Here is a 72,089-nt window from a genome sequence, read left to right on the forward strand (position 1 = left end):
TTGCAAGACTTCATTGCACCAAAACCAAAATGGAGGCCTGTCTTTGAAAACAGAAGACTCCTTGAAGGAAGTAAATTACAGTTCAGAGATAACAAAGACAGAAGGGTATTAGAATTGCATATCTCCCATGGGCCAAATTTCAAGAGCTATTTACACAGCGCTATGAATTACCTAAGTCTCATGGAGCAGAATGAGGAGACTCTCTATAATGTATTCCCTAGCCTTAAAGACAGTCAGACCCAGAGCATAAAACAGTATATTTTTGCGAGCTCCAGAAAGGACAGTTCTATCATGTGGAGAAAAGACAGCTTTGCTTAAAGGTGAGATTAGTAACTCCAGTTCAGTGTTAGATCCATCTATATATAAAGCAATTGAGAAAAGTACATTCCCCGTATTTTTGTACAGGCATGTTTGAACATGGGACAGCTTTTTCAGGGAGAAGATTATATAAAATACGTTCTCTCTGAAGTGAACAGAAAAATATTTTGGGGAGAGGATTTCTTTTGGAAAATGTTAATGAAAACAAAAAATGTTCATCTGATTTTTCAAGGAAATCTGGTAGTCAGAAAAAAAATGAAATTTTAGACAAAAAATGCCTCTGAAATGCTTTTTGGGGCTCAAAAACCTGCAGTTCTGACGTCACCTGTCTTCCACCCCCTCAGGCTCCAAAGCCAGGCTACATTTTTTGGTATAGCCCCTTATTTCCTCTTCTCAAAGAGCTGCTGTGTTGCAGTATGGGAGTCTGTGGTCATTGTGTTTTTAAATGATAATGTCTTCATGAGTAATCTACCTCCTAGATAAGAATAAAGACTTGAGACTCCTAGCCTCCCAGAAATACCTCAGTAACATTTAACAATATTTTTCTGTGTTTCCTGAGCTACTCTTTAAACAAAAAGCCGTCATTTTATAGGGAAAGCCAACAGTTTCTCTTACAGGACTACATTTAGAGCTAAAGGTTTGAAAGTATTAGTCTAGGAGATTTTTGATGAATCATGCAAGCTGGTGAAGTTCATCAGAACTAACCAAGGCTTTCCCTACTTAACTTTGGACCTTATTCTCTGAGCCAATTAGTCATCCAGCAGCTAGTCAGCTGGAGAAAAGTCACACACACACTCTTTCCTTTACTAGTATCACTACCGGTATACAGGCTGGATAGATTAAAATCCTCATCCATGAACTTCATCTGCATTCTTGATAAAACAGGGCCAGGTACAAGAGCAAGTGCTGTCCTGTGATTGTCCCTGCCTTTGAATTGCTAGGGCAATCCAAGGCACAGCTTTGGATGTGATGACTCGCAGTGCATGAACACAGGTTGGAAACAGCACAAACCACGCAAAGCTCCCAACCAGCAGCCTGGACAGAGCCACCCTCTTTGAGGGAACAAACCAGGTTGGACACATGGACAGGAATCATGCTCTGCCACTTAGCTTCAGGGCCAGACAAGCAGCCCTGGCTTATTTTATCTAAGAATACGGATGTAGTCATAGTGGTTAAATGATTGACCCCACAGCAGTATCCTCCCACTTCATGTGCTCTTCTGTTTGGATGCTGAGAACACTCTTCAGCAAACACACAGTTAGAAAGTGTACTGAATTGACAGCCAAATGACCAACTGTATTTTACGGTTTCCCCCAAGTTTTCACGTCACAGCTCACAATAATTACCCTGTGAGTCTGATGATAGATTTTTAGGTGGCAGTTTTTCATTCTCCAAGGTAGACTACATGTCTCCATGGTACATATTTTATTGGTGGATGTGAGTCTGTTATTAACTCATGCTAGAAAGTCTAGATTCTTTACTTCATGTTTTTACCTCTGGAGGTCCTCAGTTTAATCCACAGTGAGTCAGGCAGCATCACAGCTGTCACATTAGTATATTAATCTTCAACTGCTGATCTTATACCACTATTAATCAGTGAGATGGAGTGTCCTGGCTCTCTAATCTTACAAGGATCTGAATTCTCAATAAGCAGGTTATGAGATAGTCATATGCATATGCATGTTCTAAATAAAATTATCACAAAATATTATTTAATAACACTGTTACTTCCCTGAAGTTATTCCACTATTTAAAATTAGTCACTTGTAAATTACTTCACTGCATATGAAAGTATCCTTTCTTCACCAAAATGCCCTGAAATGCAGTAAAGGCTTATGTGCAGAGTAAAGTTAGATGAGGTTCATCATGCATGCATTGAACTTCATAATATACATATAAGGCTTACTGTCTTCCACAGTATTTCAATGAGACTTGGACCATTGCTTCAAGTCAAACTTGTTCTGAAGTGTTTTGCTGAGCAGAAAGGGACTTATGTACATCCCTCACTGGTCTGCTGAACCAGCAATTCTAACTCTAATTACTATCAGCATTAAAACCCCCACCAAGACATGACACTGAAATTCAGCAAAGGCTGGATAAAATTGCAGCTTGCATTCTTTAAATATTTATATAGTACATCAAAACAAATGAAACTGGAGATTCCATTTCCAGCATGAGCTGCAACATTGCTAGAATGGGGTCTACTGTGTCATGCCACTTATTTTCATTTCTTTGATTTTTTTTTTATGACACTTCTGCTGAATTAGTAATCAGGGACAAGGGACAGAGTCATACTGTTTTAAATCTTCAGTATTCCTAAGAATAAACAGACATCCAGTGAAGCAAGTTAGAGAGACCTTCAACTCTATGAATTATTTTGAGAGCATGAAAGTCACTTTCCCAGATCAAGTTTATCACAGCACTGAAAAGATGTAAGTATTTGTATTAAAATTTTTATACTTCAAAGAAAAACACCTAAGAAAATTCTGTCCTTTTAATATAAATTCCTCTTTTAGTTAACCAGGTCTGAGTGTCTCCGGTCTGAGATACACAGATTCTCGTGGAGGTCAATATTATCTCTACAGAAAAAAAATGGCTGTAGAGTTTGATAGTAAGAACTATTTGTCTATGACTTTTTTCCTCTGTTTTGGCGCAATATGAATGCAGTAGTAGATCAGCTGTAATATCAGTGACTTCCAAGTGACCAAGACATTTACCAAATATTTGATGAAGTATTTAAATAAAATGTAGACTAATAAAGACTACTCCTGCCACTCTGTTCTTTCACAAGCTCCTGAACATTGTGGTTACACAGAGCCCTGGAATCCAATCCAAAGCTGTGGTCTGCATGGACGAAGTGCTGCACACGCACAAGTCTCTGCTGTTGTTATTACTTTTAATATAGATTTTTTTCATCACTTACATGACATACATTTTCTTTTACTAAAGATGGAATGGAGTAACCAGAGGAAGGTCTGATCCCAAATGTGAACTGGGACTTAGTCTACAAAATAAAAGTCTGGAAGAAGGACATAATAACATACAAAAGACTTCAGCCAAGAAAATGGGAATAATACACTTCCTGTTGAGGCTGAACAGATGAAAAAAATAGTATGATGAAACTGAAACATGGAAGAGTCACGCTGAGCCTTAGGGAATCACATTCTAACAGAAGTACAGTATCTGGGGAAGTTGTAAACTATCCATCATTGAAGGTCTCTAAAACAGATTGGAACTACTTCTGTCAGAAATGACAGAAATGCAGCACTTTAAGGCAGGAGAAATGTAGGTGATTTGTTGAGATCCCTCCCAGCTCTCTGATTCTGTAAGCAGTTAATGTGTTGGTGCTCGGAGGAGGAAATGGGATGCTCTGAGTTTCCCTCTTACAATGGTGTCTGTAAAGTTTGTCTAGTTGCATATTGGAGAAAATGTCATTATTATTTTTCATTAAAGAAAGCAGCAATGTTTTGGCCAAGATTTTTTTTTTCTCAGTTCCCTGAAAGTGTAGGAGCAGAGCACTGCCATGCAGCATTTTGAATAACGATGCTTTCTACATGAGAACAACCACAGTACCAAGTCAACCAAATATCCAGCTAGTCCAGTATATGGACTCCAGTAGTGCCCAGCAGGGAGATGCCCATAGAAGAACAGGGAGAGCACAGCGAACAGTCATTCCTTATTCACTTTTTCCTTGCTTCACAAGATTTTACAGACCTTTTCCAGTCCATCTAGTTTCTTTCACTGTAATGCACCATACTGCCCCACATTGAAATCCATTTTGGGGAAGATGGACAGGGGAGAAATGATGGCCCAACTCTCTCAACCTTTTTGGTAGGAATTGAGCACTTTCAATGACAGTAAGACGGTTAACTGTAGTGAGCTAACATCCTTTATTAAATGTTTGAAACTTTTTGCATTGAGACCCTGCAGCCCTGGCTCTCATTATTTCCTTGCATGGGGAGGGGAGCCTTAGATTCTGTCTTAATTCAACAATTCATCTTTGTGTTGGGTTTGTGTGGTGGGGGTTTGTGTAGCGGGGGAGGGACCACAGGGGTGGCTCCTGTCAGAAGCTGCTAGAAGCTTCCCCGGCTCCAAGTTGGACCCAGCTCTGGCCAAGGCTGAGCCCATCAGCAACAGTGGTAGCGCCTCTGGGACAGCATATTTAAGAAAGGGAAAGACTGCTGAAAAGAAGAAGAGAAGCTGCAGTGAAGAGAGGAATGGGATGTGAAAGAGACAACCATGCACACACCGAGGTCAGTGAAGAAGGAGAGGGAGGAGGTGCGCCGGAGCAGAGATTCCCCTGCAGCCCGTGGTGAGACGGCAGGCTGTCCCCCTGCAGCCCATGGAGGTTAACGGTGGAGCAGAGATTCCCCTGCAGCCCGTGGAGGACCCCACGCCGGAGTAGGTGGCTGGGCCCGGAGAAGGCCGTGACTCCGTGGGAAAGCCCACGCTGGAGCAGTTCATGGAGGACTGCAGCCTGTGGAAAGGACTCGCGTTGGAGAAGCTTGTGCAGGACTGACCCCCGTGGGAGGGACCCCACGCTGGAGCAGGGGAAGAGTGTGAGGAGTCCTCCCCCTGAGGAGGAAGGAGCGGCAAAAACAATGTGTGATGAACTGACCACAGTCCCCATTCCCCATCCCTCTGTGCTGCTGGGGGGGAGGAGGTAGAGGAATCGGGAGCAAAGCTGAGCCCAGGAAGAAGGGCAGGGTGGGGGAAAGGTGTGTTTTTAAGATATGGCTCTATTTCTCATCATCCTACTCTGATTTGATTGGTAACAAATTAAATTGATCTATTTTTGCCCAAGTCCAGTCTGTTTTGCCTGTGACCATAATTGGTGAGTGATCCCTCCCTGTCCTTGTCTCGAGCCACGAGCCTTTCCTTATATTTTCTCCTCCCCATCCCACCAAGGGGGAAAGAGTGAGCGAGCAGCTGCGTGGTGCTTTGTTGCCAGCTGGGCCTAAACCACGACGATCTTCTAAAAGTCTAGAAATCAGGAGGACTGTTACCTACCTTACAATTCCCATAAATGAGATGCCATATTTTAGGTCTATATTAAAAAAAGATTAAATTTCTAGTAGCTTATAGCAGTGAAAGCAAATAGTTTCTTGTAATTTTGTTGATACAGTTACAGTCCGCACACAAATTATCCAGACTTATGCTGAGCTGGAAATAAAATTTCAAAATCACCTCCCACATCAACTGTATTTTCCCAACAAGAGTGTCTCATGTAGATCTGATCTCAGTGCACTGAAACTAAAAGCTCTGAACTCCCTAGGCTGAACTCAACTCCAGTGTAAATCCAGTCAAAATGCATTTGTGCCATTCTGACAACTTATGAACTTGCACAGAGTTTCTGCAAGCCCTTGTTAGTTCAGCCATTTATAGGCCTGAGTTTCAAAGAGTTTCAACTTCCAGAAACCTCCCCCTGCAAACTCAGAGCTAAACCAAATCCACCAGCTGAATCTCATTTGTTTATGTATTTATTTATGTATGTGTTTCATTGATTTATTTATTGGTCCTAGAATAGAAGGGATATGAAATCCCCTGCCTGCTACTGGGTTTTGTTAAACACCATCTGCTTGAGCCAGGCTTACTGAAAGAATTGCTAGGGTTCATGCTGTATCTGATGAACCTTCCTCAGTTCATTACAGTGATGGCCAAAGGCTATTTCTTTTCTCCGTTTTCTTTCCCCAGCTTTGTAACAGTACGTGACAGTGAACTTGCAGTGTCTCCCTCTGCCCGTGATCTGTGCACTCTCATGAAGTTTTTCAGCTCTCAAGTTCCTAAAGAAAATTCTGATTTGGCACAGCCTCAAGTTCTTCTTTTAAACACAAACACTATATTCCTTGCTTTGGCACTCTCCTTGTTTTTTCTGTCAGCCTTTTCCCCTCCCTTCTTCCTTGCTATATCTACTTTCCCTCTATCTCTCACTCAGTTCCTCAGTGAAGAAAGCTAACACTCTTAGAAAAATCCATGTTTATATGGTGATTGTCTTAGCTTAGAGCAATGCTACTGGGCAACATCATAAATAAAACACTTTTCTGGGGCATTGTTAGATAATCTCTGTCTCGCACTTTCCAAAACTTTCATGTGGTTCACTCATTTGGAAAATTGTTTTACTTCGTGTCAAAATTCCCATCTGTTTAATTCTGTAAGTTTGTAATAATGATGCTGCTTAAGACTTTGCCTCACTTTTGCATTGACTTTAGGGAAACTTTAGAACTTGAGCCTGAGAGCTGCAATCTCCAGCAAGGAGAAAGTACTTTGGAATGACTTAAATCTTTCTATGGTAACTAGGTGCTCAGAAGAAACATATCTATCAACATCAGGAACATCAATGCAGACAGACCAGGAGCTGCTGAATGATACTTCAGGCAGCCCCACTCCTAACTGGGAGCATTCTGCAGTATGTGCCAGATCTCCTGGAGGAACTCTGAATATAGCTCTCGCATCTTCAAGCCTCTGGATATAATGGAGATGAACAAATGATGTAAATCAACTTTGCCAACCTGTTACACAAAGGTCATGACAGAAGGAGGTTGTTTTGCACTTTCCCAGTCTTTCTTATGTGTACACGGCCATGCATAATGACCTCTCACTTAGTGAAAAAGAAATATTGCAGACCTTACACAAAGCAATCTTTGCCTGGTAAAAATAAGGCTGGGAGAAATTGCTGCTCTGCTGAATTCCATTGTAATTTTGCAATTGATCTCAACTACATGGGGATTTTCCTCATTGGTTATGATAAATGAGGCCTGCAGAAAGTTCTCTGAAGGTGACAGACATTTTATGGACAAAATAGAACTTGCAGACCATATTTGGTCTTTTCAGTTATTTTTCTGACATACATATTCATTTACTAGATTAAACCACATTAAAAATAAATCTGCCCATATGCATATTAATGTTACTTTTTAAATAGCGTATTCCCATATATTAAATTACAAATATATCCTTCTTGGGCTTTTTTTCCTTAGGGGCGACATCAACTACTTACGATGGTTTCTTTAGAGTTTTCAGCCTTTCATCTGCATTTGTATTTAGTGACTTTCATATGAGCAACTGATTGCTGCTTTCATAGTGATTTATGCGAAAAGGGAAGCATATTCATATTAAGCATATAATGAGAGCCCTGGAACATTAGTTTACATTTTGCTGGCAATCACAGCGGCTTTGGCAATGGATTTTAGATGACCTTAACATTCACGTCTAAAACATATGCAATAACTAGCCTCAGCCTTCACCCTACCGTTGATCTTTTAAAACAGTGAACATAAGATAAAGATCTGTTATGGTTCTCTTCTCAGCTCTCCATAACTTTTCATAAATAGGTCAGTTTTAGCATGTTTATATAAATTGATTCCCCTTCTGGGAATGCTGGGCTGTGATAAACAGTTCTTTCCAATTAGCTTGGGTTTTTTTGAATAGTTAGGGATTACTATTACAGCTAAAAATATTTTAAATATAAGTATCTTCTAAGTCAAGAAAATGTTTTCTGTCTGTTACTGACAGATGAACTGCAAATGTCCGCTCCTGTTCCCTTTAAAATCAATATTGCAGTCTCTACGCATGTGGACTTCTTTTTGACAATACACAGCAAAATGAAGATCTAGTCCTGCAACACAGTGCCCACTATCATGAGTCATTTTAACCATAAGGAAGGAATGATTGAGGCCAATGAGACTTTGGTTTGTAATCCCTGCGCTTAACAGACATCTACTGGATCAAATCTGTTTTGTCATATTTCCTTTAGAAGTCATTCCGTTGGTTTACAGATTAGTACATTCCTTTAGACGCCAGCTGTCCTTTTAATTCTCACTAATAATCCATTTTATTTGATTCTGTTGTCAGCTCCATTTCTAGAAACAATTTGCATGGTAAGTCAGGTCAGCTTGTGAATCAGTTGCCCAGTAACCTCCCTCAGCAATGAGTAGCACTAGATGCATCAGAAGAAGATGTAAGAAATGGTAAGAAATCATTACGTGAGACAGAGTGGACTTCTAGTTTTTGGCCAGTATAACTCATCTTGATGATCATACCTTTCTTCAGAATACTTAGCAGAATGATGGTGACAAATCTTGTGCCTTGACTCCCACTTTTTCATATCATTGCAGCTTTAGGGGAGAGACAGACTCTGAGTGAGCCTAGCTCTGCTGCTCACTTTGTGGTAGATTAGATCTGACAGCAGATGGAAATCCTGAGGCATGTCAATTTAATTTTAGGTTGTGCGTGTAATGCACATGTTGCCAATTACAGTGGTGTATGATGCCTTTCTAGGAAAGAGGTCTTTCTCTCTCCCACTGGATGAACATGCTAAGGATAATTTTTGCAAAAGTTACTAAATCTGGGCTCAGTCACGTCTTAACAGCCTGCATGAGAAGGGGAACATCTTTCAAAGATTATTTCTGACTCTCTAGAAAGGAGAGATTCCTCTCCTACTACTCTCTTAGCTACTCTTTTATCAGTAGTGCATTCAAACACCCAGGGAACAGAGCAAAAGCTCCACATTTCAGATGGACTTCAGTGTTGATATGGTTATACAGTTTCAGTTGAGCAAGGGACTTCAAACTTTGTTTGTTAAAGCCCTATGACCACAGTTCTGAGGAAACTGGAAAACCCCAAAACAGGCTCTCAAACAAGTGTTCAGATGGATATATTAATGGCATCAGCTACCTAGCTCCTCAGTAGAGAAAAATACAGAAGAGCCAGGTAGCTAAGACTAATGTCCAAGTCAATCTAAAACCACTGTTAGATGCAGGACAGCTTCAGAGAGCAAATTTGCCTGGGAAGGAGGAGGAGGTGATGTTTATCTGATCCAATTCTTCTAGCCATTGGGAGTGGTGGAAGGAAGCTCTGCCTGGCAGAGCGAGGCAAAGCCTTTTCCAGATAATCTGTGGTGATTATCTAACTGCTGGGTGATTTGTTCTTTGAGCGGATGTCATACCTATTGCTTGTTTTATGTTCTGTATTCTAAAAAGACTTTCCCTGTTTGCCTCTATCCCATCACTTCCGGAAGCCTCCACTGCAGCATACTGCATTGGCCTAGCGCCACAACCACACCAGACCATCACAGGTGAGACTTCGAACTGAAACTTCCACCAGGCTGCCTTTTAGCATGAGGCTGTAAAAGTCAGGATGTTTATCTTTCTGAGGAATATATTCATGATCAAACACCCATACTTCCCAATTTTAAACAAAATGTCCTACAGATATCACAAAAGGTTGAAATAATTGCATTCCTAACACTGCCGGTTTTTTAACAGCATGTAAGATAAGACATTTTTATTGTATAAACATAAACTTTAATTGTTCATTTTAACTGTATATTTGTAAGTTCCAGTTGGTCTCACAGTCAGAGAGCAGTCCCTGACCCACTTCACACACTGGCACAGATGAAGCTTCAGAAGCATGTTATCTAAAGAGCTAGTACTCTATCAGTGATGGGCAGTTCAGATGTCACCCTTAAGCCATATATGGTGCCTGTGGTCCTGGCCAATCCCAGACATTGAAGCTAGACTCTCTAGAGCTCAAACTTATAGTTTGACCTTTGCAACAGGGAAAAACAATAAATTCATATGTGCAACATGTAACTCATACTCCAGCCAGCCTACACAGACATTGTGGCTACAGAATACCAATAAAAAATAAAGCAGAACAATTCGTATTTGCATATAATATAGATGAACATTTGAAAATATCTATACATAAAAATGTAAAAACTTATACTGAAAATTACATCAATATTAAAGTATTTTATCCCTTATTTTCAAACTGTTTTTTGCAATAAAAGCCTGGGTGTGGACATTGACTCAAAAACAAATTCTGAAACATTCAGACCTGACTGTAAACCCTTCAGCAGGATCATGATTTTTGCTTCTGAATACATGGATATTTGTTTGACCCTTGCAAGACACTCACTGCTCTGTGTCTGGAAATAAAGAAAAAAAGTAAGAAAGACATCTATCTTCTGATTTGCTGACATGAGAGGAGCAACCAAGCACCATCTAACCACCATATGAATACAATAAGCTAAGCTTCACCACTGCTGTAAAGTCTAACTCTAAACACTACACTTCCTCCTGCCGAAAGACCCCTTTCCACAAGTTCCCAAGTTTCACAAGAAAAAGGGCAAGATGCAAATTATGTTCAAGTCCAACTTGAATCTGACCCAGTTGGAATAAGAGAAGAGAATAAACTGCCACCCACACACAGTTTGCAAACAGGAAATAAAATTCAATTGTTTTATTTATGTATATTTATTTGTTTATAAGTATCTGCATTGTCTGTCACCAGAGAACGGGTGTCTGTGTGTTAATCTGGGGAAAATAGTGCAATTTATTTCAAATAGAAATATCCTTTTGCTTTTTTCATTAATTAATATCTTCGAGCCACAGTTTCCATGAATCTTGCTGGGACAAAGGATTCAGACACCAAATTTGAAGGACGGATATGCAAGTATTTGTGGAACCCAGAATTGCAAAAATATTCATTGGAAGTATTACTCACACATCTAATCAGGAAAAAGGAATACTGCCAGGCAGCCAGTCCAACCAGTAATAGTTTGAAAAGCAAATATTGGCTGTCCACAAACAATTTAAATAGCAAAGATCATCTGGACAACATAAACACCATAATACTCTCATATAGCAAATATTTGTTCATTAATTTGACTAATTTTGTATTATGCTTTAAACAAATTCTGGATATATTTTTATTTTCTCAACTTTTGCCAAACTTTGGTTACAGATTGGTGTATGTAAGTTACAGACATAAACACTAAGCCAAATAGTGTGTGGCTTGATATGCTGTGGGTATAGAAACATACAGTAAGTAAATACAGTGGCCAGTTTGAATAAAGAGTTTTGATTCATTTTCTAATTCATCCTAGATCACAAGTGCTGTTGATTTTGGTGTCTCTGCAAGACACTGTATCTAGAACACTGCCTTCAAGTGGGCAGATATGTGACTGTTAAGTTGTCACTGTGAACAGTTTCCATGACAAAGAGATTAAAAATAAAACAAGAAAAGGTTCTCAATTCGAAATATTATGAGGTGGCCTATACTATAAAGTGGTGTGTAGGGTTTGTGTGGTGGGGGTTTGGTAGCAGGAGAGGGACCACAGGGGTGGCTCCTGTCAGAAGCTGCTAGAAGCTTCCCCAGCTCCAGGACGGACCCATCTCTAGCCAAGGCCAAGCCCATCAGCAACAGTGGTAGCGCCTCTGGGATAGCATATTTAAGAAAGGGAAAGACTGCTGAAAAGAAGAAGAGAAGCTGCAGTGAAGAGAGGAGTGAGATGTGAAAGAAACAGCCATGCACACACCGAGGTCAGTGAAGAAGGAGAGGGAGGAGGTGCGCCAGAGCAGAGATTCCCCTGCAGCCCATGGTGAGACGGCAGGCTGTCCCCCTGCAGCCCATGGAGGTTAATGGTGGAGCAGAGATTCCCCTGCAGCCCGTGGAGGACCCCACGCCGGAGTAGGTGGCTGGGCCCGGAGAAGGCCGTGGCTCCATGGGAAAGCCCACGCTGGAGCAGTTCATGGAGGACTGCAGCCTGTGGAAAGGACTCGCGTTGGAGAAGCTTGTGCAGGACTGACCCCCGTGGGAGGGACCCCACGCTGGAGCAGGGGAAGAGTGTGAGGAGTCCTCCCCCTGAGGAGGAAGGAGCGGCAAAAACAATGTGTGATGAACTGACCACAGTCCCCATTCCCATCCCTCTGTGCTGCTGGGGGGGAGGAGGTAGAGGAATCGGGAGCAAAGCTGAGCCCAGGAAGAAGGGAGGGGTGGGGGGAAGGTGTGTTTTTAAGATATTATTCTTAGTATCTATTCTTATATTATATCTATTCTAATATTATTCTTAATATCTAATATCAAGATACCTATTTCTCATTATCCTACTCTGATTTGATTGGTAACAAATTAAATTGATCTATTTTTGCCCAAGTCCAGTCTGTTTTGCCTGTGACCATAATTGGTGAGTGATCCCTCCCTGTCCTTGTCTCGAGCCACGAGCCTTTCCTTATATTTTCTCCTCCCCATCCCACCAAGGGGGAAAGAGTGAGCGAGCGGCCGCGTGGTGCTTTGTTGCCAGCTGGGCCTAAACCATGACAAGTGTTCAGACAAGTCTTCCATACAACCAACTCCCTCTTTTAAAGGCAACTCCCATTTTGCGGCAAATTCCCCTTCAGCAAATCAATCCTCACTTCACATCAGCAGAAAAGGTGGAAGAGTTAAATCTCAAATTACTTCCGTCAACTAGTTTGTCAGGATTTTGAGGGATTAATCCTTCCCAAGATGTGAAAAATCATGAAACTATCCCTTAGTTGGGAAAAACTGTAAGCTCTACCTTCTAGATCAGGAATTCCTCACAGGTCACAAAACGGTACGTGAATGCAGCCAAGGAGCCATGCATATACCTCTTCATACGTGCATATTCAGGCAGGAATTACTGCCCTCAGCAATGCCAATTTCAAGGATGGCACATATTCTCAACAGGACTTGGTAGCTCTTGTTCCTGACAGCAGCAACATAAAAAAACCCAAAGATGGGTGCATACTATTTTGGAAAGCAAGAGCCAGACTTAGCATGTCTTAATCACCTTTCAGTGTCCAATAATTTTTTACTTTTTTTTTTTAATCAAACGTACAATGAGGTTATAAATTCAAGATGAGTTGATTTTAAAGTCCCTTGTATGTCTATAGGAAGAAATACTACAGTATTCTAAATACTGCTCAAATCTCCTTATGAAGTGAATAATTTAACCATAAATATATTTAAGCTGTATTTCTGCATATGCTTTTTTCATTTATGCGTTGTATTTTTGTTTATATAAATAAGCAAATTTTTCATGCAAAGACATTTCAGTATTTGAACGTTTTCTAAAGTGTTCCCTTTCAATCTGTTACATAGAATTTCTTACCTGTGTTCCAAGACATTATTTTGCAATGAGTTTTTGGCTCCAAATCAGGAAAGCAGTCTTTGTTAGGACCAAACCTAAGGTATTTATGGCTATATTAAATCAACTGGGTTTAATTGCATATTTTTATGTTTTCATATCTAGATACCAAAAAAACAAAAATGGGAAATGGGGAGGGAATCTCCCATGAATATCTCCACCCTCCACATGCGAAATAAAACACTATATTAAGCGCTACTATCAGTATGTGGTCCACTGAGATTTTCAGTAACCAGTTTAAACTGACAGTGAATAAGCTTTCCTTCCTCAAAGCAAGAGACAGGACATGGAGAAAACAGCATCTGTGATCTTTCTTTGAATTCTGCAACTAGTTTCATTATTGATGATGTTATTGAAGAGTACAAGTGAATACATCACTATTGTAATGACAATGAGATACAAAACTTGCCACATCTCAGTCTGACCTCCCAGTCTTTTATCAGCGTAAAATCCAAATGTAGGAACTTAAAATGCAGTTTACATGACTTCTCTTACCCCCACTTGAAACTCGGGCTAATTGACATTTTGTGATACTGCAGCTTTCTTTCTTTCTCTATAGTTAGATTTTCATTACAGCAGTTGTGTTACATTGACTCATAGGGCTGAATATCTGAATTAGGATTAGAGCCAAATATAGAGTTGCTGTGCCACAGCTCCCTCAGCAGAGCAGCGAATGATGCTGAATGCCCGGACACTTTAATATTAGTGAATCTATGGCATTCATTTATTCATAACAAGACTGTGCTGCTGACCTAGTTTGCTCATTAAATTAATGGAAGTTGGAGAAACTAAAAAGAAAATCCTAGAGGGGTTTCATTTCTGTGCCTACTTGGTTGGATCAGTAATTCCTTTTATTTTCATTTCTTTTCTCCTGGCTGTATAACTGGATGAATTTGTTTTAGATTATTTTCCTATTAACTAAAATTTCCCAGAAGTTCCTGGTATTTGCATTCAGCTATTTCAGTAGCAGATATAACATTGCACTTGAATACACCATCTACTGAAACAATGAAGTCGTAAGGAAATCAGACACATGTTCCCTACAGATGTTTGACCTAAGGCATATTGGAGTTGCCAAATCCACCTTTGGGTCACACTCTTCTCCATCTGGAGATCTACAAACATTGGGCCAAATGCAAGGAGTGATTTATAAACTGGGTAGCCATACTAAAGTCAACTAGCAATCTTGAATTTAAGTGCCAAAATCAATGCTGTAAGTGCTAAGAACTTGTAGCCAACAAAGACTTCAGTTGGGACTTTCTGGCACTCTCTATCTCTGAAAACTGGGACACCATGAGTTTGGTGTTTACATGTTAAGTTTAGAAGTCTGGCTTTAGAGTTCTGACTTTCAAATCCATATTCACACCTCCAGGTTTAGCCAAACCTCTCTTGATCTTTTGTCTTCCATATTCTCCACAGTGGCAGCAATGGGTCAGAGAAATACGCCAGTGCTGGACAGACTTGTGTCCAGCATGTCTGCTTCATTGCTTGGCCATGGGATTGCATGCAAACTGGCAGGTCTAGCAGATGGGCTTGTTCTCTTGTTCGGTGTTCAGTCCCTTCTGATGCATTTCATTGCTCTCACAGGACTGCCAGCAGTAATGAGAGCTTGGCCCTTATGATCAACTTTATCCATGTTCATTCTACTTTAGCAAGATCACCATCGAAGGGAACCTACCCACTGTATCCCAGGAGAACAGGATAGTATGTGTCGTCCACCTAGGACTGAAAAGTCTGTCTCATTAAAATCACAGGTAACTATATAATAGATGTTTCCCCCCAACTCAGAAGATACAAAATCCCCACCTGGTAAGTAATACAAAATCTCAGTAAAAAAGACAAAAAGTCTTAAACTATTATGTGCCAGAGAAAAAGAGAAGGAGACTTCATAGATCACAGGAATTCTGAGTAAATGGCATGAAGCACCGAGTCCTCCTTGCTGACTATTTTATACTGAGTGAAATCTTTGCAGAAAGTTAGTGTTGTTTCCATAACGTGATAATCAGGCTGATACCAGTTCAGCGGAAAGGTTGTGTTCAGGGATATTAACAACTCCATCTACTCTCCCCTTCCATTTTCCCCAACTGATGCAATTGCTTTTATTATGTTTTATATAGTTTTTATATTTGATTAGGTACATGGGAAAGTTAAGGAAACTCTGAGCCATTCATTTAAACATTTCCTTTGCGGTGCAGGAAAAAGGGAGTTTGATGAAAACACTGTGTCACTATGAAGGTTCTTCCTTCCCCATTTTGAAAATCTAGTTTTCCTTTTTGCAGCACTTTGAAATAGGCTTATTAATCCACTGAGGGAAATAAACAGCTGGAAGTAAACATTTCCCAACTGCTGGAGAAACGCTAACTGTTTCCTAAGCCATATCCAAGTGGTCACCAATAAATGCATAAGGAAAAACCAGTTCTTGGCCTGGATCTATGCCTGTGCTAATGAAGAAATCAACAGTAGAGGGCTAGCTGAGTCATTCTTCTTTAAGGATCATCAAATATCCAGCTTCTTAATTATTTATTGGTTGCTAAGACCAGCAGCCAACACTGTGCTCAGAGCTGTACAGGGCAGCCTTCACCACACAGTCTAAATTTGGCATACCAACAGTATCCAGCAACTCACTGGATGTTCAGCAGACATCCAGCAATGCACTTGGTGGGTGGTGAAAGCCAGAGCTGTTTGTAAAGTGCTAGAGAAGTCATTTTCAAAGAGAAGTGCATTTTAAGGAAGAACATGAAAAGGAGTACACAATAGGCACCAAAAGAATTGACTGACAGTTCGAAGGAAAGTGGTGGAAAGTGGCACATTCTTGAAGGTCTGTGATTTCTCCTTCTGCCACAGATGATGTTATTTTTCATGTCCTTTTCAAGAATGCTTACATAAACCAAGTTTCATGTGTGTAGAGAAATAGTTAGGGAGAAGAACCTGTAAGCGCATGGCCAATATATTTTTACTCATAATACAAAATTTCCCATCTGAAGTGGGAAAAAATCATCTTGGGTGCAATAAGGGATTTTGGTGAAGTTCAGATCAAACAATTCCAGAACAAAAATAAGAGTGTGTAATTAGCTGTCCTGTCACCATGTGCAGTTAAAATGAAACTCACCCCACGTGAAAAAATCCATCCTTAAGGCCTCATGACAGTATGGCCAGCCACATTAACCCATGAGCACATCCCAGTGAGACCAGCTGAGTGTCAGACAGGAAGAGTCACCAGCGTGGGGCTGCAGGTGGTCTCTGTGCACAGAAGAGAGGAAAACCTGCAGGACAGAGGTGGCTGTGCCTGGAGCACTGAAGTGGCCTCAGCAGCCTGTGTAAGTCTGGGAAGAAACACAAGGGGTTATTATTTGTGAGGTTTGAGAGTTCAACTAATAAAGGATGGAAGAGCCTGAAAGAGACTTTTCCTGAGCAAAGAAAGAGTCCCACGGCCCTATACAGTTGTGTATCGCTGACGTCCTGCTTCGTTCTCTGAAGTGCAGTACGATCCTTCCTCTGGACATGTGTCTGACCAACCTCACTGGCTACAGCAGGTGAGAAATGACAGCAGGATCGTGAACACACTGATCAGTATGTAGTTACTCCCTATGGGTAGCATTTAGCACACAGACCCCTCCTACCAAATATAACTTTAGATGAGATCTGCTTTTACCTACTTTAATATTTCCTTGTTGGGAAGTTTTCTCCTCTGTTCTCTGAAAATGTACCTGAGACCTTTCTGTAGCCTGGTGCTGAACTCCTGGAGAATAAATAGATAAAGAAACAGCCTCAAAAGAATTTACAAGACATATATAAACTGAAATATCTTCACATACATTTGGAAGAAAGCCATGCTGTGTCTGGACAGCTCTAGAATGGAAAAAAAGGTTGTTAAATAGATTAATCATTCACCCATAACATGTGATTTGAGCAGCCCCAGTTAGAAGCCAAAAGGCCAGAAAGAGACAAGGTGTCGTGATGAGAGAAGGGCGGTAATTTTGTTGTTGTTTGAAACATGTGAAGGAAGCAAGAGGATGAAGAGATGAATGAATTCAGAGGCTTGGAGAAAGACAGATTTGTGGTGAGTTTCATTCTGGAAGACACTAACTTGAACTTGATGCAGAATGCCAAAGAGTAGCCAAAAAAAGGCCAGATTGAAATAGAGCCAACAGGTCCAGTGACATGACAAATAAAATTACAATTGCAGCAACATGTAGGCAAACTAAAATGGAGCTGAATAGGAGGCAGAAATACAAATTGACAAATGAGATGGGCAGAGCAAGAACTCTAGCAACACTGAGGAAGCAGAAAGAAGACAGGAAGAAGTATTAACACATGCGGGGGGGGGGGAAGAATCTTGCCTGAGAAATAAGGAGTGAAGAAGAAAAAAAAGAGGAAAACTGGGTATCAGGTCTCCGGTACAAGCTGATATACCTGTTGAAAAGCCAGTAATAATTTCTTTTTTTTTTTTTCCCCCTCCTTAGTTTACCCTATTATGAAATACAGACAAATAGGGACAGAAGACAAAGTGGTAAAATAAAACTTAGGAAAATTAAATATAGACAAAAAGTGATAGTGGGTCTCAGCAACGTGGATTTTGTGGCTGCAGCAAAACCACCAGTAGGCCTAATTCTCTTCTCACAACTTCTGCTGTAAAACTAGAATAGCTCCACTTGATTCAGCCAAGTCAAATTGCTGTAAAAGAGATGAACAAGCCCATAAACTCAGATTTCATTATTCCACACGTATAATGTAAAAATACTGAAAATCAAATGCAAGTCCATCACCGAAGATCTAGTAAAGACAGAAGGCAAGTTAGAAATCAGGAAAAGAGGTATGACATTCATCCCGTGGAAAATAGTTGAGGTGCCTCATATGACCAGAGCACACATTCTGCTACTCAGACTTAGCAATACAGTTCTCTAACCGTTCAAGTTGACTCGATCCTTAGAAGATACAATAAGAATGCAGAATCAATAGACCTTGCGAATAATCTAACTGATTAGTGGTGACAAGCTCTGTAAACAAACTTTTAATGATCACTGCTGCTGCCCAAATTGTTGTTTTATTTTTCAATAGCTACTGTGTCAGGAACCATACTACTAGTATAAACATTGTTATATGTTTGGTGCAATATCAGACTCCAGTAAAGCACAAGCATAAGGTGTAGGGTGAGTCAGCACCAGCAGCTAAGGCACAGGTGGAGGAAGGAACACCCCTTTTTAGTGATTTACCATGTTCTCGTCAGGTATAACTGGCAGTGGAATTACAGCCGCAGAGAGCCGTCTAAAGGGAGATATGAGCTGAAAGCGGCAGAGACGTATGAGCATGACAGGGATTCTGGAACAGCTAGGCCTAATAAAGGGCAGAGCCAAACAGCTCCAGCACAGCGCCGTGCTGAAGCCACTGTTCTGCTTGCAGGCCTCATGCCAATATTCCTGCGGGGTGCTGCCCTGTGTCATGTAAACATGTCTGCTGGGTATCCGTGGCATGGTGCTGCACCGAGCGGCATGAACAAATACAAAGTTTCGTCGAAAGCTATGAACATTTGCGGGCAGCTGGGTGGATGGGTTTTTTTAAGTTCTGCTGGATGCTGAGCACACTTCAACTGCTCCTTGAGTTTAAATAAGGTAAACGTGATTGCATAAAACAGGTCAATGGCTTAGCTTGTGTCTCCCAGACTCAGAAGTGATTCTTTCTAAGACAAGGAAAGCTTCCTTCACTGCTGCAGCTCTCTGAGCAGTTAAATATGCATGTGGCCAAACTCAGTCCTCATAAAACCCAATTGATTTCATTCAAAAAACTCCTATAAAGATGACTGATGTCATTGGAGTCCCACCAGGGATGAATTTGGCCCATGCCATTCCTCCTGTTTAGTCATTGGATAGGAATGTAGAGAAGAAATGCATGCTGGGCTCTAGGACTCCATCTCTCAACAAAACTGCCAGGACTGAAAAAGAATTACACGTGAATATAAATTTGTCTTGCACACTCCATTAGATCTCCCAGATCAGCCACTGCTTTCAGCTGCCCAGGTACGAATTGGAATATCTCCTTTCACTACTGAGGGCTGAGCAGGAGTTTCTACACGAGTGTGCCAGGCCTCTTGGGAGCAAAAGCAGCAGCATTATCCCCAATTTACAGATGAAGAAACCAAAACAAGGAGCTGAAGTGATTTGCTTCAGCTCACATGTGGTGACAGAGGTAGAAGAGGTATTGAAACTTAAGTACTTATGGCTCCTCGCCACTTACGCCATGTATTCCTGTGATATATCTTTTTAATTTCCCTCTCCTTTCCCCATCTCCCTTCTCCCCTGCCCCCAACCCCATGAACATTGTCTGTAGCCACACAACTGGGAAGCTGGGATTAATCCATCCCTGGGGAAACTGGGATTAATATACAACTCATGCGGAACCTTTAAAAACCCAATGATTTGTGGTCTCCTTTTCAGAGGCACATGTAATCCACAGCTGAAAAGTAACTGTTTGCTGTTCCAGTGCACATTCTGAGAGAGACTTTTGCTCTGTTTCATGAATGTACACTGAAGACCCCATCTGACAGGATTTCTTCCTGCATCCAACAAAAAACCAGGCTGAGTAGGCTGTGCAGAATCAGGCTCTTACGGAGTAGTAACAGTTTATGGGCAGAAAAAGAATGACTGGAATGTAAAGGGGGGGAAAGAGAGAGAGAGAGATGTGCCAAGACATCTTTACATTTTCTCCTGTAACTGGAAATCGTTAAAAAAAAAAAAAAAAAAAAAAATCTGCATTTCCCTTGTAAATCTTGCAGGAAGAGACAACTAGAGTCAGGTGCCCTGGTTTTTACTCTTGCAAACTCCCATTCAGTGATGTTTTTACGATGAAAATGCAAAATTTAAAGCAACTGTGAAAACAGAATCAGCTCTTGGTTGGCAGACAGAGGCCTAAGTAAGTTTTATTCACTACATAAATGTCAGATTAAAACACATGCAAAGAGAGAAAAGAAAAAGAAAGAAAGGGGAGGGAATTAATCATTTAAATTATTTGTGATCCTGATTCAAAAGGCACATTTCCCATCTAATTCCTTTCATTTATTTTGGGGGTTAGTATGACTTATCTTTTCTGACTGTCATGATTTCATCTCTTCTTTGCTTTCCTTGGAATCACTGAAGTGATACTGCCTAGCAAAATTCAAAACACTGGAGGGAACAAGCGAACTGTTCACCACGCAGCTGAGAGCATGACCAGAGAGATAGCCTTTGTTTGCACAAGGTCAAAAGCGGCCTTCTGGGAAGAGGAAATACACACACGTATACGTGTCGTACAAATGACATTAAGAGGCAGTGTGTGCATCCTGTGCTCGGTATGCCCACGTAGTTTTAATACATCTGTAATTCTGATTATGTCAATTCTGGGGATTTTTTTTTTTTAATTGCACATAAAAATACATGTCCCAGGAAATTCTTGGCAGGCAGATCACCAGGCTTCAGCCTTACAAATGAAACGCTTCTCATACCCAGCTGGAAGGAGCGGTTTCTCCACCTTCGCGACCCCACAGCTATAATGGTTCCCAGGAACCAGTAACTGACACGGTTTCTTACCTCGCCATGGGTGTTTCAGTATCCCGGTGTTATGGAGATGGTGGAGCGACCGTGGGAAAGGCTTAGTGGAGTGACCCTCCCTGCATCCCTTCCTCCCTCCCTTTGGACCCAACTCGGATTTCTGCTTCGTAGTCACGACCCCTGAAAAAAAGACTGGCTCCAAGCAACAGAGCCCTTCACTTTCTGCCGCCACGACAGGACCCCGGGAGCATCCCTGTTCCTCTGCTCTGTGCCACGAACGACACAAGAGGGACGGGGAAGTTCATCGAGGGCTTTCTGAATCTCCCTCTGGAAGAAATGCGCGGGGGGGGGGAATGAACCACCCAGCCCTTAGGCTGCCGGTTAACGCCGTGTCAGTGCTCGGGGCTGCAGGTCCGTCCTTGGAGAGGGGCGGGATGCCGTGCCCCTGTCCCGGCAGCGGGGCACGCCGGCGGCAGCCGGGGACTGCCCGGCGCGCTGGCGGGGGCGGATGGCGTTTTCCAAGGAGAGCTCCGCAGGCAGCGACCCGCGCGGGGTGAGGCGGCCGCTCCCGCTAGGCTTGCGCAAGGCGATGCAGCTAAACCCCAACGGAGGAGCTGGGGGGGGACACCTTCAGAGGCAGCGCTAATTGCCCCCGAGAGACGCTGCCGAGAAAACGCAGCCCGATCCGGCTCGGCAACGCGAGGCCAGTGCAGCAAAGGGATTCTCCTTGCTCCTGCCGACCTCCGCGCAAAACGCGCCCGGCGGAGCGCCGCGCAGAGCTCCGCGCTCACCCCACGGTGGCGGCTATACGCTGTCAAAGCGCGGAGGGCCAGCCCAGGCTTCCTGCAGGCTTGGGTGATTTCACCCCCGCACTCCTTGCTTGTACCGAGCGGTTGGTTTTCAGATGCCGTTCAAGGCAAAACCAAAAGCCTTTACGGAGGGTGGAAAGCGAGTGGCGGGTGGGAAGCAAAGCAAGAGCAAGCCGGCTTCAAACTCTGCCCATTCTCACAGCCTCCGGAGCTGGATGCAGGCAGAGGCGTCATCTCGGCACCCTGCGCTTCCCAAGGGCCTTCCTACGCTGAAGGTGGACTCTGCAGCCCGTCCAGCAAGTGCGTTTAAATTAGTTACGATGCGCTCGAATCTGTGTCCAATAAAAAAGAGGGGGAGAGAGGTTTCTCCCCCTACCCCTTACATTAAATGAGTTACAACTGCAACTTTTTCCCTGTCGTTGGTAGGATTCCTTGACCAAATAAAGAAATATTTTCTAAAAGCGGAGCAGGGAAGCGGGGAAAGGAACCGCTTTGGACCGAGCGGCTTGCGGCGTCGAAGCATCCGCGCAAGAACCGCCGGGGTAGGTCCGATGCTACTTCGGACGTGTCGCCGCGCTAATTTGCAGGAGGCTTTTCTTATCGCGGGGGGGGGGGGGGGGGGGGCACCGGTTTGTGACGGGGGGAAGAGGGTTTAGGGTTTGCCAAGGGGACGAGAAAGGACGGCAAGAGGCGCTTCAAAGGCTCAGGCGGATCCCCCAGCTCTGAGCTCTCTCTCCCCCGTCTCGATCCAAAGCGGTTTCGCGGTGGAATAAACATCTCTGATCTAAGACAGCTGCCGGGAATCAAAGGCCGCCCCAATCAGCGCTGAACTGGCCGAAGATGCGACTGAAAAATGCCCGCTCCTGACAAGCGAAGGGAACGGTGTGCGAAGGCGGCTCCCCCCGCAGCGCCTTCAGGCTGTGAGAGCAGCAACGGTTTGCCCATTATTCATCTGATTTGTTTTATAACACTTCTGACACCTAATCTTATCAGCTAATACCCAAGATTTAGTTACCCAAGACGATTTTTTTTTCCACACTAACAGCAAAATTATTTGACTCCCTGCAGATCTGTTTACTTTTGTCAGCCTTAAAAAAAAAAAAAAAAGAAAAAGAAAATAAAGGGGGGGGGGGAGAAAAAGAAAATGAGGAGGGGGGAAGCTTATGCGTAAAGGAAAGATCCAGACTTTCCAAGGCTGGTAGAAACAAGCACTGAGGAAATATCAAGTTAACTCAACAAAAAAAAAAAAAAAGAAAGGTTCTGAATATTGACGGAGAGAGTTTGCTAGGGAAGAGACCAGAAACCAAATGAACACATATGTAGTCCATGCAGACTTGCCTGTAAAATAACGATTTATTTTAATACTTAAAAAACACACACAATCCAGTGATAAATGTCAATTACCAATAATCAGCATAAAGTGCCAAACAGCCATACAACTTTTTTTTTTTTTTAATAAACAAAACTTATTGGAATGTCTCTTAATTTGAATACACTGTTCAGAAAGCCAGCATTTAAAAAAATACGCTCTCAGGTTGAGATTTGTTCTCTCTCATCAGGACGCATGAAGACTTTAAAGTACCACTAAAACCACGTTGTGCATACCGTCAGTTTGACATATTGCCATCTTTCTTTCCTCCGTTTTTTTTTTTTAAATAAGTCCACAAGTTACAAACCTCCTCACAGCACGCTAGACCACAAGGCAAAAAAAAATGTCTCCATGTCCCATGAACACTGATTTGTCCCGAACACTGGGGACCTGCAGGTCTAAGATCTGGATGTGTTTCCTAGCGCATGATAGGACTCCCCACTTGAGAGATTTAGGTCATTTCCAAACATTAATTTTCTTCTCCTTTTAAGAACACAAACTAGCAAATGAGATTTGCAAGTTGCCCTTCTTGTTGTCCTAATGGTGCTGTGATGAGAAACCACCGTTTCAGTTCTTAATCGTCTTCCGGAATTCTCTGTGTTTCCTGAAGTGTAAAAATAAGAAGCTTTATACAGTCAAAAAAAAAGTATAAAATAAGAGGTTGGGTTTTTTTTTTTTTTTTTAGTAATACTTTTGGAAGCTACGACTTGGGGTTTTTTTGTTGGGATTTGGGGGGAGGGTGCTTGTGGGTTTTTGTTTGGTTTTAAAGAGACTCCTGTCCAACACGTGAGCACCACCTTTTGGCATAAAGTTTATCAAAGCCACACAAGTCAGCTAGCACTCTCTGCATCATTCATGCATATTCTAAATGCAAAATAATCTTTTCACCCACGACTTAGGAAGTTAGTTGCTTGGGCAGCAGGGGGGCGGGGTGTGGATTTTGCTCTTTTTAAAGTACAAACAAAAACAAAACACAAAGTTCAGTGCTCCCATCCTGAAAGTTTTGTTTCTGCTCTGGTTTTGGTGTAAAGTCTGAAGGGGAGGAAAAGTTCATAGAAGTTGGAGATTCAGCACTTAAGTTTGGCAGGTTTCAGTTCCTTTACTTGCGTGTGCAGTGTCTTGTGGACAGCTAGCGTTCTGGACTGGCAAAATCCTTTCCCGCATTCTTGACACTTAAAAGGCTTTTCTTTAGAATGGATATATCTAGGGAGAGAAAAACAATTGAGATGTCAGAAATAACTGGCCTAAACTCAGCAGTGAGCTGCCTGGTGGGGAACACACTGGAGCTTTTTACGCCTACTGCTGAGACCAAAAGTGCTGGAGTGCAGCACTCGGGCGATCATCTGTATGTGTGTGTGCAAGAAGAGACGGGGGTGTCAGAGGCTTACAACGGTGTTTTTCTTAGGGATAAAGAGCTTCTCTCTAACTTTGAGGTCATCAGGCTGTGTGTCTTCATGACACTTCTGAATGATCACAAAAGCAGAGGACACAAGTCGATGCAAACGGTGGGTGAAAATGTCTGTGGAAGCTAAGGAGGCTGTGCAAGTCATTTTTGTGGGGTGAGTGAGTACAACAACAGGCCTGTCATCCAAAGTGAGTTACCTGGGCTCCTCCACCAGCAGTAAGCAGAGGAAAACCTAGAGGGAACACTGCTGGCTGGCCAGGGACATGACTTTTCTTATGAGGACCTTCATGAGTGTAGGTGGGTAACCGGGAGAGTACAGATAAACAAGGAAAAAACGACAGGAGAAGAAGAATCATTACCTGTGATCCCTCAGGTGATCCTGTCTTCTGAAGGCCTTGTGGCAAATGTCACATGTGTAGGGCCGTTCATCGGTGTGGGTTCTTTCATGGATCAAAAGGTTGTAGGACTTGGTGAAGTGCCTGCCACAGAATTTACACACGAACTCCTTCTTGGTTTTGGACGGTAACCTTCCCCGTGTGGGTTTCTTCTCTGGAGAGAGTTTAGTCACCTCAAGCAAAGACCCCAGCCCTGTGGGTGAGCCCTGACTGTCTGCCTGTCCCAGTTTAGAGTGGTCCTCTTGTGTGGCGGCCACTGCTAAGTTGGCAAAGTCGAAGCGGGGTTTGGCTTTGAGGGTCACATTGGTGGCCTCTTGCTTGGGCTGGATGACATGTGGGAAGAGCGGGAAGGTCGGCAGCTGGAACCGTGCATCCACCAGGCTTGACACGCTGGGCACTTTGGAGAAGGAGGAGCGGGGCAGATGCATGGCCGGGTACCCCAAAGTCCACTGGTGCAGGTGTACAGCGTGCAGGGCGCTGAAGCCATAGAGGTTGGAGAGGTGGTCAGAGGGCACGGCGGGCAGCCCGTTGAACGCTTGCAGGAAGGAGTAATTGGTGAGCTGGAGGGAAGGATGGATAGGCACTGGGGCCGGCAGGGTTTTACTTCCCATGGTGGCCGCTCAGGAGGAGGATCTTGGGAACAGGGGAGGAAAAGATCTGGAAAATAAAGATGGAGGGGGGGAGAGGGAGCGGTGGATTTATACGAAGATAAAAGCAGAGAGAATTTCTCACCTCACCCCTCATTAACGTCCTTCTCCAAAGCCACAGGAGGAGGCTGCCTTGGACTCGGAGAGGCCTGACCAGCTCTTGGCTGTGAGTGTATCTCCACAGGTCTCCAGACTCTCCCTCTCCCCATCCCTCGCACACAAAAGTTATACCCCATCCACAACCATTCACCCCCCAGCAGCATCCCTGTGCTAGGTAGGCCTCCGATGATCCTCTGCATAGGGACAGCAAAGAGGTGCTGTTTTAGCCCACAAAGCTCAGGCTTCTCCCATGTAGTTTAAAATCCCTTCCTGGGCACCCTCAGCCTTTAGAAAATAGTGGGATGCTGCCCACTACGTCTGTCCACAAAAACTGCCTTCAGCCCTGACCCTTGAGGTGACACGGGGAGGGAGTGCAGAGAGCTCGCCGCCCCTGCGTTGCTCTGCTCCCTGCGGTCTGGCCTCAGCCAAGCCTCTGCCTCTGGGGTGGTGGAGGCAGTTGGGCACTCAGAACTGCACGTCCTCCCTCATTCAAAGAAAGAAAATCCTCGAAAATTTTTTTGGGGAAAATACCAGCCAACAGCCCTCCCTCTTATGTACTGGAAAAAGAAATGGGAAAATGCTGAGTTCGGGTGACAAATCTGAAGTGCCATTTGTTCTCCCCAGGGGGAAGTGCCTGGCTTCAAGCCCACGTCCTAATCTAGGCAATTGCTTAATTAGAACCTTTCAAAAGGCAAACAGGCGAAGGCTGGAGGGACCCTTCCCATGGGGACACCCAGCCCACCAGCTGCAGGGCCACAGGGCCGCAGCCCTTCCCTGGGCTGGGTGCCACCACTTTGCTCTGTGTTTCAGGGTCCCACCAAGCCCCCAGCCTCTCCTCTGGGCCAGATCCCTACCCGTTCCACCCCACAAGGCAGAGGGGAAAATGCTACCAGGCAGCAGCATCGAGGCACATCTGGCCCTGCCTGCAGATTCAGCCCTGGCTGCTGTCACCATTTGGCATGAGATGCCTCCCGAGGGTTGGTGGTGGGGACGCAGCTTCCCTTCTTTGTGGATGTGAGAGAGCACCCACAACTTTTGGAGGCGTCACATCCCTGCAGCCCAGGGAGCCTCCTCCTTACTCCACAGCCCACAGCTTATGCTCGCTTTCCCCCCAGTGAACTCCGGGATTTGCCCTCAGTGAGGCTGTTTTCCAGCAGGATCCCCATAGGGTCCCCGTAGAGTCCTCACAGGGTGCTCATAAGTTCCCCACAGGTTTGCTGCAGGGTTCCCACAGGATCCCCACAGGGTCCCCATAAGATCCCCTATAGGGTTCCTGCTGAGTCACTGTAGGATCCCCACAAGATCCTCACAGGCTCCCGGCAGGATCCTCACAGCACTCAGCCTGGAGGGTCAGTTCGTCCCCACAGGAAGAGTGAAGCCCCTTTGGAGAAAAGGAGGCAGCAACGTGCTGGGGAGCAGTAATTGTCCCTCTGGGCTGGAGGGCTGGGGGGGGGTGGGAAACTGGTGGCAGAAGAGGTCTAAAGACCAGGGAAAAAAATCTGATTTATATGTGGGCTGTTGCCTGGACTGAGGAGCTGCGGCTGGGAGGGTGTGAGAGGGAGAAGCTTACTCTGCGCAGCTCTGTATGCCGGGTCCACCTTTCACACTGCTTTACATAAATCAGCAGCAGGAGGAGAGACCCAAACTTTAGAGGAATTCCATCGCAATGACCCAGAATAAGAGATTGTGACATTTTGCCTTTTTTAATTGGATATATTTTGGATAGTGGCTGATTGAAAAATGCACACATTACATTCTCCTCCCTCTCCTCTTTTTTTCCCTTTTCTTTCCTTTTTTTTTTTTTTTTAACTATTTAGGGCCGATGAACCAGACTATTTTGTTGTTCAACTGGGGAAATGCTTTTTATTTTGTTAGTGCTGCCCATAGGCTAGGCGTGTCCACTTCGCAGCACAAATGCCTGAATCGATGACCCCGAGAACAAAGTGCGCGGAAAACACTCTTGTCCGGGTACCTGAAATGTCTTTTTCTGTCTGTCACAACGGCTCCGTGTCGATTTTCCTGTCTAGGTAGCCCTAGATCTCTCAAGCATGAAACATGCTATTGCAAACTGAGTTAATATCTGGGCTTATCCCTCTTTCTTTCTTCGTATCCTTAGAAAACCTTTAATATAGAATATATAAGCAAAAATCTACTATGTCAATTTGGGTAAATTCTTGCTCGATAACATTTAAAAAATTCTCTTTCGATTTTGCAAACGAAGAAGAGGGCAGAAACCAAGGAGAAATACAGTCAGGTCATAATAGCATCCATTGCGCCCGCGGTTTTTTGCTAGGGCAGTTCTATTATTTTTCAAAAAAAAGAAAAAGAAAAGAAAAAGAAAGAAAACAAGGGGAAAAGAAAAAAAAGAGAAAAAAAAGAAGAAGAAAAGGGGAGGTGGGAGCAGAGTGTTCACGTTACTACAAGTTTCTTGGCACTTTTCCAGAAATGTAAGCTACACTTTCGCTCTGTGCAACCGGGATAGTCAAAAATATAGATGAAGAGCAGAGTATTTCATAAAGAAGCCCCCTCTCTCCGGGACATCAAAGCGAACGTGTTTCACAGTGCAGTAACTCTCCGCTCTCCCGCTTGCCCGCAGAGAGATCAATGTTTCTTTGATTTCGGTGTCACCTCCACCTTTAATTCTGTTTCATGTAAACAGATCGTTATCGGGGCTTCTTTTTTATTTTTATTTTTTTAAAGAAGACGACCCTGCGAGTTCTCTGCTTGAATTCCCCCATCACAATAAAACTGTGCGGGGTTTTCTTTTTTAACACAAACTACCTCGGTGAGTAATTAAGAACAAACCACTTGTGTTCTGACTGAAACAAAAACCACTCATGCCAAGATAAATTTACCCTGCAAAATAGGATCATAAACTTGAAAGACTACATCTGTCTCCAGCTTTCTTACCCTTTGTCCTGTTCGAAGATACGGTAATGCTATTGTCCAGTTGCCATTGTTTTAAGATCATTGTAATCTTAACCTTCCAGATTAAATTCTACCTCCCCTATACGCCAAAAAAAGAAAAAGAAAAATCCACCCGGCTTTTTGCTGGTAGCATAGCAAGGGGCGAAATTAAATGGATTTTTAAGTAATCTTGTGGCTAGTCGGTGTTTTTCCTTTCTACCTTGAATTATCAATTTCCGATGTGTCCTTTGAAAGGGATATTTGTTACATTAAATACCTGACTCATAAATAATGAGGTTTGCTAATTAGTTCCACATGGAAGAATGGAGGAGGTAAATTACCCTGAGAACGTTGATTATTTTTACAAACATGATAAAGTAGCGGGCATAAAATGCTGCATTCTTGCGACAGCCTCAAACTACAGCAACCAGGTTCATCTGTCAAAAAAAGTTCCCCTGTTTTGCCTGAATCCTTTAAAGTCTGGCAGCCCTGTCCTTTCGGCTGCATCGCATCGGTGTGCAGCATTTGCCACCAGGTCGGCTACTTATTTTGTCCCCTTTGAGGGGACGAGATTTTCCCTTCCTATCAGTTTAAGCGAGGAAATAGAGCTTACAATTTATCTGTGTTTGGGAAACTAACTGGAAAGGGAATAAAATTGCCCTTTCGCTCCGCATTATTCGAGCGTGGTGCTCTTGAGGAATAAAGTGCATTGTTCGGCACAGATTTATTCAAAGTAGTAATGAAGTGTGCAGAATCTATTAAAGCAGGTTTATTCGGGGCTAATTGAGCGTGAAAGAGTTAATTGCTAACATTAATGAGGACTGGAAGGACTCAGTCAGCATGTGCCTTGGATATCTCCGCTCAATCCTTATAAAATCATCATTCACATTTTATCACGAAATCAGTGTTGACAAGTTTGTCCAGACCACCATTGCGAATGCGGATGAATACGGCGGACTTCAGTCTCGCAGTAATAATAATAATAACCGGGGTCCGACTGCACCAGCGATCGCTACACTGCCCGCGGCAGCCTTTATCCAAAACAACAACAACAACAACAAAAAAATCCCCGGGTCCGCATCCTGGTGGGACAGTGGCTACGAGGGCCACGGGCGGGAGCGCAGCCCCACGGCGGGCTCGCCGGGCGGGAGGCGGGCGCGGGTGGGTGCCGGCGGGGCGGCCGCAGGGGCCAGGCTCCTCAATCCTCTCTCTGCAGAAGTTTTTAGGTTGGTCTGGGAGTTTTGTGTGCGTGGTTTTTTTAATCCCCTCGGGTGCAGAAAGGCCCCCAGCACAAGATTCATTCTCCCTTTCTCCCTAGAGAAACGCCCGGTGCCTCCCCTGCGCACGAACAGATCGTCCTTTCTCTCTCCCGGCGGCAGGGAGGATTTCTTCCCTCTGTACTCCTCGCTTCCCACGGCCACAGCACGCACAACGACGGGTGGGAGGCAAAACCTTTGCGGTGACACCCCCGCGGGGCACGCAGGGCACCGAGCCGCATCCCCAGGCCTGGCCGACCGAGGCGGCACCGTCGCCGGCCACCCCGCAGCCGGGCCCCCGCCGCGGAGCCGCGCAGCGCGGTACTGCCGCCGTAGAGTCCCGAGCTCGGCGCTATTTTAGGGGCTGGCCCTTTTTCTCAGTTGGCTTCGGACTTACTAAACTGGACCTACTGTGCACCTGTCCGGGACACGGCTCTCGTCCTCCTGCCCTGCTCGCGTTTTATCGGACAATTCCCGCAGGGCTGCGGTGATCTCCAAAATTCTCGATTTTTATAGTTTCCCTCCCAAAAGCCAACTGTAACAACTATACCCTAATCCTCGGCTTTGCACTGGCACTTTATAGGCTCGGCCTCGAGAGAAGCTCAGTCTCTCCCTACGCTGAGTTTGTTTCGATCCATTCAGACAAATATAAACATCAGATTCATTTCTGTTATGGCCGTGGGAGGAAACAGGGAAGGCTTCTCGGATCCTAAAACACTAAAAACAGAGTACGAAAGAAAGAAAGACCAGAAAGACGAGAAAAGGAAAGAAAAAGAAAGAATAGACAGGAGAGAAGCTGAACGTCCAAGTCCATAAACGACATTCAGGCTTCTGTTTTGCAACTCGTATGTGTCATTTTTAGCTCGGGTTAAAAACACAGCTCCTCCGCAAGGGGGGATAAACAGCTTTGAAAGGGGAAGACAAATCTTTAAATAGCATCAAAATATCCGAGCCCCATGTGAAGGCTTCCCCCAGCCCTCCGCCCGCCCCAAGGAGAGCAGTCCTCCTCATGTGAACCGCAATTTCCCCACTACTTCTGCACCGTCCAGGGGATGGTGGGAGGGGATGGGGGGAAAGAAAGAAAGGCGGGAGAGAAAAGGAGGTGTTTGTATCCATATCCCCAACCCCCGAGGCTTGGCAAAACAAAAACCAAACAAAATGAGTTGTTCTTTTTATTTACCTAATCCCGATCTGTGCTCCACCGCTGGCAGCAGTTAAAAGATCCCGGGCTAAATTGGAGCTGGTAAAATAAAATAATAGAAAAAATAATAGGGGGAAGGAAAAAAAAAAAAAAGAGGTTGGGCTAGGTCAGTGTCTCTGCTGGCCCTGGGGGGCACAGCTCTCTCCCCAGTCCACCCCACTGCTCCTCCAGCGGGTACAAGCAGATCCGAGCGAGCAGCAGGGCCAGGTGTCCAGGTGCTCTGGCTGATGGAGCCGGAGGTGCTCTCCCTCCTCCTGCTCCCGGCGCCGTCTGCGTGTGCCGGACTGCAAACGCGCCCGGGAGCAGCCGAGCTCAGACTGAACCGATCCCTTCCCTCCAGCCTCCTCCTTATTTCAACCCCCCCTCCCAGCTCCCCCCTCAACCTCCCACCAGACTCCGGGCATGCGCACGCAGGGAGAAAGTTTCTGGCTGGGAAGAACCAACTTTTCAACCCGCTTCTCCTGGAGGCGCAGCAGCCCGGGGCTCGCAGCCCGCAAACGTGTGATGTCGCCTCCCCCGCCCCGCTCCCGCAGCCTCCCCCGGGGCATCTCCCCGGGGCCCGCTACGCGCGGCCCCCCTCGGCGGAGCGGCCTGCCGGGGAGCGGGGGGGGGGCGGGCGGGGGTCCCCGTGCAGCTCCGCGCTGCGCCACGGCGGAGGGGCGCGCTCTCCCGGCGGCGCTGCGCGGCCGCGCTGCCTGCGCCGGCCCGACCCGCCGCTCCGCGCCGCTCCGCGCCGCACCGCTCCTGGCTGGCCTCGCTGCGCCCCCGAGCCGCCGAGCCGCGGGACAGGACTCACCGGGACCTGCCCAGGGAGGGAGGGGGAGAAAGGCAGAAAGAAAGGAGGGGGGAAAAAAAAAAAAAAAAGAAGTGGGGGCAGGATGGAGGGAGGGATCTGCTCCCTCTGGGAGGATTTTGGGATGGCAAGTTGTTCTCCCTCTCTGAGAAGATCCTCCGAGAGGATCCCAGGAGCCGCTTACCTGTGAGGGGTGTCCCCCCCCGGTTAGAGCCGCTTCCTCCCCCCGCCCCAGCATCCCTCCTGGTCCTCCCTTGCCGCCCCAGCGCCCCTGACCTCGGTGCTTTCCTCCTGTCCCTCCTCCCACGGCCCGGGACGGTCTCTCTCCGCACCCCGGGAGGAGTTCCGCGGCGTGCGAAGTCCCGCGGATCCCCCGCGGATCGGGAGCCGCAGAGCCCTGCTTTAGGTCCGGGGGGAGTCAGACTACCCGGGCGAAGCAGGCAGAACAAAATAACCCTCGAAAGAAAAAGGTTAAACGTGCTTTATAATTAATCCCGAGGCCATAATCTCCTTGCTTATTTGTTTTTCTATTCATCCATCCATTCACACTCCTTTAGATCCGTGAAGGGGGAAAAATTGCTTGGGTGTATTACATTGTCCCGAGGAACCAGGGTAATATAATACGCTAGCGAAGACAGATCCGTCAGGTTAACGTGGTACCGTGCTCAGGGACAGGCATGTGTTTTTTTATTGTTCATGTCACTGCCGTTGTTACACTGATTTTTGCCCATTTCCGAAGGAAAAACAAACAAACAAACTAAAAAAAAAATCAACAAAACGGCAACAAGAAAACACTACGTTATCATCCTGCAGAATAAGCGTTCATGAACACGACAGTAGCGTGGAAGTAAGCCCTAACACTGCCATTTCATCCCCAAAACGTCTCTATTTCTGGGGAGAGTCTGGGGTCCAATACTGCTCACTGCTCGGGGCAGGCGAAGAGATTTTCGTTCCCTCTTTTTGTAAACGAGTAGCATTTTTATGAGGCAGAGGCGAAGCAAAGACGTTCCCTCATCCCGGCTTCTTCAGTTCTCTCTCATTTCGTGCTGTTATTTTCTTTCTTTCTCTCTTTCTTTCTTTCTTTATTACTCCCCCCCTCGCCCCCTCCCCCCCCCCAAATAAAAATCCCAAACCTAGCCCTTTTATTCCTGTTCTGGGGGTCGAAATGTCGAGCGTGCGATCCTGTGCCCGATGCTGTAAGTTGATGCCTTCGAATAAGTTAGCATTTTCAAAAATAGTTTTCAAGTCCTGTTGTCAGAACACGAATGTAAGATCCCCAAGTGTCCCCAAACCAAGAAACACACCGGAGATACGCTCTTCTAACTGGAGATTTCTCTTTTCCCAGAGGAAGAATCTTGGTATAGCTGGGGGTGGGTGCGTGCATTAATAAAACAAAAATCGCAATTCTCTTTAGAGAAGTAGCAGAGTAGTCGAGATGGTAAACACAGCAACAGCAATGGTACCTGCACATGCTGCCTTTAACGGAACAAAAAAAAAAAAAATTGCACTTCCAGTTACAGAAACCATCATTCCGAAATAAATACTTCACTATCGAAATAAAGGGCAGTAAAAGATCTCAGTGTTTAGGGGGGAGGGAGACACAGAAAATTATTCCCACGCGAAAACAGTTTATAATCAAAGTGGGTCGTTGGGATATTATTCTATCCCAGAGCATTACTGGAAGCTGTAGCTGAAAGCTGCCTGGATAACGTATAGTCTGATATTTACGTATTTGTTAAAAATAAAAATATTTGGACTTGTCAACCCACTGGCGATTGAACTGAAGTTTCAGGTTAACTGTCTTGCTAAGTGCATTTGGTTTAAATATCTGGTGTCTAAGTTATGAAGGGTATGCTGTTCCAAAACCTTTATTCTCGAATGGATTTTTATGATGTCCCTTGCTAATTTGCATTATGTCAACTTGTAACGGTGGGGAACCTAATACCGGGAACGGGATACAAAACCACTGTTAGCACTGACACGCAGGGAATACGCTGCGCTTTTCCACAGCAAAGATCTGCTGTCGATTAGCAATGTTACAACTTCAAGAGACTCGTAAAAAGTGAAGGCATCTGCTCCCAAAGCCAGCCACGTTTGTAGGATTTAGACGTGACAGCGAAACCCAATTCGTTTCAAGAGAAATCTGTAGGGTGATTGGGGAGACCGGAGCCCCCATCCCTATTTCCGACCTGTATGCACTTCCCAAAACCATTCCCGCCCCCATCCTGCCCCACGTATCCGCAAGGTGAAGGCCCCCCGGGCTGTGCCCCACTTTTTTCGGGGAGCAGCATCCTGGACAGCACCAGCCGACCACCACACCGGGGCTACCTCCCCGGTCCGCACCCGCAGCGCCGGGGCCGGCGCCGAGAGCTGCCGCCTCGCCACGCCGCCGCCGGTCCCGGTGCCGCTCCCGGTGCCGGTGCCGGTGCCGGTGCCCGTGCCGGGGGGGCGGCTTCGTGCCCCACCTGCGGAGCAGACTTAGGGGGCACGGGGAGCGCATCTGAGGGCATTTCGCCTTCGCTCCCGTAGGGACCCCGCTACGCTTGTCACCTCGTCTCCAACGAGTTCTGGGTTCAAGGGTTAATCCTGCGCAGCGCAGGTACTGGGGATCACTCCTCCTCTGGTTTAAGCTCCTGTGGATGCCGGGCATCCTTGGATGCACCTACACGTGTGCTGGGAGAGGGCTTCACAGCCTGCCTGATGTTCTTTTTGCTTCCCTCAGCTGGGGCACCCGGCTTCACCTTCGGGACCCACTTAACCTTTGCAAGAATAACGATTCCCGGCCCCATCCCGTAGCCATGTGCAGGATAAAAGTCCCTTTTGCTTCCGTGGGACTTTCTCCCCACGGGGGAACGGCGCTTGTCCCTTGAAAAATCTTTTATTGAGGAGAAACAACCATGTCACTTGCGAAGCATCAGCCGCAGGCGCCTCGCCAGGGTTGCGAGAAGAAGCGGGTCCGGCGGGGCAGGGTGGGGGTGTTTGTTTGCTCGGCCGGGTTTCAAGGGCTGCATCGCCGCCCGGAGTCCAGCAAACATCTCGCCCCCCGCAACGCGGCAGTGGGTGGGGGATGGCTGGTCAAAGCTGCCTCCGGTCGGCAGCCCTGCAGTTCCCAAACCTCCCGGGGGAAGGGAGCGGGGAGCAGGGCAGAGCAGCCGGCTGTGCTCGGCGGCGTCTCCAAAGTGTCTCCGCGCCCGGAGCTTCACTGGGGAGGGACGGAGCCAGCCCCGGCAGCAGGCACGCAGGAAAGAGGAGGCACAAGTGCACTGCAGCGTCCCCCCTTCCCTTGCTCTCATGCCTCCCTGGGCAAGGTGTCTCCCCCGAGACAGGCCCCCTGGTTATCAGTGGCACCTGGGGGCTATATATATATTTTTTTTTTTTCCCCTGCTTTCCATCGCTTTGCCTGTTTTTTCCTCTTCCTGCGATTTTGGTGTTGACCGCGGTGAAGGATTAGAGCCTGCGGGCTCTGACCGCCCCTCCCGGGATAAACCGGGCTCGGATGGACACGGCAGAGCCAGAAAGAGCCAGGAAGGGAAACGAGCCCGTCGGGGCTGAGCCCGAAACGCGCTGGAGCGCGGACGGGGAGCGCGGGGGGGTGGCGGGGCGCGCAGCCGGGCGCCGGCGGCAGGGCGGGCGCTCCCGCACCCCCTTTCCGAATCTGGTCCCCCTGTCTCTCCCGGCCCCCAGTTCGCTCCTCAGGTCCCATGTAGCCTTATTATTTTAATAGCTGCTAATGACAAGACACGGAAGAATAGCGGCAAACAACGCGGGTGGAAACTACTCCCGCGGTGCAAGTAAATGCTGTTTTGATAGCAACTCCCGCCCCCACCCCCCCACCAAAATCGGCACAGAGGTGGATAGAACATTGTTCTGCCAACTTTTGCCTTTTTTTTTTTTTTTTACACTTCTAGGACTCCCTGAAAATAAAAGCCAAACTTTGGAGCATCTCCATTTTGTTAGCGAGGGGGAAATCGTTTGCTTGATTTTTAGCGCGGTGCCGAGATGTGACCCAGCGCCTTAATATATTGCTGCCCTTCGCTAGCGAGCTACTGCAGAGGGGGAGTGATCCGCCGGCGCCTGAGCGCAGCCTCCCCGTGCCTGCGCAAGGAGTTACGGCGTGTCGTGGCCCCGTGCCCCTTCCACATCGTGGGCTGGTCACCCAGCAGAGGTAGACCCCTGCCAGCAACTTTTGCGGACTAGAAAAGAAAATCCAGAGCACGTAATAGAGCGATAGGGGATTTGCCTTCTTCGAGAATCACAATGGATTTTGCAAGCAACTAATTAAGTGCAAGATCTCCTCCCCCCCCCCCCCCCCCCATACACACACCCCTTGTTTGCAAAGTGGTGTGAAGTCAGTTGTGTAAATGATTCCACTTTAACTTCCAGCCCCTTTAGATCACTAATAATGTCGTGGTGGTGCTGCTCACACTGCTGCGGCGAGAGTCAGCATTTCCATTATAATTTCCTATTTTCAGGAGTTTTTACAGTGATCATAAAAATTCAATCCAGGCTCAAACTTGGCATCCTAGGGCTCCTCCCAGGAGTCATTTCTTTTTGTTGTATTTGAAAGAGGAAACCATTTATCTGTTTTTACATTACAAGAGAGCAACAAAAGGAAGCGAAAGCAGGGTTTGGAGAACATTTTTGTATTTTATATCGCTTGCTTTTCCTCAGCTTTACAGTATCTGCCATAGATGTTAAAGGAGTACAGTACACAATAATTAATAACACATGAAAAACCATCAGGTTATAGAGAAGCCAGAGTCTGCAATCAGAACTGGTCATATAAAATACCCTTTATCACTCTGAAACCCTTTGCTTTTCTAAACTGATAATTTGCTAGCAATACATCCAAAATGTAATTTGATGCTAGGGGACACTTTGATTTAAAATGAACTGATCATTTTGGAAATCTGAGAAAGTTTATGTATGTGCTCATATTTAAGAAGAATTTCCTAAAAGTACAGATGTTTTCACTGCAGATTTGAGGGGTCTATCCTCCAGCCCCCTTTGTGCAAGTGTATATATAACAGTCAAATAATCTTTGGATTTAGGTGTCCCTAAGTATTCATTTATATGATGGATTGTAATGGCTATATGGTTCCCTTGAAACCATTATATTCTATCAGGTCAAAACCAGCTTCTTAAAAAAGTTCATTTAATACAAGGGTGGCTGGAATGATTTGTGTACATTGCATTCGTTCACATACAATTCCCATATCTGCTGGAAATTGAGTAAGGATTTAATGACCCCACAGGAGCCAAAGGTTTTGGTGACATGAGCTCAGAATGGGCCTATGAGACAAAGACCAGTGTGAATTGGGACACTCAAGCGGAATGCCAGCAAAGCCTGGACATCACATCATTTTGCTGTGGATTATGCCTATGCCACATGTTTTACAGAGAAGTCCTTTCTCTGCTGCTATAAAATACACATTTCTACTAGTCTGGAAAATTAGTAGGGGTATCCTCCAACTCATCCAGCTCAGGTTTGGCTAGGAAAAAGGATCACAAAGAATGATATCTCACAGAGGTGAAAGAATTGTTTCTAGGTGGTAAAAAAAAGGTATGTATGGAATTAGAGGTACATATGTATACATATATACCTATGTACATGTAGAAAAGGAAATTACCTTTGTATGTATATGTAGACATAGAAAGAGATTAAGACAGACAGCCTTACAGTGTGCACGATAGAATTAGGGGTACAAGTATATTGATTCAAGGAATGTCAGCCACCTTTATCTTTTGAAATTTTTGGAATAACATGTATTTGATAAGGCTTATATTTACTATAGTTAACGGTTAAAGGAGGACTCAATAACTCTTAGGGAATAAAGGTAACATTTGCTCGCCATGGTCTATCAAACACAGGACTGGAATCGGGATTGCACAAGATTTATCTTCCCTTGAGGGATTTCATCACAGTGACTTTGGGCTTGTAACCTCCAGCGGATCCAGCACTTCCCGAAAGTAAAGGAAACTCATTCTCTGACCTCACTTATACCTGTAACTCAGTCCAGATGTGTTACTCTTCCAATTAAACTGTTGCACCTAATTTAGGAGTGTTGGCTCCGAGATTCTTCGGAGAGTGCAGGTAAATCCAACCCACGTTGAGATCTGATCGTATTTCAGACAAATCTTTCTTTTTTTGATTGACCATATACTGGCACATACACAGAGCCCATGGTCTCTATTTTAGGCATCTCAATTCATTGCCTGAAGGTAAGTGGGATGGGTATAAGTCTTTTCTATTTCTGCATTTTTATCAGGCTTTATCTTCAGTAGTTAATAAAGTACGTATCTGCAGTAGTTGATAGATCGTATACCTACATGACAAGAATCTTGTTACTACTGAAAAACGAAACCTTTTTTTGTGCAAGAAGTGGTTGGAAAAGCTTTTCATAGGACTTATCGCAGCAACACTTCATGGCAACAATTCAGCATCTCCTTTGGGCTTAGCAGGACTGGAGATAGCAATACAAACAGGACTCCAGGTTTTATATCCTAATTATTTGGGATCATGTTCTGGCTTTGTTCACTGCATAGATCCTGGGATAAGTAATGAAACAAGGCTCTAAGTTCAGTCAATTGCCAATACTTGTATCTTCTCACCCTAATAGACTGGGCACTGAAGCCCAAAGGCACATTCAGTCCACGTGCAGTAGCATGAGGGAAGATTTGACCAGCATTTGTGCCACAGAGCTCCGACCCTCTTCCCAGCACTGTGAGCACTGAGGCATTTCATTTCCATTCCTTTGATGCACCAATCTCTGTGCCTGTTCAATACAGAAAGCAGAGTGAAGAGGCGCTGATGATTGTGAAGATCCTGTGCAAACCCACTCTGCAGCCTTGGACAGGCTTCTGGGGCAGCTCTGCTGGGTCATGTCTGTTGACTCACAGTCTACAGCTCAGAAATGTGGGTGGTATTTTAAATATCCTGTGCCTGGGCCTTGGAAAGCCTTCAAGGGAGATCAGAGCCTGGCCCACTAGTCAATGAGGGTCAACTTTAGAAACAGGTTTGGCACATCCACTATTTCAGTGAATATTTAGGACTGCCACTATTTCAGCTCCTGTACAGTGACAGGGGAATCCACTGTAAGACTAAAGGCACATGCACTGGGGTCACCCTCCCTGCTGTACTCAAATGTGCTGTCAATAGCTGGTGACCCCAGCACCGCTTCCCGTTCAGTTGGCTGCAGCTCTGCAGCAAATTGACCAGCACTGCTGGCAGACGTGATGGCCAACCCTCCACAGGGGACGAGGACGTTTTTAATTCGATGACATCAGTCCCCAGTCCTCTAAATCACATCTATGTCCCCTCTCTTCTATAATACGATGATTGCCAGAGGCCAGTTGATCCCTAGCCATATACACTGCTGACATGACCATGTGAATTTGAAGCAGTTGTAGGGTTCCAGTTTTCTTCCGCAGAAATCTTTATGAGTTTTTATGATTGACTTCAGTGACAGTAATATCTAACAACTGCAGTACTGTGTCACTGCAGATTCATTTTCTTGGCTTGTACTCAGTGGAAAGGTGTTATTTTAACACAAAGTATGATTGTTACTAATACAGAACTAGTGTCTGGCTAAAGCACATAGAAATACTGATATGGCAAGAACTTCATTATTTAGAGCAACCCTAAAATGAGGTTTATTGAGGATAATATATAAGAAACCAGAATTGTAGTTGTATAATCACTCACAATGTCTTTCCCGGTTTTAGCAACTTCTAAATATATACCAGCACCATAGAAAAAATGGCATTCCTTTTGTTTTTCTTTTTTTTTTTTTAGCGTTAGCTTTCAAAAAGGATATAAATTCCCACTGAAACTAGATGGAAATAAAGCCGAGGGATCAGCTAAAAGTCACAAAAGCAAAGGAAGTTAAAAGTCAAGTCAGAAAGACAATTTTCTATCATACACAGCTATGCTGAAGTGTTAGAGATAAAGGTCATCTAACAGGGGGGGCTTTGTGCCATCAGGTGATCCTAAATACCAAATATGCCGTAATACCTCAGCCCAAGGGAAAGGTTAAGTACTGACAGAGTTTCAACCCTAACCGAGAACTTCCTGCTATTTGTGGTTTGGGGTCAGACCCTGAAGGTTATTTTGAGATAGGCTTTTGTGTGTAAAACTGTAGGAATAATACAGTCAGGGCATTATTGAACAGATGGGACCCTAAAAATCTTTTCCTGAAAGCGCAATTCTGAAGAAAACTCGCCACCTGCTGGCCAAAGCCCTGCCGGGGCTGCGCTTCCCCAGCCAGCGCCTGCTCAAGGCGTTCTTCATCGCTTGACAGCAGCTGAAATCGTCCGGAGGTTACGCTCTCGCTCCAGTTAAAGCATTGATTTGGGGAGCTTCTGCCTTAAAGGAAAAAAGAATTTCCACCTGAAAATCTCTGTGTGACACTGTTTTGCACTGGCGTTTGGAAAGAATGCCAATCAAATGTTTCAACGTGAATAACAGTCTCTCGAGGCTTAAATGTTTTTGTACGGGTGAGTTTTGTTACATGCTATTTTAAAATGTATATATCCTCTTTCTTTCCCCTATGATTATATCAGGATTCTTTGTGGTTTCTTTTGTGATATTTGTGTTGCCACAGAGTCTTTTATTTGCTGTTACTACTTTTATTTACTGTTACTAAAATAGTAACTGGAGATTTTGACATCTCATTAGAAATAGTTCTCATTCCTGTAATGGGAAAGGGAACACCTCTCAATGCTAAAGCTCACCATCTTATGACTTTTACCTTTTTTCATGTAGACATTTTGGTAAGCAACACTAGACTATTTAGTAGAGATAACAGAGTTTTTTTGTCAATTAAATGTCGGGTATATAATGTTGCCTTTTTTTCTTAGTGTCTGTACTACAGTCAGCTGAGGTAGACAACAGATCCCATTGATTCCAATCAGCTTTGGGTAGACCATTACACGGTAACCCAAAACACAATGTATACGTTCTTCAGAGCTAATATTGGGTTTACAATTTCTTGGTGGTGATTGTGAATGCACAAGCCACAGAAAAAAGATTCACAGCCAGCAGGTTCTGGACTCAGCAAGGGAGAAGGCAGTGAAGGCTGGATTCATCCGGACTCAGTGACCAAGTGTCCTATGAAAGGGGGCAGCACTTGGTGTGAGGCTAGCATGTAGCAAGGTATAGGAATTCGTCTGTCAATACAGCCAACAAAGCAGAGAAGGAAAGGAAAAGATGGATAGTTCGCCAACAATTTACCTTACATTTGAATTTCAATTCAATACTCTATGTCACAAAACTGACAAAGGTACTGAAGTTCAAAAAAAAATCTGTAGGAAGCAGGAATAGTGGAAGAACTAAAAAAAAAAGGATGTATATATCATAAAGTGTAACCATAATACAGAGAAGTCAAAACAGAAATATTGGCTAGAAGAGCCAAAAGAATTAAAAGAGGTTCCTGTGAGTTCATTTAGAAAATAATGGGAAAGTAGCCTAACAAAAAGATGAACTTCAAAATAACAGTTTCTGCTCAGTTTGTGGTAATAAGGATGATCAGAGAACACCAGCAGAATAAACAAATGCAATTGAAGCAACTAAGGAGAGGATGTCACCAGTGTAATGGTCAACGTGAGCACTAAAACCATGCTTTTCTACCCAAGAAAGGGGCAAAAGGGGCTATGAATTAAGAGGCCTGGGATTAGGTCAACAGCTTCTACCAAACTGATCTATAGCTTTGTTCAAATCACTTGATCAATTCTCTGCTCTGGTATACCCATCTGTAAAAGGTAGGTAAAAACACTCACCTAACTGCCAGGGATTATGTAAAGAAAAATACTAAATATCCTATTTCACAGAGGGGAAAATAGCTGCTAGCAGTCTGCATATTCTTTGACTTGGCCTTGTCTCAGCTACCGTTATATTCTGTCCCGGTTTAGTCACAATGCAATTTTTAAGCAATTTGGGGAGCATTTGTCTGGAACTGTCAGTTTGCCAAAATTACTTCCTAATTTGTATGTGTTTTCACAAAACCTTGCTCACATAAAGCAGCAGTAAGCTGCTGAACTGCTAGCATCTCTTTTGGGGCAGATTTAGGGCAGGACCAGAGACATGGATTTCTGACTTCAAGCGTAAATGAACGAGGGAAAAGAGATGAGGAAAAGCAGAGGTCTCATGTCAAACTGAGTATAGTAATCTGTCTTTCGAGCAGGTGGCAGTGGTGCCCAGAGAACAGGGATTGCTGGCAGTGCTAGCTGGCTATGATTTTAGAGTCCTTCCACATTTGATCAAATTAACTCCAGCAGAGCCCTGAATTAAAGTGTATCAGGGTTTGAATGAGAAGATAGGACACAGAAATGAGTTACTGTGGCACAAGCTAGGTTGTCCTATGTTGACCCATTGCTCTGTAGCAATTACTTACATGCATGCTTTAACATGCTGTATAGAAAAATTTTAACTTTGATTTCTAACTTTCATGATTTTACTTGCAGTATATTCATATATGTCATGGAGCACAAGAAGAACAATATGCTGAAGCAGAGCTACAAAACAGCAGAAACAGCAGCTGCTGTAAGCTCATATCCTGGAGGTTACCTATGCCTATCTTCATCCCATCTACATTCAAATGCTAGAGAAAGAAATCCAAGAATAAACAGTAACATAGGTGCTAGGACATTTTTGGCTGGTCTAGAAAGCTTTAGATAAATTCTGACAGATTAAGATGGGAGATCAGAGGAAGGGCATCTCGTATGTCAGCTGAGTATATCCAAATTAAGCTAGTGACTGTCCCAAATAACTTTCTCTACTCTTTCTGACTTTGATGGAAAATAATTCCTAACTTAACCAGCTGAAGACATCACATATGTCTTAGAGCTAGGAGTGAAGCCTCAAAATTGAACCTTACCTCTTCACTAACAGCTGTTCTCTGGTCAGACATCATGACTTCTGGCTAGTTACTACCCTGTGGTCATTACCATCCCCTCCCAAAGAAGAAGGGCAAAGCTGGAATCAGGTAATACTGCTTTTCTCGCCTGTGGATAGCTATCCAAGAGAGAGGTCTATGCTTACATTTCTTGATGTTCTTTGGAAGTTGCAGAGGCTGCCTTTTGAATCATGACTCTTAGCATAATCCTTAGTGAAGGAAAATATCTTAAAGGTACAACTGAGACTTATAGTTACAGGAATGAACTAAGGCTAGAAACTGAACTTGAATGGCTTTTCTGAGTCAAGGCAGTTTGGTCCTCTGCTCCCTGGGCATCCGGTTTTGTATTGTCGTCTCATTAATTTCTTATGCATCATTGGAAAGCTACTGAGAATTATTTTGGGGCTTTGTTTGTTTATTTATCCCTATTAGAAAGCTGTTTCATACCCTAACATCCCACATCTTATATCTCATGGGCAGTTTATTATATCCATGTGTTCTTGTGCTAATTTAAACTGTTTCTCTCCCTTGGTATTCCTCTCCCTTGGCTTTTGTATCCTAAGGTAAACAAACCCTGTTCAGAAAGATGGATGCTTCAGGTCCAGCTTCCTTTTGATGAACCTTCTCTGCATCTGTTTCATTTTGAATTCGTACATAGGCAAATGATACAGGTGAGGTCTTAATGGTGGCTTCTACAGTAATTTAAGTGCCAAAGGTACTTGGTACCCAAGACAGGGTATGCAGTGTTTGCATGTACAGTCACACTCATCCATACAAATAGGCTTGATTAACATACACCGTCTGAAATACAGTCCCCTTTGGAGTAAGACTGTGCTATTCAGAAACCAGACAGTTGTACAATTCAGCTATTTTTTCCAATTCAGTTGACCTAAACTATATTGTTGGTTACAAATCTGCTTTCTGAACAGATACATCCCGTCAGTGCACACCTCAGTACTTGAAGCCTTGCTGTGTACAGGCCAGCTGAGTCTCTTTCCTCTTAACAGAGATGATCTTGGGGCTCTCTCATGTCTCTCTGCTTGGCTCAAGGGAGAGGGTCTACTGAGGAAAGAGAGTATGGAAAAAGTTCTGCTCTTCAAAGACGAGATCCTTATTGTGGCTGACCGTACCCAAGCTCCATTACTTCCATTGAAATCCGGACAGTCCTGTCCACTGCATTGGGACTGGTCGTGTTTCCATCTGGGGGCCATTAGCCTTTTCCAGTAATGTCTACCTTGAACAGCGTAAGGCTAATTCAAACCAAGAGGACAACTGCACCTGCTTCCTCTCAGCCAACAGGGCAGCTGAACGTCCAGATGTTTGTAGCTGTGGTTGAGTTCAGATATTTTCCATCTACTTCTCACAGGAACTAACAGTATTACATTCCAGTGACCATACAATCCTGGCTTCCTGTCTTACAGCATTATAGTATCCTTTTCACCTTTTCTGTCATTGTCAAAGATCTTCCCTTTATATTTCTTTTTTTCTGCAGCAAAGGGTTGTGCTTTGGGGTTTTTTTTGCATAAAGACTGAATCTGTAGTTTTTTGTTCTCACTTGCATTCTTTAGACTTTTAAAGCCAGCGTTTAAGTCAACTATTGCTAGAATTAGCTGAACTAGTATATTGCTAAATACAGCGGAGGTGCTGGGGAATAATTGACTGAGTTTAACTTTTCAGATCGGATGAAACTCTTATATGTCACACTTCACGACATTTTACCTATGGATTCTTAATTGAAGCACTTCCTAATCTGGCTTTATTTTAAATTATTTGATGGATGGCATATTAAATTTTTTGTCTGGCAATGGATTGCTTGCAAGCTGTTTGCAATGGAGACTGCTTTGTGTTTTCACACATTCATTAACTTTCTGATCATATATTATTGTTCTACTTTGACTCAATACATTGTGTTAGAGCAATGTGTGTAGACATTTTACAGCACCCCTACATTCCCCAGTCTTCCATGAAAACAGAATTTCACTCTCCAAAACATTCTTACAGAATATTGGAGAACATGACAAACAGTGAGTAAGAATCTTTAGCTGAATCCTTCTTCTCAGATATTATTTTTGCATCATTTGCATAGCCTGACTTTGACTGTCAGGCTGAAGGTTCACTTCAAAGCAATCTTCTGCAATGGAGATTTCCTTCAGTCTCTCTGACTTTATAAGGGCAGTCATCATTGGATTCAATTGGATTTAAACTCCATGTGCAATGGACTCTGCAGATACACAGTGAGCTTTTACCACTCTGATATATGCACAGGGTTTAGTATGGTCCAAAAAACCAGATGATAACAAAGAAATTAGCCAAAAGATTTTTTTTTTAAAGTTTGTATTTGCTTGGTTGTTTTTTTTTTTAACATGAGTTAGCAAGAGAGTGATCACTGGTAATTGCTAGCAATTATAACTGAAATAATTCTGTTTTCTGAAGAGGAAGTGCAAAAAACAACAGGGAGGAGCACCATCTTATTCAGTTTTAGAAATCTGCAGTGTAGAAGTTTGCCTCTGGAGTAGGCTGCCTTGGAATCAGTGGGAAGAAGCAGGCAATTGCAGAGTGCTATTCATCTAACCTATTTTAGACCATATTTCTTTAGCATCTGCTGCACACAAACACACTCCTGCTATATTTGGCACAGAATCACTTTCTCATATTGCTTGTGGCCTTCAGGCCTTCAGGATACAAGGTGGTAAAAAAGATAGCCCTATCCTCCCCTCACTCGATCTATGGTTTCTCTGTTGATGCTTCCAGCAAGCCTTGCCAAGTAATACCAGTGGGTAGGGTGTAGCCTTTGAAACGCACAATCCTCTCTGGTAAGACTTGGCCTGAACCCACCAAATCTGTCGATTTCATGTTTAGTTAAGTGAAGGTGACGTTACAACTCGATAACTTCTGTTAACCATATTTTTCCAAATAACACATGAACATGCTTGAGCCTTTTAAGTTTTATTAAAGATTAATCATTTGAAGGGGTTTTCTTTTTGGCAGGGATCACAACCACCATTCATTCATCATGAAAACAGAACGAATCGGTATAAGGGCAGAATGTGCAGAATTCGTTCTTGAAAGGGGTATGTGTTGGGGATGGGAGGAAGAATGGCTCTGGCTAACCTTCTTTACCAGCTCTCATAGCCAAGAAGAAAAGATGTCCAAGTCTGATTTCCTTCCTGTGCCATATGTTCATTGATTATGCAGTTGCCTTTTAAGCAGGTACAGATTTCCTGGAGGGATGGAGTTAGAGGCTCTCTTGATATGAGATATTAATCCCTATCTCCTATTCCCTGCTGTAGGATTAGGTGTTTCTCATATTACCAAAGCAGTGGGTCCATAAGTTTTGCCACCACCACATCACAGGAAAGAAAACAAGGTGTCAGAGGGAGGGAGAATCTCTTGCTGTGTTCATGGCAGGTGGGAGCAGCCTGAATGGATAGACTGGTTGTAGCCATGGCTGAGGTTTGGAGCTGAGCCTTGGGCTACACTACTTTCACTAGCCCTATATTGAGTGTACATATCTCCCAGCATGTGAGTCACCATCCTGGTACCATGCCATTCACTTAGGGGCTGTGTTTAGTCCCATTTAAGGTCAAAGGATAACATTTCTTATAAGTGTCAGAAAAAAGGACCAAAAGGAGGGATATCCACAGTCCTCAGGGAATGGTCCTAATACATGGTTTCACGATCAAGCACCATTTGTGGATGCACAGAGATAAACTTGGGTGTTCGCGTGCGGGCATGTGTGTGTGTGCATGTGCGTGTATGTGTGTGTGCATAACAGAATAACACATGTTGCCTTCTTTCGTTGGCAGTCTAATACTTTGGGTACTTTCACATAGAGTGGGAGTAGAAGGTTCAAACTTCTTCAGGCTGGAGTGGGTCTGAACCAGTGTCCCAGCTACAAGCAATATAATAAAAGATGTTTTCTCTAGTTCCCATCTATTTTTTAAGAAAAGTGGCTGTGCATTGAGCATAAGTATGCTCAGATTATCTCCCCTTTCAGGTCTAGACGTTATGTCTATAGGTCAACAGTGCTTACTCAACGTTCAGTTGTCCTATTTAGGATACTGTGTATATCTTGGTTACCTACAGAAGCACTCCAAAGTCAAAACATTGATTTTACATGCTTTTGGGAATTAATAGAGCTGGAATCATTCTCTGAAACCCAGAATCTTTAGTTGGGACTTAAGCAGACACAGTCAGTCTGATTCTCAGTCTTTACTTGCTGCAGGAACAAGGAGGAAAAGCTTCTCCCTCCTCTATTCTAGGACTGTTCAGACTTCTGTTAGTTTTGTTCTTTGTTCCACTCCTTTTGCTCTTTGCACTGACACACTCACTATCCCACAATAGCTGTTTTGTTTCTCACCGTTTGCCTTCAGTGGGCTATCTTTGGCAGACAGTTTCTGCTAAAGCAATGAAGAAACTGTGGACATATTGAGGAAACTGTCTGTGATAGGAGCAGAGTCAAAGACAATTAAAGGGGGAGTTTATGCAGAGATTCCATAGCCAAGTTTTGACAGTAAAAGTGTTTACAAGGTGAATTCTCTCCATGAGGCAGGGGAGTAGCTCCCCACACAACTGTGCATGTGCTAGAGAGAAAGTTTTTTGTGTGTGTTTTAGGCTGTTTGGACAGAAATTATCATACCCACCAGGGCTGAGGGCTGTGGGGACAAATTGTGATCCTTTTCTCTTGTAGCCTGGTTGGACAGGACCTGGAATAGAGGGTGGCCCATACACATATATTGTATCATGGCTGAGGAGTGTATAGACACAGCATAGCCAAAATCCGTGATCTAAGAAGACAGGTTCAGTGAAAAGCTCTTCACCTGCCAGCACTAAAGTTTATAGGTTTCTTTTTCTTGGGTCAGTGGCTTTATTAAGGCCTGAAATACCGCAGGGTGAGTATTCTTTAACATACTTCCAGCTGCTGGGGATATGCTGATTTGTAACATACAGATTTTCCAGTAAAAGGGGAAATTCAAAGAGAAACTGGGAGGAAAAAAAGTGAGGAATAATCCAGAAAAACAGTTAGATGTTTAACTGCCACTTTAGACACTTAAATCCAGCTGTAACTCCAAGGCGCCTACTTGGATGAATCCTGGAGACATCCAGGTTTTTGTCAGTAAAATGTGTCCGTGCTTGCATACATACAATGTCAGTAAAATGTGTCTTCTGCACACACACACAGCTCCCAGCCATTCTTTAATAAATATTTTTTGGAGGAGGGTCTACAGCCCAGCTTTTTCAAGTTAATATACAGGCTACAACCCAAACCAGAACTTTTTATCAAGCAAGCTAGAGAGAGAGCCTCAGCCCACATTCACCTACAGAGCAAAGGTGCCTCCTCCCTGGAGAGAAATACTTTGATTCAGATTCCTGTTATAAATCAGGAAGAGGAGGATATATGGGGCTCTCGTACACCAAATGACTGGTCTAATCTCTGCCCTGCTGATCATAATACCATTGGGCTATTCCTTGTGAGAAAGGCATAATCTGGGCTAGGCACATAACTTCAGGTGAGTGTTCAGTTGTAAAGCCAGAGGTTGACTTAAACTATAGATGGAGTAGGGCAGCAGCTGAAGGCTGGAAACTGATAAAAACCCAGTGTTCACTCTACCGACTTTGTCTATGGCAGAGCCCAGCCACCAGGGCTTTTCTTTTCCCTCTGTTTTGTGTCCAATTCCCTTTATCCCCTTCCTCAGCAGAGCAGCCCATTCTTGTCTTCAAGAATGACACCGTTCATTTGGAGCAAGCTTCTGAGAAGTCTCAGATTGGTGCTGTGGTATGGAGGGAGCCTATAACTCCCCGATAGGATGGAAGGAGAAGCCAGCTTCTTAGGTTTTTTGTTTTATTTTAATTTTTTTTTCACTAGTCCAGGCAATTATACACAGAAGGCAGTGTTTTCTTAGTCACTTATTTATGTATAGTGGGCATTTTTTTCTGGGGCTAAGGGTTCCACAGAAAGGCAAATTACTTTTAGTTAAGGTGGTACAGTGCTTGATATCCAACATTAAGTAGAAGAAATACTGCTTAAGAAATATAAAAAACTAAGTCATAACAAAATCCATCAGTACTGAGACACAGGACCCATGGAGGATCAGTGCATTTGCTTTTATGATATAACCTTTATTATCTTAGCTCAGCAGCTGAGGAAAACATGTAAAAGCTGTAAGGCATGAGGACTCTAAAGCATCAAACCTCTATGTATAAGGCACTAAATGAATTGTAAACATGTACATGAATTGTACATGAATTTGGGACTGAGGGAAGTCCAGATCATACTGAGGTTCCCTTAAAAGCCAGACCGTGATATCTGAAAAATTTCCTCCAGACATCTGTCTGTCTTCTCAGCTGTTCACTAGCAGTATTTTATGTTATTTTTTTTAAGAACGTGCCTCATATATTAATTGTTCTCCGAGTAAAATCAAGTTGAATTAAAGCTGTTCAGACAGGATGGAAAAATTGGACAAAAGCTTAACTAAGTACTTCCTATATAAACAGCATCCTCAGTGCTGGACCATGGTACTGGTGTTTGCTGTTTGCCCTATCTTACTTCTCCAGAGACTTAGATTACCCTGGTGCTATCTCCTCTTCTGCTAACACAAATAAGGTTCCCTGCCTTCATTTGTTGAAAGAAGTCTTTCTTGGCCTTGAGGCTCTGCCCATTTAGAAAACGTCTTTGTTAAGCAGGGAGGCAGTTATGACTAAACTCACTAGACAAATGCATATATATGAGCATATATAAAGCTTCTTTCTTGTTTTTCTCGCTGTAGGCTCCTCAGCCCCTTTGAAATGGGAGTTTTTCTCAAAATGCTCAAACAAGAAGCCACATTCTCTGTTGACTCCTTCTGTGACATTTTTGGCTTTAACCTTTCTGTCTCTTAGTTTCCTCTGCTGTGAAGCAAAGGTAATAAAGTTTAGGGTTTTTTCTCCCTAAGATTATTTTGAGGTCTATAGTAATTCACAGAACAATTCTAGTTCCCCTGAGCTACAGATATTTTGGCTAAAGGGGATGTGTGATTTTCAGAGGTGCTTGCCCAACAATTTCTACATCTTGGACTCCTGTGAGGTGTGTGATGTTAAGCACCACAACATGGACACACATTGACATGCAAAACTTGTAAAAATTGCTGCTTTTGCCATTCTTGAGCAGAAGATACATCCAAATCAGTAAAAAGTAGCAATCTTCTCCTGTATAAGAGAGAAATGTGTATTTCCATAATAATGGAAATCTTCCATTCTTCTGATATGGAAGACTTATTTTTTAATTGACAAATCCTCTGCAAAAAAAAATTTATCCTTACTTATACTAAGCATTACACCGTTCCCTTCATAATGCATAAATTACATGTGCTGCCAGTAGTGCTCCAGCAAAGCTCTTATTGGTAAGATATTGGTTTAACTGAATACACCCTGTGAGGGAGAAACCTCCATTAATAAGCAACAAGTAAGAATCACCCTTAGAGGAAATGGTTAAAAGAGGCAGAAGTGCTGTAAGGCAGAATCAGAGAACGCACATAATCCCAGCTTGATGCAATTACTCTAACATGAATTTAAAATAAAATTAAAGTTAACAGTTTAAACTGATGTTTGAGGGGTTTTAAAAAGATTTAGTTTCCCTTGGAACCACTATGTTATTTGAGCCACTGTAATCTCAGAGCACAGTGCTCATAACTTCTCTCAAGCACTGTTACTACTAGATTATGCCCACAGGTTAAGTTACAAACGTCTAAAAACCTTAAAATTATTAAACCTAGATTAAAGTGTTCAGAGAATATGGTGTTATTTTAGTCTCCTGCCATATCCTACATTTACTATAAAACTGTTATATTGGCATTCTAATAAAATGTCATAAAGCAAGTATGTAAGGAGGTGTTTTGGGTTTGTTGCAGTCCGATGGAAGCCAAGTTAACATGGCAACCAAAATGTGTAGCAGAAACACTTAAATGTTTTTCATAAACTGCAAACCTTGTAAGAGCATTGACTACTGGGCAGCGCATTACTGAAGATTACTGCCGTGTATTCTTGATGCTTCATCTTAGATCATTTCTACACAACTCAAAACTTATCATCTGAAGTGAATAACCTACTTTCTTTCAGTCACACGCTTACCCACTAGAGCCCACAGGTGTCCCTTTGACTCCAACAGCCACATTTAAAGAGGAAGGAACAATTTGTTCCTTGAACCTTGGGAGCAAAGTTATTATACTCTGACTGATATTTAGAAAGTTTAGAGCTAGAAGGGACCTACGACATTCTCTGGGCTGTCTTGTTTTTCTTAAGATTCCCTGCACCTTGAAGAACACCTTATCCTGATGCTTACACAAGGGATATACAACATTAAGAGAGTCCATAATGTCTGTAATGCCTCATCTGCTGAATATGCTCCCATTATTTTTCCGATCTGTAATTCACTTGTTCTTTGTTCTGGTACACAGATGTTTCAAAGTTCTTTATTTAACTCAGTAAAAAAAAGGATCTCATTATTAGACCTCAGTTGTTGTTCACAAAAACAGAAGGGTTCAATGATGTCTGGACTATAGCTTAAAATTTTACCTCCTCACATATTCAGAAGGAGGATAGAGACAGTCCATCTCGACTAGCAGGTCATCTCAACGTTCCCATTTGAGACACCCAAATCAGCACTTTATTCTTGCTATCAAGGAATAAACAAGCTTACTCAGGCTCAGTTCTGAGAAAAAGAAAAAGGCTCGATAAAGTTCCTTTCACCTAATGAACTCCAGATGAATCCTTTAAAAATGCTTAGTGCAGTTACCTGTGATAAGGCTGCGTTTTTCTCTCAGTAGCAAAACCTCCACTGAGAGTATGGGTAGCTCAATGAGTATATTCACATACGGTACAGCAATATAGAGTGGGAAACTATACAGAGGCATGAAGGAAGAGTAGGGGAGGAAGAGAGGTCTGTGAAAGAGAAATGCTAACACTGTCTGGGGAGGTATCTTACATTTATTCACCTCAGCCAATTGGAGAGGAAAATGCAAGAAGCTACTCTACTTCAAGAGTCAGTGTGGTCATTTACAGACCAATTAAAAGTACGTATAATAAAAAAAAAAGATTCTCTGACCAGAGAATCAGACAATACACTTTGCATTGGTCAGCAAGGTTTGGGCAGTCTGGAGGAAGAAGTGCTAAAAACATTGCATGAGGGCAGACACCTCAGTCATCCATAACAGAAAATCTTGAGGTATAGAAAGAGGCCTAGTATGTCCAAATAATACTAATAGTAATAATAATAAATTTAAGAGAATAGTTAATTAAAATGATTGAAAAATGCAACTCAGAACTGACCACAATTTTCACTGAAGCCAATATGAATTTAATAAAACAGTTTCTGCTGAAAAAAACATTTAGCAAAACATTAGAAAATATTTTAAACTTTTTCTTAGTGCATATCCACCCCCCCAAACTACTAAACATTTCATTTTGAGACAATATTTAGAATTTGACAAAATTTAATTTTTGATTGAGGGTACAGATCTTTCAAAGATAAAATGAAAGGCATCTTTGGTTCAAATAGGATGGTGAATAATCAGTTATCCGCTGTGGCTTGACAGCTTTCATTTTTGACAAGATGAAAAAACAAAACTTTTAAACCAAAACACCTGAAAAGCAATTGTTGACACAATCTCAGTTTCAACTACAGATCTCAGCAGCACAGATGAAACTGAGGAGGTGAATATAGCAAATGACTTCAAACTGCCCATTAATCACTGCCTAATTTGAACAGCCTTGTTCTCACTATGGGTGTACAGCTCCTGCTCCCTTACTGCCTATCCATCTGATGATAGCTGAACTTCCCTTGTGCTCAGAAACCTTAAGTGATGCATAGCAAGAAAGGTGCAATCATTGTGTAAAGGCAAAGACAAGACTGAAGCTAAGTACCATGCTTTGTTCAGAGCTTTTAAAATCTGAATGAACCAAATTCCAGTTACTTGCAGCACAAAGCAGAAAAAAAGTATTAAACCAGCATCTGCAAGCCAATCACATCACCAAAATAGAAGTAGCCGTAACAATACTGCTAGAGGAAACACATTATAAAGGCAAGGGAGGGGCTTCTTCCTGTCAAATCTACTGTATTTGTTTCCAATCAAGCAGTGGTGAGGATCATTTGGAGTCCCATCTGTGCCTCACATAGTCTCATGGAAATGGAATGTGAATTGTGCCATTAAAGTTTGTAAGTCTTTAACAGAGAACTCAAGTTTGCTAGCACGAATGGGCCTGGTAGATCCTTTGGATGATTAATGATTAAAGTGCATTGCATTTGAATGTCCTGTTTGGCTAGCTCAGAGACATCACTGTTTCTGTTGGTACAGTTGGCAGAACTTGTAAGTCTCCTTATTGTCAAAATATCTCCATTTCATGAACCATGAACCTCTCTGATATAGCTGGTAGAACTCACCATGAGATAAGTGATGATACTTGAACGGTCTTTTAGCGCAAGACCTCATCATTCCCAAGAGGGAAACAGTCATGGGTCAAAGTAATTCCAACATTTTGCTAGCTCAAATGATAGACAGCATAAGTGCCATAGTGGGAAACAACAATGGTTCATGACATGTTGAACATTACAGTAGGGAGCACTTACAAAGTCTGGTGGTATGGATAGTGGAGGCAGGTGAGAAAAAGACCTTGAATAATGCAAATAAAAGTGTTACTGTCAGAGTTTGAAATCTTTGTTTGATTTTAAAATTTGATTAAAAGTTGATTAAAAGGAAAACAGTTGCTGAATTTTCTATAAACCTCACAAAAAATACTGATCAGTTTGGCATGGAACAGGAAAGGAAATTATTCTATCAAACAGGACAAATTTTAACATATCAGAAGTTTTGCTGCCTGCTCCAGGATGCAGCCAGACTCTTCAATGTTTATGTAATTAAGATAGTTTTCCCCCAGTTTGTAGTAGACTAAAATTTCCTATGTGAATCAGGTGGAACGTGGATTTCCCCATATCCTTCAGGCTCCTCATGAGAGAGCTATTTACTTCAGACAAATAGTTAGGTTCCTAAGGATAAGAAATTCCTTAACATGAAAAAACTTTCAAAGAAAGTTTCTTGATAATGGCTATGTTTATGGACACAAGTTTTCATTTTGATAAATCAGCATTTTCCAGCAGAACAAAACTAGCAAGGTTGAAAATTCTCCGTCTGGAGACGGAGACCCTCTCATATGGATGTTTTTGATCTGTGACATTAATCAAGATTAAGAGATTTTGTCATGAAGGTAGGGTCTTGAAAACAAACTGCACGAAATTTCAGAAATGTATAATGAGTTTTCTTCATGCAGAGGTGTGAAACACACTGGCAGTATCTATTATTCTTAATGAGCCTAATACTAGGTATTGTCTTTGGAAAAGTTTAACTGGATCAAAGGGTGCTGATAAAGGTCATTAATTCCACAATCTAGTTAATTTCCCCAGAAAACTCTGTCTTCTTCCCAGAATAATATATACCAGCCTTCACCTCAGTATGCAAACCACTTTTGATGCAATAATATTGCTTCAGTCATATTTTGAAGTAACAGAAATGTACTTCAGCAAAATGTGATTATAGAACCATACAGCTCAAAGACACTTCAGGTAGCCATCTAATGCATACGTCTGCCCACAGCAGAGTCATCTATATCTGTGGTACTCTAAGATCTCCAGTAATGGAAACTTCACAACCTTCTCTGGGTAAGAAACACCAAGACAGTTAATTTTTTGCTTCCACTGAGACAAGATTGTAAACATTATCATATTTATTGTCTAATGTATGAAAAGACAGATGCATCCCATTCTTTTGTGACCTGCATTTCATTGGAAGGATCAATATAGATCATGTTCCAAGCCTGGAACTTTGGAGGCAAGATTTTATTTGCTGGCTGAGCATCCCCTTTTCAATATGACTTTGGGTAACTCTCTCTGCAATGTTTTATTTCCTCAGAAATATAATGAAAGTAGTACCTCCCTGTTCCACCAGGAAGTCTAAGAAGGAGAAACATCTTCAAGGAGATTGACCTGTTGTTGACAAATTTCCAGTAAAGTCCCAAGACCTGTCCTATAAACACAATCTTCCCATTGCTCATCAGGCCAGGACAGTGCCAGGAATATCAACCTTTGAGATTCTTTGTTATTTGGGAACCTGGTTCTTTGGTCATACAGGAGGCTGTCTTAGTCCAATGACTTCAAGATTTCCAGGCTACTTCCGTACTAGTAAACTAAACTCATGAGGGCTTGAACACAAACATTTTCCCGTGACCATACACACAACTTAACTGCTGGCATGATCCCTGGCCCACAGCCATGAGCACTCTCCCATGCAGTGCCCAGGCACATTGTGAGGGATTTCATCAGCCAGAAGCTGCTCTGAACAGCATGCGTGAGATCAGTCAGTTTTGGGAATTCAGGCTTACAGATGTGAACTTTACCAAGACACTTAAATGCTGGAGAACAGGCACTGTGCCATTTTATTTACTAGTAGAGAGGTAGTCACAGGTCTGAAGGCCAGGCATAATCCAACTTGACTCAGACTCAGGGACACCAGCAAATTAACCAAGAAAAATTTCTGGGTTGCTGTAGCATGTTACTCTCTTCCAGCAGTTCTTTAGGTTTTGTACTATCCTACATAGTCAGTCAGGAGAGACGGGTGCCTTGGAGAGGGATGCCGAACACACAATGTGAGCCGTATCTGGGTTAGCAGCTGTTAATATCAGGTTTAACTTAGATTACCAAATCACATTTCTAAGGTTAAGCAATGTAAATAGCAACTGTAGTTAGATAAGGGGAAAATCAGAACATAGCAATAGGCTTCAACATGAGTGTTTCTAGCCTTGGTTCGGACCCAGACTGGCATGTTAGTTTTGAATTCTTCCATGAACAGAGATATTTCACAATAGATAAACCTATTATAATGTGGACGCACTGCAGAGGGCCTTCCACATAGAAGTCCTGCCAGCACCCTTATTATACCTGAGCGATACCAACTCAGATTCCTCCCCTCACATCAACTTTTAAAGCACTGCTTCATGGGGAAAGAAAGCCAGTCTCTCAGGTAACCAACTCCCAAACCACTTAGGTCTTTATAGGTTAAAACCAACACCTTGAACTCAGCCCAGAAATTTATTGGCAGCCATTGCAGATTTTGGAGACTGTTTTTTTTTATGTTCTCTCTGCATGATGCTCCACTTAATAAACAGGTGGTTGAATTGTGCACACTAGATTCAGTTGCCAAATGGCCTCAAGATGTAGCCTCACACGGAGTGCATTAGAGTAATCTAACCTTGTGGTAAGAAAAGTATGGATAACTTGAGCAGGGACCACATGTGACAGGAAAGGTTGTACTCTTCTTGCCAAACACAGCAGGAAGAAAAAAAAACCCTCTTGGCTGGCTGTGTCTGCTACCACGGCATCGACAAGCTGCCCAAGATCTTCTATGTGCTCCAGGACCTGAACACTCAAGGAGAAGCTGGACCTAAGTTCTGAAATAAGGCGCTTGGATTCTCCAGTGTTCTGGAGCAGGAGGCTGGAAATTATGTGACAGATTCACTTAAATTGAATAATGGAAGTTTTCATGACTAAACGTAAAATGAACAATGTACCATGTAATATAGTCCTTGTGTTATTTATTCTGATACTAAATGTAATTTTATGCTGTTCCTACAATTTCCATGTGGAATGTGCTTACTATTTTGAATTCATAAGAGCACAAGTTCATCACTGAAGTGGGAACATGAGGTTTGGGAGAATGCGTGTGGGCTGCTGAGGATCAGGAGAATGGTGGTATGAAGTGTGGCATTACAGCACTAACAGGCCATTCCCGCTAAATCAGTCAGCAATGAAATAGTTAAAAATGTAGACGTCTTAACTGTTACTTGTGTTCTCCAGAAAAGTTTAAGAGAGGGGATTATGTTGGAAATCAGCATTGCATTGGTCCATTTCTTCAACATTTTCTCCACTACCTGAAAGCTGAAATCAATACCTTAACACAGGTATATAACAAAGATCTAGAGTGGTGGGAGAAGTCCAAATTCTGCAGCAAACAATCTTAGCTAAAGAATCATGAGATGTATAAACTCTAGATTATCATAAAGCTGTGAATCTGTTGATTGTCAGTATTAAAGAAGGGTAAAAACCTGAAATCAGTGGAGTCCTCACTTCACCTTGCCCAACTCTTTGACAGTTTCTTGCAAATTCTACTTTGTTTCATCCTCATGTATGTGTCAGCTTCTAATAGTAGCTTCGACTGGATTCTCGCCATCTGAACTAAATAAGGATGTAAAAATAAACAGATTTCCACCAAACACAAATTTAAACTGTTTCAAACGTTGTGTTATCATTGCAACCTCTTTAGCTTGTATCCATTTTTTCAGGTTGTATCAGTTGTTTTCAAGGATACAAGCAGTTGTTCAAAACCTTATAAAAAAAAGAGCTTCCTCATTCCCAAATCAAAGGGAATATTTGCTAAAATATCTACATGATGTAGAAACATACATTTCATTTGCCTATGTGGTTTAAGTATCCTGATGTCTATGCCCTGTTGTCTTTACTGCTGTGTTTTGTACAGTGTATACTCTAGAAAATAGACATGCAAAATATAGCCTCTACTCTGTTCTAATCAAAGCACACTGAAAAGGAAGGATATTGTAAAAACAATCACATAAAGTCCTGATAAGTTACTGATACTGTCAATTAACTGATTTTAGCCACAAGGACTATGAAGAGTGGCTGATGCAGAGGTCTCTGTTTGCCCAAGAAACTATTTATCTGAGAAACCTGTATAGGTGCTACTGCATGCATACAAAGAAAGCTCCTCCTTTGAAAGAAAGCTATTTTTGGACTGCTGAAGGACTGTTCAGCTTCTGTACCCGATCTTGGTGTGGATGGGGCCTGACATTTCCATCAAGGGGGCTAACTGCAGGTGCTTTGATAAACTCAGTTTATTCTTTTATTGCTTTAAGCATTGTAGTGAAAACAGGATTTGCATGTCATTTTTATTATAATTTGGTTTCCTGTTCAGGCTAAAATAGCTTTTGAAACTGCAGTTTATCCACTCGTGAACTAGAACAACGTCTTGTAAAACTGTGCTGGGTTTATGCTAGTTTCCCTTATTTGAAACATATGCAGAAGCTTATGGTTGTGATCTAGGATTAATACTGTTATAGGCTGGGTTAAATCTGGTTGGAACTGCTGGGTGTGACCGTCACTCTTCATTTAAGATAGTAGAAACAGGCTCATTTATGATGTGATAGCAGTGTTCAAACTGAAACAAAAGGCACACCCAAGACCACTAAGGAATTTGAACTATCTTGGAGGAAGGCTTTGCTGGCTATTTTTTTAGAAGGCTATGTGTGTACGTTTATCTGTATGTCAGAGAGGGAGAGAGAAACAATCCAAGTGCAGAGAAGCTCATATTATGAAGCCTTTCATGGCAAAGCTAGGGTGAAAGATCCCTTTCCATTTCTCTCCTGTCTGATCTGCTTGCTCCCCTCCATGCACCCCCTCCGCTCCTCTGGACTTGATTAGCTATCTGCTTTTGCTATTGAAGCTATTTATGTGGCTGTGTTCTCAGGCATATCTGCATACTAGCTTATTTTAAAGAAAAAAAAAATATTTCTTTATCTTCCCCCCCTGACAAAACCAAATAATTTCCCTTGTTGAGAGCATTGCCACAGAAACAGTTGCACTGGCACAATGGGAATTTGCACCAGGGGCAGAGAGGGAGCAGAGGACTGGATGAGCTGCCACAGTCAGGAAGGGTTAGGTTGAAAACCTTGCCTAAAGGAATCGTAACTAGATTCAACTAGATACAACTTTAGGGTAAAGCTGACCTTGATTTGAAAAAACTAAGGAGCTACATTGGATGATTCAGTCCTTTTAGCTGCCCTGGTAGCCTCCAGAAACACCCAGAAGAAGAAACCCCTGCATATTGTCCTTTCCTGGAGGCAGCTGAGTCTGATTTGTTCACACCTTCTATTATATCCTGCTTCCAGTGCACCTGGCTTCCTTCTGCTTTCTCTTCCCACACTGGTGCCTTCCATACCCAACACATCAGAAGGCCTCTCTGTTCCCTTTTCTTCCCTGCCTGCTCCAGCTTGGAGCTAGAAACCTTTGCCCTCCCTAGGGACCTATACCTGATGGGTCTCCCTCTCTGAATGAGACACTGTAGAAAGGTCCTGGAAACCCTGAGAGGTGGTCTACAGACAGCTTTGGAGGACTGCTCACTGACTGCTCTCTGAAATCGTCATGCAGATGAGAGTGTGGTCTCCTTCCCTGACTTCCCTTTGGTATTCAGAAAAGACAGATTTCATAGAGTCTTTACAAGAACTCAGAACTGCATCAAAAATACCAAACTGTCAAAAGTATCTTATTCTAACTAGTGGCTTTTCATTCAAGTAACAAGGGGGAACATTTACACCTCACAGGTAATTCCAAACATTAGTTCAGCTCTGCTGTTGGTAAGCACTAGGAGGACCTATGGAGAGTTAGTTCCCATTAGGGACAAGGAGAAAATTTGGTGACAGAAGATGTCATCTTTGCTCTAAGCTGTGTTGATCATTCTAAATTTGCTATTGGACTATTCGCAAGAACCCTGTGTGCTCACTGGCAGGTTTACATTACAGAACAGACTTGTTTCAGATGATTGTCCATTTAGGCATCTGTCACTCTGGGTTTGCATCATCTGCAAACATTCTGGAGCAAATGCTGTCCCAAATAAGTATGCATAACTATAGCCAACTTCAAAACTCGGCGTGCATCCATACCATGGGGCAAATGACTGGGAATATATCCTGGAAAATAACATTAATAGAGTAGAACTATTAGTTTTAGACATTACAGTGTGAGACGATACGGTATGATTAGCTACGTTGACTCAACAAATATACAATAAAGCTTCCTCAAATTATTTTTATTTCAACTAGAAAAAACTTATCAAAATTTAATGTTTTCCAGGGACAGAGGAAACACAAGCCAAACCTTGTAAGTCATTTCAGTGATCAATTAACTCACAAAAGACTAAAATTTCCACTTTGTTTTGAGGCTGAATTTGATTGTATTTATTTTCAGTCACTAATTCTGAAAAGTTGAAGAGCCTTTGCTATTAAGTGTCTGTTCATCCATTCACATCAAACCTGATTCTTGTCAACAATCTCATTCATAGATATTGCAGATAGAGTGGGTCCCCAAGTCTTAGCTGTAAAATATCTTTCGCCATCCTATAATTTCATGTCCGAGTTCTTTCTACCTCCACAATATGTTACAGGGCTTAAGGTCCCACTCAGAGCACAGCATCCCATTAATGGTTCCCACCACCACATTGAGAGATAACGTAACATTCTCTAGCTTCCTCCAGCTTCCTTTCCTTGTATGTATAAGAACTGTATTACCCTTTTCGTTTCAGTGCTATAATGGGAATTTGAGCTCAGCTGTTTATGCTTTATAACTCACAAGCCGTTCACAGAGGTACTTCTTCCCTAGGCTGTAGATATGGTTTTCTTATACTGAAAACCATTTCAGTTGCCTGCAGCTGACCACAGAATCCAAAGTATTCAATGTAACTGATTTATTCTCTTTGTTATTAAGCATTCTTTCCTATCTAGGTCATCTCTAAATATTATATATAACAATTCTGTGTTTTCCTCCAGTTAATCAATAAAAACATTAAGTAGCAGATGCCCATGAATTAAAGTTTGTAGGACTCCATCAGAGATGTCTCACAAGTGATTCCTTGTTCACAATTCCATATGACTTCTTAACCAGTGCTTCATTTAATGGAGCAATACTCTGAATCTACAACATATATGTTTCTCGGTTAAAGTAAAAGAAAATGCCAAGTCAGATACCCTACAGAAATCTGTAATATCAACATTATTATCACTGATATGTTTAATTTCATCAAAGATATGAAAGCACAGACATGATATGAAAAAAACCCGACAAGATCTGTTTTCATTAATTTTTCATTCTGATATTCATTATATTGTTCTTTAATTCTTTATTAAAGAAACTACGGATGACCTGTTATGTTATTTTGCCAGGGACTAATGCCAAAGCTGACATTCTTATAGTTAACCTTTCACAGTGTTACCACAGTTGTAGCCTTCTTTTACACCTCTACAATTTCTTCAGTGTTTCAGACAGTTCATGTGCTTCCTCTCTTCCCACTTGCAGATGCGGGAATCCTCACCTATTGATTTAACAGCCTCCTGCTTTACTGTAGAACTGGAAATATTTTCAGCACTGCCCTTTGATAAGAATGTGTCCTCCAGCTCTGTCCTGAATAAAAAGCAGAAATACCCATTGAACGCTGCTTCCTTTGTGCCATTAGTAGCAGCTGGAATAATATCTCCAACTACGCAATGGCATGGACACTCACAGGTTTTCTTTGGTGCTATTATGCTTCTCTGCTTTGGCAAAGTGTTCCTCCTTGCATACTTTGGCTTCTTTCATAATTGTTGCCACAGTTCCTTGTCTAATACTATGCTTTGCTGTTGGTTTTCACTCTGTTCCTCTTCCTTCTATATGAATTTTAATTTTTGTCTTTGCCGTCATTTCTCCCCCCTATTAGACTATTTTACTTTATCACCATTATCATCTTATAGTTCTAGGGTTGTCAATCTGGGATAAGTGAGAGAAAACTTTTTAAAACTCTTCCTGATTATCTCTTCTTTTTTGAACATTGTTTTCTACAGGTGATTTACATTCCTCGTTCTTACCAACTTTGTGAAATTAACTCTCCTGAAACACTAGTCTGTAGCCACATCCTAAGTGAAAGAAGTCATGAATATTTACTCAGGCAATTATTAGATTTCACCTCTACGGTGGCTTGCTTGGTTTATGTCAAGATGAGAACTAGGTAATTCACTTTTGTTGGTTGCAAGATTTTTTGAATTGTTACATCTTACTTTCAAAAATTCTGAGTGTTTTAAACAGACAGGATGAGGTTTCCAGTAAAAGTATTAAAGTTCTCCAGGATAATGCCACTTACTTTTTTTCTGACATGCAATAGATCATGAACAAACCAATCATTCAGTTTTCAATGTGGATTGTGTACTACACACTGTGATTTTCCTGTAAGGGCATGAATTTAGTAGCATGTAGGATTATTTTCATATGTGGCATAGAAACAGGTGGGTGGAGATCACCACCTCCTTTTCCCTTTTGCTCACTAATGCATTTTAAGTACATTATAACCCTTAGGGCTACCCTAAGCCTGGGTTTCCTGGACATTTCTTCCTTCATCCACGAGACAGTTTTGTCTGGGCAGGGGAGGGGTTTATACATTTGTCTGGGATTTCCCTATAGCTGGTAACCCTAACTAGCTGGACATCTCCAACTCAGCTGCTATATATCCAGAAATACATGTGGGGCTGACCAGCTGCCTGTGCCTTTATTTATAGGAAGAATTCAGTGTAATGGCTCCATAGTCTCTCTACAACAGTACAGTAAGTCCAGTGCTTCTAGGAAGTATCTGTCCTTCCCAAGCAGCCTGTGTGCACATTGCCCTGAAATATCAAAATGAGAACATTACAAAAGGCAATTTTTTATTGGACCAAAGTATCTTCAGCCCAGTTGCCTGCCTCTGATAGTAGAGGAAGTCTAGGCAAAAGGGAATGAACAGAGCAACACAAAGTGCTCTTTCCCCAGCAAGCCTCCCCCAGCTCCAGCCATTAGAGAATTAGGAACTTCCCAAATTAGAGGTAACATCTTTGTGTTTAATAGCCCTTGTGGTAATTCTCTTCAGTGGATGAGGCTCACTAGTTTTTGAACCCTGCTTGACTTTTGGCATGTCTAGCATCTTGTGACAGTGAGTTCCACTGTTGCATTGTGAGTTGTATGAAAAAGAGTTTCATTATATTTGTCTTGAATCTCCTACCTGTTTCATCTGATACCTCTATTTGTGAAATACAATTAAAAATAATTCCTCTTCTAGAGCGTGCATAATTTTATACAACTAAATTTCACATAGAACACGATTTTATGTCCTCTCTCAGCTGAGTTTTTTGTAGCTTTTTTTTAGCTCAGTTTTTCATCATATGGTTACTGTTCCATATCTCTGATCACTTCTGTTGCTTTTCTTTGTATTTTCCTTAGTTTTCCTATGGATTTTAGTGGATGCAGGACCAGACCTAAATTCAAGATGTGAATGCACTGTGCATTTATTCAGTGACGTACCAAAGATTGTTTTATCTTGAGTGTCACAAGTTCATTTTAAATAAATTGTAGTTTGATCCCCCTCTCCCTTTAGCTCTTGACTTGATGTTCTCCTGACTTACCTGAAAAGCACGTCCTCTCCATTTTCTCCTTTCCTCCCACACACACAGATCCTCTTTGTCCTTGCCATAACCAATTTTGCTTTTGGTTCTAATAACATCAGTGCCGAGACAGAGCTAAAAGCATTGGCTGGACCTGGTTGACTCCAGCCAGCCATTCACATTAGTTGCCCTTTCTAGAAGCAGGATGCAGAGACACTCGGGCTGGTTCTGGAGAGAAGTAGTACAAATCCAGCAAAGGTTTTCTCTCTCGGTTTTGTGCCACAATTCTCTGTAATGGGATCCCCTTCACCCGGGAGAAATCACTACCCAAGAAGCCTGATTCAGTATAGCGTCTCTGATGTGGCTGTTGCTAAAATATGGCTGTAAGCTTTGCATTCAGGTTTTGAAATATTTTACGTTAATTCTCACCCTAGTGATTTTGGCTTACCCATCATCAAGACCACCATAGAGAAATAGTGATTGGTAATTGAAATAGGTGCCTGGAAAGCCTTGCATTATTAACCTCATGTGTTCCGGGCAAATTCCAGGTCAGATAATTACATTCGCCCACCATAAATTCTCCCCATGACTCCACGTGGGTATGTGTTAAGGGACAAAATCAGGCTGCTGATGTAGGTGATTATTTTCTTAAACCTTAACCAAATGGATTAACCAGGTTGGGAAAGCAGTTATGTAGATTATTCACAACTTCCATTACTTGGTATGAGGTTATACACATCCCATGCAATTCAGATCAAAGGCACTTTAAAAACAGTAAAATTAGACAGGTATTATTCTGGTTACTACTAACTGACAAAACAGTTTCATTCATTCTGCAAGAGAAATTGTGTTTCCTTCTCCCTTTCATACTTTTTTTTCCTGCAGAAAAAAACCTCAAACTAGCTCTGTCAGTAACAATTTATCTTGTAACACACAGTGGGTTTCCAGTTCTCAGGGACTTGTGCTGACTCCCAATTGGTGCTTAATGCAATTATCATTTATTCTATTTGGATATCAGCATTAAAGAGGTGTGGTTTTTTTCATAACAGCTTTGCATATGTTCCGCATTAACATTCCAGTGCTGCCCAGTAAAAATAGTTGGCCATCTGCCCACTTTTTAAAGTAAATTTTTGGTTTACTATTTTTTAAATTTGGATTTCTAATTATAGTTAGCTCTTCATAAATAGTTTAGCAGAGCTGGAGACAGTGTTAAGCGCTGCATTTCTGAACCTTTCCTCCCTAATAAGTAACTGTAACCTGGCTCTGACACACCTCAGCTATCCAAATTCCTCCAAAATCCAATATATTTTTCTAATTTCCCCCCCTTTGTTCTGGAGACTTAGGTTTTCTCCCTGAACTTTCTAAGAGGAAACATCCCTCTTACCTTTGACCCTGGCAGCAAACCGTCATCCTTTCTGTTCGCTTGCCTCCCACCAAACCAGCTAGTGTCTTCGGATGGACCTGTGAGCTATCAACTGGAGAGCTGCAGGTACTATGTCATCAGAGAGCTATTCTTTGATGATGTGGTCAGCCTTCCTACCGTTTCTAGTAAGCCAGTCTTGGCAGGTTCATCTTGCCAATGCGCCAGCTCATACAGCTGTAATTATAATTGAATCCACAAAGTTAGATTTAGTCTTCCAAGTCCATATATCAGCCTTAGTTACTGCCGTTTTCTGCTACTTAAGCATATTTAATTTACAAACTACTGTGCGCATTATATTTCCAGTGGCTTTTGAGATGTGTGGAAGGGTGTGTGTTCGAATCAGAGGTATAAAAACCTAAGTAACCACACACATAAAAGAGAAAAAAAAATATGAGAGCGGACAGTATGGGAGGACATAAATGCCTTATGCTATAATATTTCAAATGAGCTCACCACCATTCACAAGGGCACAGCTAAAACTGGGTGAGAGTCCTTGGGAGTGTCAAGCCAGGTATCTGTGCACAATTCCAGCTTATTCGCCAGGATAGAAACTGATCTTCCTAGGGGTGGCAGCGGTGTGAAAGCACAATAGCATGTGGTGATGAATCACATCTTGAAGCTTTTCTTTGGGGCACAAATGTTTTTCTGTGACCAGCAGGGAACTCTAAAAAGCCCCCAGTGGTCCAGAAATTATTTTTTGCCAGTGTAACTCCTTTCACGGTTTACACTGAAATCCCGATTGAACAAGCATGTTCTTCCTCACTCATAGTCTTCATCGGATCATGAGGGAGCAAGCCTTGCTGCAGGTCTGTAACATTTTCTTGCAAGTCAGCTGCATGATTTCAGTTTAATAAAATCACCAGTTTCTTTTATGATCACTATTTCTTCAATGTACTGTAACCAAATTGACCCTTTATGGGAAATATTTTTCCCAGTATCCAAAAATCAGCTAATCAGTATCAGTTTATGTCTCTTCATTCTTAAGCTTTTAAAAACACTGCTCAAATTATGCACAGATATAGAGATATATTTTTATATATTTTTTGAAATTGTCTGTTGTCCCTGTCATTTCCTTAAAATTTGTCTTTTATCATGATGTGTTCTCCAGGATTCTCCAGAGGCGGGACTTTCCTTTCATAAATGTCTAGAAGGATTTATTGTTTTCCAGAGTAACAATCAGTCAAAAAACAGGTTTTGAGAGAAAAGTACTTGGGAGGGGAGAGGACAGAGAAGAAAAAAAAGAGGATGTAGGTGAAAATAGCCAGCAAAACTCTCTCATGCACAGAATTCAGAATATTTCATTTCAGATATTTTGGTATATCCTCTCATTGCAGCTGATGTTCTTCCAGTTCCTATCTACTTCTCTAGATTGCACACACAGCCTGGATATTATTTCTTATGATGACCTATGCCTGAGGATTCTGGTGAGACACCTTGTTATAGTTCTTCATGAAAAATGTAGTTTAACTAAGGATTAACTTTAAGTGTAACTAAAATATAAGTTTAAGTAAGTCTAACAGATGAAAAGTGGGTATCAAAGGCAATCACATGAGGATTTTGAAATCCCTTTTTTTTCCATTGTTTATGATTTCTTGCTAAAAATATTTTCTGAGTGCTCCAACTGCTAGTAGTAAGAGTGACAGAAATCTTCAAAACATTTCATAAGGAATCAGGTGACTAGAAAGAGGAGGAGAATATGATTGCAAATTAACAGCAGCTTTTTGAATTTTACAACTCACAGTAGAAACCAAATGCAACTCCAGCACAAAACTGCTACTAAACAATTTGAAAGAATGATAAAAATAGTTAATATAAAAAGATCAGAGATGGCATTGCAGGACCTACTTTACTGCTATCTGGAACACTGACAACACATTTCAGAAATTAGATCCTTTCTTTTAACAAAGGTAACAAACCATGAAGATGTTTACTACTGCTAAGTCCACTCTGGTGGGACAGGATGGCTAGCGTGCTCTGTGTGGAAAAACTAAAATGACAAAAGGGGTTTTCTGTCTATTAAAATAGAAGACGAATAAACAGCTATACTGTGAGGCTTGTTGCTGGACTCTGAATTAGTAATTTCACAAGGAGTTAGAGTGAGTTTACTTAGAATAACCTACCAGCTTCTGGCATTCCATAAATAAAAATATTTTAATCTGTATACTAATTAATAGATCAGATGTAACCCACAAAGTTCCCTTTTAAGTTATCTGTAAAGTAATTTCATGATAAGGTAGTTGCCTGTCAGAAACTGGTGTAGACAGAAAATTGTAGGCACTGATACAGGTAGCTGATACAAATGGGGGAGGAAAAAAATAAGACATCCTGAGCTTCTTCCCTTTCCTAATTCAGCATCTCAAAATCTTGAAGAAAGCTTTGAGACAGGTTCTAGAGACAGTTGCTGAATTAGTGTGTCTTTACAATGTAAATTTACAAGTCTAATAATAGATATAGGAGAAAAAAATAGTGTTAGGTCCAGGAACCGAGGCTCACAGAAGGATGGAGCCTCTGCCCATACATCTGAGAAGAATAACATAGAGGCATGAAGCTGTTAGGATTTCCTGTCATCCTTTGCTCTCCCACTCTTAATCTCCTGAACTGTTCTAATTTTGACATAAGCCTGATTCTAGCATGTTCTTTTGATCAGTCTTAAGGACCGTGACACTACCCAAATTTTAAAACAGTAACCTCAGGCACATTTTCCTCTCACATCACTCCCTGCATATTACACTGCTCCTTGGCACATTCTTCATGATGCAAATTCATGAGTGCCTATGGACGAAAGTCCCGCAGGGGCTGGAGCTCTCCTTCAGTGTGAACTGCAGCTCCAAAATGTCCGGTTGACCACCTCAGTCACTGAAAAGAGGCTGAGCTGGGAGTGAGGATCTCAGTCTAAATATTTTGCTTATTAAGTTCACTCAGAAAGCATAGCATGTATGTTTGTAACCACTCAGTCTCAACCATCTGCAAAAGACCATCGTTTCATTCTACAGTCTAGCAACAGCTTGTGAATATCTCTGCTGACTGATCCATTTTTAATAAATTTTCATTATCATTTTTGTGTACAATATGATTCTCCATTGTCATAATTTTTTCCATTCCATATAATGCTTCAGCTGTGCAGATGTTAGTAAATTTGCAGTTTTAGAGCAAATACAGGCGCGTTTCAAATCGTAAAAGGTTTTCATCTTTCCTGCTTTAAACTCTCATTCAACTGTGTCAGATACCAAGCTGTTGTTTTGAAGATTTTTCTTTAACATGCATATGACTTACTCTAGTTTTGTAACAGATGAAGTGCGCTTATAAACCTCAATACCTGAGCAACTGCAATGTCTTAGCAATTTCATAATGAAATTCATATGGAATTTAGCAACCCAAGCCAGATTTGTGTCAGAATCTTTAACATGTTCCAGTTGCATGAAATACTAATTAAAGGCACTCATTGTTAACTGATATAAATAGTCCCCACTTAGCCCATTATAGGTATGGGTTGTAAAACAAACAATTATGTGACAGATGATACATGTTAACACAGAGAAATTCTGTAATGACATGTCTGTAACACTGTAACCTCTTCAACCACCATGTGTTCCACATTACAGGCTAAAGGGGGTGCTGATTGCAAAGGTGACGTACTTTCCAGTTTGTGACTTTTCTTCTAAGAATAGAAATGCCTTAGAGCACCTCCGAATGATTTACATTACAAATTTAGTTCAGGCAATGAAATCATTAATGCAAGCTTGATTTTAACTGCTATATGTGTTTGCTATTCCGTGCACTAGTGCCAAACAGTTGAATATGCCTACCTACCAAACAGTACCCTACCTAGAAACTGACTTGGTAATCCAAGCAAACGATTGTTTCCTATTTACCGTTTCTTTCATCCAATACCCATTTTCCCATCATTCTGTACTATGAATAAAATGATTTGGACCAAACAGGAAACTGACTTCAGAATGTGTATTTTTTTGGAAAAATGTGTCATCAAAACTCCAAGCTAATCACGGGATAGAAGCAATCTCCTGGCGTTTGGATAAGATACACAGATTATTCAATTAGTAAAAAATGGTGTCTGCCTTTCCACTAGCCAACATATTCCTGTAACATTAGAAGCAGGTGGTCTCCTTACTCAAAGCACAAACACGCAGAAGTTGCCTAGTGCATTTGCCCTGCCAAAAAAATATGTATTTTCACATCTGTGAACGTACAATCCTGTGTTTAACCCTTGCAACTACAGAGTTTCTAAAGCAACAGAAGAAGAAATGACCAAGGTACATGTGTCTTCAGGGGGGCAGCCAATGAAGAAAAGGTGACCAAGATCTATGGACAGCACTATGAGTTATTTATTTCAGCCATGACTTTCAAAAGGGACTGTTAAAGATGGGCGCAGGGTAACCGAGCTTTTTTTAAAAAGCAAGACACTCACATTCATGTAAATGCTCATTGAGGACTCAGAAAACTCCAGTTTTGACATCTACTTTTAAAAAATTTTGACCTTTGTGAACAAGACAAAACTGCTTGTTAGCAGATACCTGTCTCCAAAACGCTTTCTCAGAGATGTATATTTCACCAGGACCAAGCCCAACTGAGCTATAACATGTACAAGACAAAACTAAAATTTTGTTAGTATTATAATGAATGATTTGCTGCAGAAAGTAAAAGCATGAGAGAATGGATGATGCAAAACTTATACGTTAAGGGAAATATCCTTGTCTTACATCACAGCTAGAAATTGGCCTGGATGGAAACCCTTGAGCTCATCAGACTTGTCATTGGAGGCACTTTTTATCTAGGTCTGGATCCAAACTTTTTGGCTTAGAGCTACTTTCTGGTAAAAGTGTGGAAAGTCCTTTGTGACATCTCACCCGCACAGTGGATTGAGGGTTTTCCAAGTCCACTGGGCTGTCCTCTCTGATGGTATAGGCTCTACCCACTCAATTAAAGCAGAGACCAAAAAATAACATCTGATTTCTTGTCCTACAACTCAAAAATAAGTTTAGGCAAAGCCTGTGAAAGAACTGAAATATCAGAATGTAAAGTTAATACATAAAGACATTACTATCCAGAGCTGTCTAAGCACTCTGGAAAGATTGTGAATAACACTAATACCTCCATGGCTAATTAAAAAAAAATAAAAGTAACACTGTTAATCCCATTTTAACCCCTGCTTAATCTTGCCAACCTCAAGCAGACCCACCTGAAATTTTACCTAGCAGTCAGCAGTCTTATCCCAGAATGCACATTTGTTTCTGGAACATTTGAAGCCATTTGGATAGGACATTTGGATGATATTATTGTCCAAAAATGGGGATGTTCTCACTCTTTGGACTTTTTCCTAACCCTTTTTTTGGTTTTTAGAACACAAAAATGATTTACCCTAGAAATGTCAAACTTGATTCAATGCTTGCTTGGCGAAGAGACATGCCTTTGGAGCCTGTTAGAGGGCTTAGGTGGGTAATTGTAAAGTTATTGTTAGTTTTTTCCACACTCATGGCATACAGTATATGGCCAGCTCGTGTTAATAAATACCTGTTGGGTACATGTGTGGTTTATAAAGGCTTGATTCAAAGCCCACAGAAGTCAATGAAACGACTTCTCTGGCTATAAACGGGCTTGGAGTCAGGCTGTAAATGTAAATGACAGGATGGAAGAGAATCTGTCATGGGAAAAGTAGAGTGGGAGAATCATGTCTCCTGCAACCCTTAGAGTCTTCACAGGCAGACGGAGTGCAGAGAGAATGGGAAGACACCCATTGTCTGTGGACATCATGTACTATAGGGCCCAAAGGATAGAAAAGGGAAACAGAGTCTTAAGAAAGGGGAAATCCTAGAGTCACAGTGGGGTTAAAAAAATTGTTTGAATGATAATAGCTAATGCTGATTAAACATGCCTGGCCTTCTGCACCAATGGGGAAAAAAAAAAAAGGAAGAAAAAAAAAGGGGGGGGGAAGTGCATACTCTATATAAAGTCTTATCCTTGCATGACTAATATATAGGTTTTCAATTGATCATGAGCAATATATATGCATTTCCCATGATGGACCTATCTCATGTGAGTGCACATGTTGATGTGGGGACTGTCAGATAATTGCAACACCCACCTGTGGAAGGAAATGAGCCGCAGTAGCAGGTAACCCTCCGATCCAGCAGCATGCCTAGCCCAGCCTCATCCTGCAATAGAGCACGGGAGCCCCTGGGAGCCCCTGTCATCACCTGCCTGAGAACTATTCCCCTGGCCTCCTTCCTTCAGCTCTCCAAGGCATTCCTATGCATCTCATGGGTCCTGGCAGTATGAAGATTTTGGTAGGCAGCTGGGAGGGTCAGGAAGGTTGCATGCCCGCTACTGAAAGCACACATTTGCTTTACTTCCAGGAATTAGGTAAATGTCTGCTGAATCAGGCTGTGAAAAATCTCCACAGCAAAGTAAAGATCCTTCACATTCTCTCTGTTTTTATGCAAAGCAGGAACACTTTTGCACAGAGCCTATGTATAAATTCTAGCTCTTTGTCTATCTGCCAAAAAGTACACATCTCTACTCACTGCTTACCACATACAAATGGTCTGCAATACCTCCCACCACGTCTGATTTCTTTATTTACTTATTCTCTCTCCATTTTTGAATACCTCTTTTAAGGTGGCAAGACACAACGATTTGCCTGAGCAAGTTTTTGTTTTGCTGTGGGAGTGTGAAGTCCAGCAGTAGCTAGTTGGTAGTTTCCCACTCAAAGTTGAAAGTTCAACAGCCACCTGTGTCATATCTCTCCCTTTTTTGGATCGAAAGGGTGTTATAGGAAAGGTGTGTTTACTTTTTCTTTTTTGGTAGGACTAAAAATGGAAGGGAGCGTTGTCTGTGAGAAACTTATTTCCTGGTGTAGTGAAGTAGCTAGCTGGCAGCCAGATGGCATCAAGCCATCAGGAGGTTGAAGGCTATTGGACAACTGTGTGGGATTTGTTTCTCACTCAATGTGTTTGGTTTTAAAATCATTTATTTCTGGAGTAAGTCATAGATATGGAAAGGGTTTTACCTAGGGGACGGTTGTTTCCCCATCCAGTTGAAACCACAAACAGACAGAAAGCTGGTCACTGGCCAAAGTGAAAGGCCAAAGGCAAATTGTCCCATATTTATCCTTTACTGGGTCAAAACTCAAAAGCTGGACACTGATGGCAGTTCATAAATATTTCACTGCTCCAATCAACAAATGAGATAGAAGGACATTGCATGTCAAGAAACTTGTTGACTCTTGCAGAGCTGATAGCCAGCTGGCATGAGCACCGTTATTGCCCTGTCTCAGAGCTGAAAGGCCAGAGTCAAATGGTGCCAGATTTGTTCCTGGTTTAGCTAAAATAACACAGGAATCATGTTTATGTTTTGATCTTGCTGTGGCATTGCCTGTGATCCTCACTGGCCATGTGATCTTGACCTATTAGTAAGAGGAGACTCTGAACTCTCCAGAGAGAAATTCTGCCTGAAGGTTTACAATTCCTATTTCATTCAAGCTTCCCATTCATCTCATATTTTATCCTCTCTTGTGTTTGCAAATGCTTTGGGAATCACCAAGAGATGCTTTTAACATAGTGTATGGGATCTGATCCCATACTCACAGCTCTGGAGAACTGTGGGTCAGGTTCTTTGCAAGTATCGATGGGCAAAAAGCCACTGAGATCAGTGAAATCAAACACTTGTATGTCGTGTAGGTAAGGATTGCATCCTGACCAGCAAAGTTTCCATCCTTACACAGGAGCAGTGGGCCAGCTTGCTTATTCTGAAATAGTCAATGAATGCCTGTGGCACCTCCTTGTACATATCTGGAAGGGTTAACACTTCAAACTTCTGCCCCTTGTTTGGGATGGGAGATAAACGGC

The 72,089-nt window shown here is 42.6% G+C and overlaps 1 protein-coding gene across 1 annotated transcript; it reads right to left on the reverse strand.

Moving 5' to 3' along the window:
* Nucleotides 1–23,635: 23,635 nt before the first annotated feature.
* OSR1 (odd-skipped related transcription factor 1) lies at nucleotides 23,636–31,114 on the reverse strand. The gene is made up of 3 exons (XM_050894261.1): nucleotides 30,855–31,114; nucleotides 24,730–25,422; nucleotides 23,636–24,168 (listed from the first exon to the last, which is right to left on the reverse strand). The coding sequence occupies exons 2-3, from the start codon at nucleotides 25,374–25,376 to the stop codon at nucleotides 24,033–24,035; spliced, it is 783 nt and encodes a 260-aa protein (XP_050750218.1). The 5' UTR covers nucleotides 25,377–25,422; nucleotides 30,855–31,114; the 3' UTR covers nucleotides 23,636–24,032.
* Nucleotides 31,115–72,089: the final 40,975 nt, after the last annotated feature.

This window comes from Gymnogyps californianus, chromosome 3 (assembly GCF_018139145.2).
Source record: "Gymnogyps californianus isolate 813 chromosome 3, ASM1813914v2, whole genome shotgun sequence".
NCBI lineage: Eukaryota > Metazoa > Chordata > Aves > Accipitriformes > Cathartidae > Gymnogyps > Gymnogyps californianus.

Coding starts and splice junctions, on each gene's coding strand:
- OSR1 (XM_050894261.1), bottom strand. CDS start 25,376: ATGGGAAGTAAAACCCTGCCGGCCCCAGTGCCTATCCATCCTTCCCTC. Junction 24,169..24,729: donor GATCACCTGAGGGATCACAG/GTAATGATTCTT, acceptor TTCTCTCCCTAG/ATATATCCATTCTAAAGAAA.